At 51.0% G+C, this 70,798-nt stretch overlaps 1 protein-coding gene across 1 annotated transcript; it reads right to left on the reverse strand.

Moving 5' to 3' along the window:
- Positions 1–18,063: 18,063 nt before the first annotated feature.
- On the reverse strand, positions 18,064–58,253 carry KCNK12 (potassium two pore domain channel subfamily K member 12). The gene is made up of 2 exons (XM_040994125.1): positions 57,545–58,253; positions 18,064–19,055 (listed from the first exon to the last, which is right to left on the reverse strand). The coding sequence occupies exons 1-2, from the start codon at positions 57,933–57,935 to the stop codon at positions 18,151–18,153; spliced, it is 1,296 nt and encodes a 431-aa protein (XP_040850059.1). The 5' UTR covers positions 57,936–58,253; the 3' UTR covers positions 18,064–18,150.
- Between the last annotated feature and the right edge of the window lie 12,545 nt (positions 58,254–70,798).

Raw genomic sequence — 70,798 nt, forward strand, 5'->3', positions numbered from 1 at the left:
TTTTCTTTCTTTTTTTAATGATATGATCAGATGTACAGAGATCTTATATCCACAGCTTCACTCCCCAAATGGCTGCAAGAACCAGAGCTGAGCCCATCCAAAACCAGAAGCCAGGGGCTTCTTCCGAGTCTCCCATGTGGGCACAGCGTCCCAAGGCTTTGGGTCATCCTTTACTAATTTCCTAGGTATACGCAGGGAGCTGGATGGGAAGTGGAGCAGCCTGGACATGAACTGGTGCCTATATTGGATCCTGGAGCTTGCCAGGCAGGGTGGGGATTTAGTCACTGAGCCATCACTCCAGGGCTCCAGTGTGGTGTATTCTGTCAGTTTCTCATGTTATAATGAGGAGTTGGTATTTATTGCTGCCAGTGGGACATCTTATTACTGAACAGTTGTTTGACTTAGACAAATCAATTATGAAATGACTCCACTAAGAAGGATTTGGATCCACTATGAGAATTCAAAATAGGATTTGGCTAATTGGGTGAAATATTACACTGCATTATTTTGATGTATGGAAGAGGGGTATAACAGCTAAGATCGCAATTGATAGGACAAGGCTAGTACACCTCCAACTTTGTTGGAATTTGATCAGAGGATAGCATAGGCAAATAGAAAATACCACTCTGTTTTAATATGGGTGGTATGTTGAGTGGGTTAGTGGGAGTATGGTTGTCAGGGTCTCCCAGGAGGTCTTGGGAGAATAGAACTAGGGTCAGGAGAAGGGTGATTAGGAGTCAGAAGCCGAGGGTGTCTTTAATTGTGTAGTAGGGATGAAAGGGAATTTTGTTTGCATCTGAGATAACGCCTGAGGGGTTGTTTGAGCCTGTTTCGTGGAGGAAGAGCAGGTGGACTATTACTAGGGCGGTGATGATGAATGAGAGGATAAAGTGAAAGGTAAGAATCGGGTTAGGGTAACTTTGTCAACTGAGAAACCCCCTCAAGCTCATTGGACGAGGTCAGTGCCGACATAGGGGATTGCAGATAGATTAGTAATTACGGTTGCCCCTCAAAATGGTTGGGCTCATGGTAGGACATACCCTATAAAAGTGGTCGCTGTAACTGTGAATAGTAATAGGATGCCAATGTTTCATGTTTCTGAATAGGTGTAGGAGTCATAGTAGATCCCTCGGCCCACATGGAGGAACAAGCAAGTAAAGAATATGGATGCACCGTTGGCATGTAGGTATCAGATAATTCAGCCATAGTTTACATCTCGGCCGGGGTGGGTGACTGATGACAATGCGGTTAGCGTGTCTGATGTATAGTGTATGGCCAGGAATAGGCTGGTATAATCTGGATGCCTAGGCATAGGCTTAGTAATGAGCCAAAGTTTCATCACGCACAAATATTTGAAGGGGCTGGTAGGTCAATAAGGGAGTGATTTACGGTTTTTATTGAGGGGTGGGTTTTTCGGATGTTGGTCATCAAGTTTTTGTAGTTGAACAACAACAATGACTTTTCATGTCACTAGTCTTGGTTAAAGTTCATGCAAAAAATTATAACATATTATGTGTTATTATTAAAATATAATAATTTGCTGCGGGCTTTGTGCGGTTTTCATCTAAGGTGTCACTTGCTTATGAGGGGTTGGGTTTAATTGTAAGTGGGGGTGTGGGTTGTGGGATTATTTTAAGTTACAGGGAGTCATTTTTAGGGTTTATAATGGTTTTGATTTATTTAGGAGTTATGCTAGTGGTATTTGAGTCTTGGGGGTCAAATATAGTGGTTTCAGGGGCATTAGCTATGGGTCTGTTGATAGGGTTAGTTTTAGTTGGTTTGTGGTGTTTGGAACTTCATGTGTGCCGAATGAAAAGGTAACGTGCACTTCCCTTCACTGTTACTGAAGACCTCTGGTGTCACACCGTGAACTCACGTTTGGCGGCTCCTGGGAGTTTGTCTGGAAGGTACCAAGTACTGGAGCAGGGGGAGGGAAGGCAAAGGGCTCATCCTAGTGGAAAGATCCTTCTAATAACCTTTCCTAGATGGGGCCTAGAGGTTGGTTCCCTGCCCAGGTTGCTTGGCCAGCAAGTGGCACCGCTGGGATTTGAATGCCAGCTCCACACTTTAAATTTTTTATTTCAAAGCTTTAGGTATAGATAGGATTCTGAGATGTACACGTGTGATAAATTTAATCCTTCTAAATATTCTGAGTGTCAAAAGGAGTTGTGTAGGCATTGCCATAGGAAGAAAATAGACACAGGTGCGGTAAGACACAGCTTGTGTATTTCCCAGCAGATGCTGTGCTCCTGCAGGTAGGGGGTGTGGGAGAGGCTTCTGTCTTCCCACAGGCACAGCCAGAGGTGTCCACCCAGCACTGGCACCAGCCAGGCTTGAAGCCATAGGAGCAGCCCACAGGTCCACCTTTGCATGGTACCCAGTGTAGACAGCTTGTGTTTTAAATGTAAGGAGAGAGGATCAGTGAATTTGAATAAAGTGTCGCTGAGTTTGGAGCAAGGCCCTAAAGCTGGAGTACTGGGATCTTCTGGCCATGTAGATGACAAAGTCCTGAGCCAGGAATGCCTGGGCCAGGCCATCGGAACTAACCCTGTGGGCTGTGTTTGTCGTTCTGCCCTGAATATGCGCTGAATCAGTGCATTTCTGGGGTTGAAGTTGTACTACCAGGACACACTATTGAAGAAGACATTGGAACTTGAGTTCCCAACCTGCCCTCACCATTTCGCTATGTAACATTTTAAAAAAAGATTTTATTTATTTTTATTGGGAAGGCAGATTTACAGACAAAAGGAAGAAGGAAATGTTTTCCATCTGGCGATTCACTCATCAAATGGGTACAATGGCCAGAGCTGAGCTGATCTGAAACTTGGAGTCAGGAGCTTTTTCCTGGCCTCCTACATGGGTGCAGGTGCCCAAGGACTTGGGTCATTCTTCACTGCCTTCCCAGGTCATAAGCAGGTAGCTGGATGGGAAGTGAAGTGCCTCTGTCAGCATGCTGCAGGCAGAGGATTAGCTTGCTATGCCACTGTGTGGGTTCCATTAGCTGTGTGGCTTTAAACTGTTCACTCCTCCTCAGTTTTTCCCTTTGTTCTGTAATTGAAGGGGGATGGGTCATGAGTGATCTCAAATACACAGCTGAAGGACCAGGCAGATGCAGACACACACAGCACCCAACCTCAGAGCACCCAAAAATACAGAAACACTGCTGGCCATGCTCGTGCTCCCTCAGGCCTGGGCTTGGCCAAGACGTAACAGTTTGGAACCCTGCCCGCTAACATGAGGGAACTTGAAAAACTTGTGTGGAAATTGGAATTTTTAAAAAAGTTTGTTTTAGTACTAAAATTTTTGGAATTCATGTATATTAAGGGTCTTCATGTGCATGAATTCCATAAAGCAGTATGGATTCAAGGCCTGGAGTAATGGCTAACTCCTCACTTTAAGCGCTGGGATCCTATATGGGCACTGGTTTATACCCTGGATGCCCTACTTCCCATCCAGCAATTTGCTTGTAGCCTGGGGAAGCAGTTGAGAATGACCCAAGGCCTTGGGATCCTGCATCTGTGTGGGAGACCCAGAGGAAGTTCCTGTCTCAGGAGCTGATCGGCTCAGCTCTGGCCATTGTGGACATTTGGGGAGTGAAGCAACAGATGGAAATTCTTTCTCTCTGTCTCTCCTCCTCTCTGTGGATCTGACTTCCCAATAAAAATAAATAAATCCTAAAAAAGGGGGGAAAAGAAAGCAAGCAAGAAGGAGACCCGAAATCTGGCTGAAATGGAATACTTTTAGCTTAGGGTGTATTTTTTGGGGGGTATATGTATGCATGTATGGAGAGAATAGAACAGGAGCTATCAATTAGAGGGTGGGGACACACTCATCCAGGAGAATCCTGTGTATTCTGCTCAAAGCACGAAGCCATCAAAATGGCGAGATTGGTAACTTCTTTTTATTCTCATAAGCTGGACACTCACAGGAGTGGAATCACGACTTCCTTGCTACAGACTGGGAGCCTGTGGGGCAGAAGCCTCCTGCACATTGGTAAAAGAACTCTCCCTTTCTTATCCCAGCAGGGACCTGGCCCAGTCTGCCTATCTGTTCATGTAACTTCTCATGCTACACTCAAGTGCCTGGGTTTCATTCCTGATCAGGCTCCCTCTAAGGTAGATCCTGGGAGACAGCAGTGGGGGCTTTAGCCCTGTCTCTGGTGGGCATTGAGGGAGTGAAACAGAGGATGGAGGCTCTAGGTCTGTCTGCCCCCACCACAGTCTCTCTCATTCACTTCTCAAGAAAAAATTCAAGTTTTTGAAAAGACCATGTTATAAAGAAGCTATACAAAGTTAATTGGGCCACAATAAACTCATCTTTTGATTTAGTTTTTCCATAGTCTTTCTGAAATACCCTCATGCAATTGTATGCAAATTTCCTATACATGCTGAAAAAGGGCCTAAGTGGGGTGAGTGATTGTTCCAATGGTTAAGACCCCAGAGGAGATCCTGAGTCCCACATCGGATTGCCAGGGTTTAATGCCCACCTCCAGCTCGCCACTCCTTCTTTCTGCTAATTCAGCCCCTGGGAGGCAGTGGTGCCAGTTCAGCTCACTGGTCCTGCTAGCTGTGTCAGAGATCTGAGGTCAGATATAACTTCAGGCTGTGTATCCATCCAGGAGGCTGTGGGTCAGCGCAGACATTGGGGAGGGAACGGTGGATGTGGGAGTGTGCGCTCTGTCTCTCTTCTCAGACAAAGCAACAAAAATGTGTTTAGGTAGAAGCTTGAGCTTCTGCTATGGTTGGTGTTTGTCAGCATCCAAGATGGTGCCAAGGTGGTGCTGGCCCTTCCCCCTTCAGGGCTGTGGTGACAATCCTTTCCTTAAACTCTGAACAGCAGCAGAGCTCGCGCTGTTTTTCACTATTAGCTGTGCTCTTAGCAACCAGGGGCTTCTGAGGCTTAGCGAAGAGTCCTCAATGGTGCCTTTATCCAAACGCCTTTCAGCGACACATTTTGTAAGCCTCAGATGCAGAGCATTTCAATCAGTGGAATGAGGGAAGGGGCATTGGACATGTGATTGATAAAAGTCGAGGTGATTGGAGTCAAGCAACACTTAGAGCCTTTTTCAGGTCAGCCTAGGTACATCTTTGGGGAAGGTCCAAGTTAGTGAGAGTGAGGAAATAAAGTAGCAACTTAAGAAAAATAGTGAAGGGTGGGGAGGATCCCAGCATGGTGGCTCAATTGGCTAATCCTCCACCTGCAAATGCTGACATCCCATGTGGGTGCCAGTTCATGTCCTGGTTGCTCCCTGCTTGTGGCCTATGGAAGCAGTGAAGGATGACCCAAGTCCTTGAGATCCTGCTCCCACATGGGAGACCTGGAAGAAGCTCTTGAATCCTGGCTTTGGATCGACTCAGCTTTGGCTGTCGAGGTCATTTGAGTAGTAAACCAATGGATGGAAGATCTCTCTGTCTCTGCTTTCTGTAAATCTGCTTTTATAATAAAAATAAATAAATCTTTTAGAAAAAGAAAATGAAACAAAAGGAATATAAGAGTAAATCTTCTTTCAGTAAGATCATGTCTGAAATTAGAAAATAAAATCATAGCAGTGTATGCAGCTATTGGAAAATGTGGAGAGAGGCCGGCGCTTCTGAGGGTGGCTCCCCGCAGGACCCTGCGGAGGCAGCACTAGAGAGGAGGCTGCTTGCTCTCTAAACCTCGTGATGGGTTGCTTGATTTAAAACATGCTTATGTTTTATTTTTCAAAAAATCACTATTAAGTTGAAACTAAATCCAGAAAAATAAAACTAGCTGAAACAATACTCAGTCACTTTTATTTGCTCTTTCAAACTTTAATAAAAATCCAGAAAGCATAACCTTGCACCCAAGTCCATTATGTTCTAATGTGATGCTCTTGGGGAGTCCAAACTGACAGGAAGAAAATGTTCATCTCTAATCAAAGAGTGCCTTTTTTAAAAAAAAATAAGATTCATTTTATTTTTATTGGAAGGTCAGATATACAGAGAAGAGGAGAGACAGAGAGGAAGATCTTTTGTCCGTTGGTTCACTCCCCAAGCGGCCATGATGGCTGGAGCTGAGCCAATCTGAAGCCAGGGACCAGGAACTTCTTCTGGGTTTCCCACGCAGGTGCAGGATACCAAGGCTTTGGGCCATTCTCTGCTGCTTTCTTAGGCCACAAGCAGGGAGCTGGATGGGAAACAGGGCTGCCGGGATTAGAATCGGTGCCCATATGGGATCCTGGTTGTGCAAGGTGAGGACTTTAGCCGCTAGGCTACTGCGCAGGGCCCAAGGCCTGTCTTTTTACCATTAGGTGGCTCTGTGAGAACTCGGGATGCTGCCTGCTTTGTGCTTGTTTCACTGAGGTGCACAGCTCCCCCTGCAAGGTCATGTACCAGCCCCAAATGACTGCCGAGGCTCCCAAAAGGACACCTGCGTTTCAAACAACAGGAAGAGAGTGCAAGGTCGGTCCTCCTCCCATGAAAGCGACGAGGAGTGGGCATTTGGAGCAGTCCAGGCTGGCTGCATCCCATGCTGCAGTGCCTCCTCTGCTTCCAACACAACTTCCTACTGACGGTGCTTCTTGGAAGACGTGTCATAGCTCAGGCACGTGACTTCCCTGGATTGAGTTCTGAGCTCCTAGCTTTGGCCTGGCCCAACCCTGGTTTCTGAGAGTGTTTAGGGAAGTCAACCAAAGGAAGATTGTCTCTCTGTCTCTCTGCCTTGCAAATCCCCTCCCACACACACCCCCCCCAGGGAGGGAGACACTTGCCTCCATCCTATGGAAGAAATGGGGACACCTGGCAAACACTCTGCTTTGACCCAGACTTTTGGAGACTGTCCTGTCCTCTAGGCCCCCCTGACACACCTGACCCTGGGCTTCCTTCTCTTGCAAAGTGAGCAAGAACTCTGCCTCGCCACTTTGGAGAAGAGCTCCTCCCCTCAGTATCCCAGTACCTGCAGCATCTCACTGGGTCCTGGCCTGTCCAGCTGGGATCCCATGGAGCCAGGAGTTCCTTTCCCTGTGGGGTTTCCTAGTAGCAATTTTCCATTTACAGACGATCCCCCTGCAGCCCCCAAACACACACACACACACACACACACACACACACACACACACACACACACACATCCTGTGCTCCTTTGCTGTGCTGTGCTCAGAGTTGAGCCCATTTGCTCCCAATGCAAGATGCCCTTACAGTGGTCCCTACACCAAAAGCCAGGAGCACCTTTGAATAAAGTCCATACTTTGCTAAGTGCTGTGAACAACATTTTTTTTCCCTGTAACAGTACCATGATCCAAAGATGGGAAGAAGGGCTGCTGTCCTGAGCAAACAGCTCATACGCACGTGTTCCTGGGTAGGAGACTGTGAGGACGTGGGAAAAGCTGTGCACAGTGCAAGCCCGGGCCAGTGTGATCATGACCCTGGCAGGGAGGAGATGTGCAAGGCCTGGAGGACTTGTGCTCTGTGCCTGTGTGAGAGGGGCCCAGTGGGGGATCACGCAGAGCTTGCTCTGTACAGGCCAGCAATGACACCAAAAGTAGAGGAGTTCTTTGTGCTGAAACACCAAGGGCTAACGGAGGGCAAATGACAAGGATGCTGAGTTGGAGTGCAGAGTGGTGGCTGGTGGTGTAGTGAAATGGAGCCGAAAGCTGCTGACCCTGCACCGCCCCCAGGCAGCGTTCCCAGGGCCTTAGCGCGAGCTTCCTCTGCCTTGGAGTCTCCTGTCCCCGTGGGTCCGTGTGCTCATGGTGGCCACACAATGTATGAGGGGCTTTTCTCCTTCACCCGTTGCAGAACCACACTGTTTCCAGATACATTATCATTGGGAGCCATTTCCCCTCAGCTTGCAGTGTGAACAGCATGCAGGACATGGGAAGGGGGCAGGTTTTGGGAGTGGCAGTGCAGGGTGGCCCGTGGTGGCCATGGTGGCTGTGTGCCAAGCCCTTAGTTTCTCAAAGCTCTTACCTCCCTGACTTGCCCGCGCCTGCTGTGTTGGAAATGCTCAGCCCAGGGAGCCATGTAGAATGTATCCATCATCTCCTCATTTAGCTCATTTTGTGAGCTTCCAAGTCCCTCATGGAAGGTTCAATTAAAATCTTGGAAGAAATCTAGACTGTACATTGTTCTCAGTGGAGTGAGTAAGCTGTGTACAGTAAAAGGAAGGTGAGACAAAGCCATTGCTCAGGTTAGGATAATTACAATTCGGGGCATTTTCTTTGTATGGAAGGGAGAAAAAGGTCTTGATGACTTTCACTGGGGGGAGAGGAATGTTCTAGCAAATTAGATGGAATTCTGCTGATTATCTTCAAGGGAGGCAGGAGAGGAGGCTTGGGGCTGTGCAGTCCCACAGCTCATTTTTCCTCTCGCTCCACTTTTCACTTTCTCCCAGATTGTTCATATTCAGATTTTAAATTTTTTTTTTGCTTATAGATGATATATTCTGTATCTGCTACAATGAGGTACAAGTGAGTGAATGGATGGCTGGAGAAGTGGAGTGGTGGGTGGGTGGGTCAGTGAGTGGATGAGTGAGTTTACAGAGGGATAACTCCAGACAGATTAGAGCAGGAAAAGTTGAGCTTGTGTGTTGAGAAGGGAGTGAAGAAGAAGAACTGATATTCCTTGAGTGTCTGGGTCTGGCGCTTTGTGAACATCATTTCAGCGAATCCTCACAGCAACACAGGACTTTAAGAACGTGCTTTAGTGGGGGTGGCATTTTGATGCAGTAGGCTAAGACTTCATCTGCGACACTGCCATCTCCTATTGGCACTAGTTTGAATCCAGTTTGCTCCACTTCTGATCCATCTCCCTACTAATGCTCCTAGGAAAGCAATGGGAGGATACCCAAAGTTTTGGGACCCTACACCCATGAGGAAGACTGGGAAGAAGCTCCTGGCTTCAGCTTGACCCAGTCCTGGCAGTCATGGCCTTTTGAAGAGTGAACCAATGGATCGAGATTCTCCCTGTTTCTCCTGCTCTCTCCATAGTCCTGCATTTCAAATAAATTTTAAAAATTATTTAAACAACTCACTTTAGAGCAGTTTTAAGCAGAAATAACAGAGGAGGGCTGTGGGAGAAAAAAAAAGTCTCTTTTTAAAAAAAGATTCATTGGGCCCGGCGCCATGGCCTAGCTGCTTAGGTCCTCGCTTTGAATGTGCTGGGATCCCATATGGGCGCCAGTTCTAATCCCAGCAGCTCCACTTCCCATCCAGCTCCCCACTTGTGCACTGGGAAAGCAGTTGAAGACAGCCCAAAGCCTTGGGACCTTGCACCCATGTGGGAGACCTGGAGGAAGTTGCTGGCTCCTGGCTTCGGATTGGTGCAGCACCGGCCATTGCGGTCACTTGGGGAGAGAATCATTGGACAGAAGATCTTCCTCTCTATCTCCCCTCCTCTCTATATATCTGACTTTCCAATAAAAATAAACAAATTTATTTTAAAAAGGATTTATTTATTTGTATATGAAAGGCAATTTACAGAGAGAAGGGGAGACACAGAAAGAGCGAGAGTGAGAGAGAGAGAGAGAAAGATCTTCTGTCTGCTGGTTCACTCCACAAATTATCTCAATGACTGAAGCTGAGCCAATCTGAAGTCAGGAGCCTGAAACTTCTTCTGGTCTCCCATGTGGATGCAGGGTCCCAAGACTTTGGGTCATCCTTGACAGCTTTCCCAGGCTACAAGCAGGGAGCTGGATGGGAAGTGGAGCAGCCAGGACATGAACTGGCTCTTATGTTTGGATGCCCGCTCTGCAAGGTGAGGATTTAGCCATTGAGCCACCATGTCAGCCCAAGGGAGACGTTTCCTAATTCTGATGTTCTCTATCTGCTAAAATGTTGATCAACATGAGTGCAGCTTATGGTTCACCAGAAGCTAACTGAGGGGCCCACAGAGGAGGGCAGCGCCACAAGGGCCTCTGCTCAGAAACAAAGCTAGGAACGCTCTAAGCCCAGGTGTACCTGGCATGCAGCTATGGTCTGCCCACTCCTCTGGTCTCTTGCTGACATGTTCTAGCTGTTACTATGTGGTCTACAGCATATGGATCTGGCTGCCCTGGTTCCCGAGGAGCCGCTGGCTCCTGCAGCCACTGTTGCTGAGGTCCCTGATGTTCTCTCTCTTTTTTTAAATATTATTTTTTGAGATGGTTATTTTTTTTAAAGATTTATTATTGTTTTTTTTTATTGCTAACTCAGATACACAGAGAGCAGGAGAGACAGAGAGGAAGATCTTCTGTCTGATGGTTCACTTCCCAAGTGACCACAATGGCCAGAGCTGCACCAATCTAAAGTCAGGAGCCTGGAGCCTCTCCCAGATCTCCCATGTGGGTGTTGTTTGAACTCCCAGTGCCAGTTTGAATCTCCCTTCTGCCTATCCCTTAAGTGTTGATTCTGATCCTCTGTTTAGCTAGAGTTATTTCATTCACCATCTTTTAAAAATTATTCATTGGAGAGTTAAAAGAGATAGAGACAGTATGTGTGAGAGAGAGACGGGGGAAATTACTGTCTCTCCACTGGAGCTCACTCCTCAGATGCCTGCACCAGCTGGGACTGGGACCAGGAACCAGGAATATAAGCTGGCTCTCCCACCTGATATTGGGCCATCCTTGCTCCCTCCCAGGGTATGCATCAGCAGCAAGCTGGAGTAAGAAGGCAGAGTCAGGGACCAAAGCTAGGCCCTCCAAGTACAACATGGGCATCCCCATGGCTAGGCTAAACACCTGCTGGCCATGCTGATGCTGATGCTGAGAACTCCCCAAATGTTTGTCTAGCTGGACAATTGTTTGGCACTAGGGCAGCATATGGCCCGTTGCTTAGTGGAAGGCTCTCCTGGGATAGCTCCTGGGCTCCTTGAAATCATCTCTATATTCTGATTCCCAACCCCATTCCTAATCCCAGGTCCCTGGTTCAACAGTGGAGTCACTGTTACCTGACTGTTCACCCGGAATCCAGGTGCACCCTAATTCCTCTCTCTGCTTTGTGGTCCACATCCAGACAAGGCAGTCATTGGTTCATCTGCTTTCTCACTTCTGTCCACCTCTCTCCATCCTCACGTGCCCTGCCTTGGCCCACTCTGTCCTCCCATTCTCTTCTCCACACCTGCAGCATGAGCCATTCTTTTGCAGTGAAATCATCCTTAAAGCTGCTACCTTTCCCAGCATCCCCTGGGGTAAGCCCAACACTTTGTTTTGGTCTCCAAGGCCGTTTAGGGTCTGGTCCCTGGTCTCCTCCCTTGATGGGCAGGCTCCAGCCCTGCAGACCGCACGCTGGTCCCTAACCAGCCCCGGCTCTATGCTCTCACCTCCTGCTGCCTGAATCACCAGGCTCCCGGGTAGCTTCTGCTCAGGCTCAGCATTGGTGGCCTTCTCCAGGGAACCTTCTCTGACTGTCAAAGCTGGGTGACAGCCTCTCCTTGGAGTGTCCTGCCCACGGCAGCTCCTATCTGCCACGTGGTCATGGAGTTCTCCAGACAGCAAGAGCACCTGTCTTTTACCTATGTCTCTCCAGTCTCCAAGGAGGAGTGCCTGGCTCTAAACTAGACAAATTCCAAGACAAAACAGGCAGATGACCAACTTTTTAGGGTGGTGTGTATCTGTGTGTGTGTCGGGGGGGGGGGAGTGTTAAATGAGATCAATATGCAACTTGGGCCTAGCACAATCGCTCAATGGCTAAATCCTCACCTTGCACACACTGGGATCCCATATGGGCAACAATTCATGTCCCAGCTGCTCCACTTCCTATCCCTTCTTATGGCCTGGAAAAGCAGTTGAGGACAGTCCAAAGCCTTGGGGCTCCACATCCACATGGGAGGTCTGGAAGAAGCTTCTGGCTCCTGGCTTTCAATTGGCTCAGCTCTGACTCTTGAGGCCATTTGGGGAGTAAACCAACAAATGGAAGATCTTTGTCTCTCATTCCCACTTTAACTGCATCTTTCTAACAAGTAAAATTATATATATATTATATATATATATATATATATAACTATTTGGGCAATATAACTATTGCCCAAAGGCCTGCCTTCTGATCTAACTTCCCTCTTCTTATCTCTTTGTTGAGATAATAGAACTATTCCTGGGAAGGGCAGCACAGCAGAAAAGGTTGGCAGTTCATCCAGTGGTCACTACTGGAGTCTAAAACATCTCAGGAATTCTAGATCTCAGACCTAAAGGGCAGGAACGGACCCCTGGGCCTTTCTCTCTCTTTCTTTTTCTTTTTCTTTCTCTTTCTTTCCTTCTTTCTTTCTTTCTTTCTTTCTTTCTTTCTTTCTTCCTTCCTTCCTTCCTTCCTTCCTTCCTTCCTTCCTTCCTTCCTGTCTTCCTTCCTTCCTTCCTTCCTTCCTTCCTGTCTTCCTTCCTTCCTGTCTTCCTTCCTTCCTGTCTTCCTTCCTTCCTTCCTTCCTTCCTTCCTTCCTTTCCTTCTTGCTTGCTTGCTTGCTTGCATGTGAAGAACCTAGATGTTTTCTGCCTTTTGTGATTCTGCCTTAATGGCTTGGCTAGGGGTTGTGTGAACTCCAGATCTAACAGTCTACGTGACACCCGGCAGGACACCTGGCAGGTCACGTAGGCAGACCACTCCTCAGGAAGGAGGTACCTGGTGTTAGATAAGATCCACCGCCCTATAGCTCATCAGTTTGTACCTTTTGAAAGTTGCTTATTTCAAATCCACCAATAGAAGCCTGCTAAATCATGACTGTACAATTAATAGCCTGAGAAGTATAAAAACTGGGGGGCTTGGGCTTTCTTGCTCTCTCTGGCTCCCGCTTCTTTTTTTGCCCTCCCTGTGGATCCTATAGCAGCCTCGCTGCGGCTGGGCTGGGGGAGGTGGCTAGGAGACCTAGGTTAACTTGAATAAACCACCTTTATGCCTTAGCACTGACTTCAGACTTGATGATTATCTGGGGATTTCAAATCCGACACAACACTTTCTAAGATTTATTTATATTTATTGGAAAGTCAGATTGACAGAGAGAAGGACAGAAAGAAGATCTTCTGTCCACTGTTTCACTCCCCAAGTGGCTAGAAAGGCTGGACCTGAGTTCGTTCAAAGCCAGGAGCCAGGAGTTTCTTCCAGGTCTCCCACACAGGAAGAGGGCCCTAAGGCTTTGGGCTGTCCTTGGCTGCTTTCACAGGCCACAAGCAGGGAGCTAGAAGGGAGGTAAAGCAGCTGGGATACGAACCAGTCCCCGTATGGGATCTTGGTGTGTATGCAAGGTATAGACTTTAGCCACCAGGCTGTTGTACCTGCCCTCTGCCTCCTCCCTGGCTCTGGACCACTTCCATGCAGGTGAATCTGCACCTGTGTCTATCACACACCTGGGGTTCAGCTGGAGAGCCCAGCAGGGAGGTGAGCTCATGGGTGTCCCCAGGCCCCTCTGTTCCGTGGGCCAGCTGATGGACCTTGGCCAGAAATCGAGCCATAGGAACGTCTTTTCCTCAAAACCTGAAGACCAGCACTCAGCATATGGGCAGAGCATGGAAGTAAGCTGGTGCCTTGATTAGAATAAAAACAAACCAACACTGGTGGGGAAAAGGCCGTCCAGCGCCTCTACAGGCCAGCTGCCGGAAGCTTCGCATCCTTTCATTTTGCAGTGTCCTATCAGCCTGGGAGGTGGACAGGCAAGGAGCTGGCCCATGGATTGTGTGTATGAGACCCCACAAGCCCTGCTTCGGGGGCGGGGGTCAACTTAAAGACAGGCAAAGTTGGGGTGGAGGGTATGGACGGCTCCCTGAATCTAGGCAGTGGCCATGGGGTTCTACTGAGAATCAGGTGTGCAAGGACAGAGGCCCCATTGGGAGGAGCATCTTCCCAGTCAGCACTGTGGGAGGGTCCCCCATCGCTTTGCCCTGAGGAAGTGGCAGAAGCATCCCAGTCCCTTGTCTTCATAAACAATACCTTACAAAGCTGACAGCTTGCCTCGAGGAGCACTTTCCAGAGTTCTCGGCATCCCTGCTACTTCTCCTGAGGTGTCTGAGAGGTGGAGGGATGGGATTGTTGTCCCAGCTTAGAGATTGGAATGAGTGAGGCCCTGAGGGAGCCATGTGGCTGGCTCCTGCAGTCAGGTATGTGTCTTGTGTCTACATGGGGAGCTTCCAGACCCTGGCTGCCCGTTGACATTCACCTGGGCAGCTTCATGACTATCCTGAGTCCCATTCCTACAGATCAGACTCTTGGGGCCTGGGGCCTGGGGCCTGGCCATGGGCAAAAATTTCCTGCAGCTGGAGGCCATGGAAATGCTTGGGTCCATCTCCCCATTCCCTCAGGTGAATGTCTCCTGTGGCCTGGGAGGGAACTGTTCTGCGTCTCAGGGGATCCCTGGAGGACAAGGTGGGCCAGCAAGTGGCTTGACAAAGCACATAGCCCAAAGAGGTGGCAGGCTGCATTTTATTCATCACACACCTTCCAGTCCACTCTTGGACTGAAGCAGGCTGCAGGGAGCCCACAGGCTCTGCCCCTCCTGAGCAGGCAGCCGGAAGTGGGGGTGCTTCCTTGGGGGTTGGAGTTTGGGGATGGGAAACATCACAGGGGCTTGGCCGCAAACCCCGGGATTCCTTCTGGCTGCAGCATGCGACTGGCTTCGGGCGGCAGCAGTGTCACCCTTGAGGCTGCCTGGAGGTGCCAGGGCAGGAGTCCAGGCCCTGAAGTCCATGCAGTGAGTTCATTCCTGGGGTCCAGAGAGGCCTGGGTGGGCGCTTCCTCAGCCCGCCCCTTCTGACTGCACAGCGAGCTGCAGGCGAGCTCGGTCCATAACCACCACAGCTATAGCACCTCATCCCAGAGCCCACAGCTGTCTGCTGGCTGTGCCGTCCTGACTGTGTACATGTGAAGTTGTGCTTTTCATGTTGGAAGGACGTACAGGGCTGCAGTGAGACAGAACCATGTAGCCCCCAGCGCTGGTAGGGTCTTGGCCCACGTAAGCCGCCATCAAAAGCTGCAGGCTGCTGTGGCCATGGTCAGCTACTTTCCTGGGGTTGGGCTTGGGTGTGGATGCTGGCTTCTGTGTAAAACACAAGGACATGCACGCTGGACAGGGAACTCCCACCATGCAGAGCCTTCCATGGCCAGGCCCACCTAGCACTCTACAGAATTTGCAAGATAGGGAATGCTTCTTAAAGGGACCTCCACAGGGATTGTACATCCCCGCCCCAGGGGAAAAAGAAATCAGTAGCTCTTTTGTAAAGCTGATGTGTGTGTGTATGCTCATGCACACGATACATGATTCTGGCTGCATGGTCAGGGCAGTCTGGAACTTTCCACAAGCGGAGGGCCTGAGACTACTTGAGTCTTCTCACTCCTTTATCAGGCCTGGTGGCTCTGGCTGCACTCAGAGGATGCCAGAGGCTCTGAGCCCCTGACTTTGGCAATCAAGACCACTCAAATGGCTTTCCTTCCCTCCTCCCCTCCTTGCTTTCCTTTCCGCTCCTCCCTTCTGTCCTTCCTCCCCTTCATGACCACAGCTGGTTGGCCAGTGTTTCTTAGAGACCATGCACAAGGGGTATGAGGGTGGATCCAAGGTTAGGAAGCAGCTCCTGGAGCCTGGGTGAGTGCAGATGGCTAGGGGTCACACTGGAGATACGCCCCTACCCCCAACCCCCAGTATCCGGAGAGGCCCAGGCAGCAGGCACAGGGTGTGGAGGCCTTTCCCAGCAGGAGCTTCAAAGGAACCTGCATGAAAGAAAGAAATCTCGGTCAGAGCCCATGCTGCTGGCTTCCCCAGGACCCCCTCCAGCAGGCGTCAACACGTCCTGCAGGCCTGGGTCTAGCCCCTTCAGCCTGAGATGAGCAATGATGAGGTGATGCCCTAGGCTGTGTGACTGTGATAAGGGCTGGCGCTGGGGACCAGGGAACACAAGCAAGCATGGCTTGGCTCCTGGGCCACACTGGGCCTGGGGATCTGGGTTGGTCACAGAGGTTGGTGAGAAGGAAGGAGAAAGGCCTCCTTCTTCTGCCGCCTGCTTCCTGCTTGCTCAGGAGGGCCCCCGTTGCCTCCTTTCAAAGCCAAAGCACAGAAGTGAACACAGCTGAGGCTGCAGCATAAGCAACTTGGGGCGAGACTGTAGGAAACTGGCCACATAAAAGTGTGTCAGGAGCACTTCTCTGGAGGTTGGTCCTGGCTCCTCCTGTGCAGATGGGATGGTGGGTGGAGGATGGGGGCAGCAGGGATGGGCAGGGTATGGCCTGATGCCTCTGCAGGCTAGTTTGGCCTCAGGTGTGGGCTCCCTTCCTGTGGGTAGGCTGCTACTTTACCTGACAAAGAACTCCCAGGCTGCCTGCCTCTGTCCCAGGGATCTCAGCTCCCCACTTGGGGTGGCTCAGCCACCCAGGTTGTTTCCTGTTGTCCAGGGAATACCTCTCATTGGATGCCAGGGACACACCTGGTAGTGCTCTACTTCCAGGTCCTGTCCGAGGCTCTTGAGGTGTGTGGCCATCCGGTGTGACTGCCGTCAGCACTCCCCAGGGGCTCCCAGTGCTGGCTGGAGTGCCGGCCACTGGCAGTGTGACCCATGGGGAAGCCTGTCAGGATGCAGAAATTGACACGCTCCTGTCTGGGCCCACCTCACTGGCCTCACTCCAGACCAGGCTCTGTGCTTCCAAACTAACCCCAAACCCCAGATCCGAAATGTCTCCAGGTAGCTGGAGAGGCATTGAAATCCCAGCTAAGCTTTTTTTCTTCCTGCTATGAACAGGAAAGGGAATGAGGAGTTTGATATTCAAGTGTGACTCTCAGTGCTTTGTGTCTGTGTGTGCCAAGCACATTTGCCAGGGAGGGAGACTGCGCAGCACGGCTCACGCTGCAGGGCAGCAGGGCTTCTCTCAGACCTCCTCACATCCTGCCTGTCTCCAGTGTGGCTCACGGTGCTGGGATTTTCATCCTGTTCCAATGAGGAGCGCTCCTTTGCAGCCTGGCTGTCTGGCTCACTTGCTAGGGCAGGGACCTCCCATGCTGCGTGCACAGAAGGCGAGTGTGGGAAACTCCGGTGGACAATGACCCAGAGTAAAACTTGGATCTTAAAATGGCATCTGTCCCTGGTTCTGCCAGCACTGTGCCTCCTGCCTTCTTACACGCAAACACAAACACACTTGAGAACTAGCAGAGACCAAGCATGATTCGGGGGAGATTTGTCTGCTGCTCCTACGCCCAGGCACCCAGCGGCACAGGAGCCCAAATGAATGCCCTTGACATTTGCAGAATGGCTCTTTGGAGTCTCCCGAAGGTGAGGTGATTGAGATTTGGACAAGGAAAAGGGGCAGCTCAGGGGCTGCGCTCTTTGAGCCCAGAGTCTCTGAAGGGGAAAAGTCCAACCGATCGCATCCCACAAAAACAATACCACACCAAGAAAGACAACTGTGGCCTGACAAGATATTTTGGCTAATAGGGAAAAGCATTCCAGATGCTGCTACTGGCAAAAGGAAGTGGGGTGTGCGTCGGGGGTGTGCAGGCATCCTCAGAGCTGGGGGAGGGGCAGGAGGGCAGAGCAGGCCTCCCTCCCTGCAGAGCATCTGTTCCCCCTTCCTTCCGCCCCCTCCCTAAGAAGTAGCTACTCCGGACGCTGAGTTCAGAGGACTAACTCCAGGCTGAGAAAGGCCAGCTCCGCCCCTTACCATGGCAATTTCCAAATCTGGGGGAAATGCCACAGCGCCGGAGCAGGGTGCCGCCTCATCTCATTGCATAATACTACGCGCCGCCCAACTCTGCGTACGGAGCCGCTGTGCTATATATACACACCGAGAGGCAACAGATGGCTCGCCCCACCCCCACCTGTCAAAACTGTGACTCCAGCGCTTCTGACGACCAGAAGGAAGCTGCTGGGCTGGGCTAGGACTCTAACTGCTGTGGAGGTAATTCATAGCCGGGAAGCTTGCACCATAGGCTGCGGGGTTGCCAGCTGCGGACGAGTTCGTGCTGGGCCGGCTGGCTCTTCTCCTCTGCAGGGTGCCTTGGGCGCGGGGCTGCGGCCACCTCTTCTCTCCCTGCCGGAGGAATCTGCTGCAGCGCAGGGGTCTCCAAGAGGGAGAGCTTATAAGGTGAACAGTTCTCCCCAAACCTGCCCGTGATAACATCAAGCCTAGCCAAATAGCATCTCTGTTTAAAAAAAAATTTTTTTTTTTTGGTTTCATTTTATTTAAGATTAAGAAAGCTCCAGCGTCTGGGTGAAGTGCAGCCTTGGCCAGGGTCCCCGGGCGCGGGCGGGGAGCGCCTACCGCGAGGCGCTGGTCTCGGCTAGCCGGTTGTTCATGATGCCCAGCGCGCCCACGCCGCCCGAGAAGCCGTTCTGGCGCGTGTGCACGCACACGCCGCGCGGGTAGCCGTTGGCCGTCTCCGACAGCTGCTTCTGCAGCAGCGCCAGCGACACCTTGTTGGAGGCCGTGAGGTCGCGCATGGAGATGAGCTCGCCCGACAAGCGGCGGCCGTCGGTGTCGCTGTCGCGGGCCCCGGCGGCGTCGGCGCCCAGCGCGGCCAGGCGACGGCGCAGCCGCGAGCCCGGGGTGATGGCGTTGCGCCGGGCCAGGGGCGCACCGGGCACCGGGCAGCAGCGCGCACAGCAGCGGCAGCTCAGCTTGCGCAGCATCCAGTTGAGCACCTGCTTGATGAGGATGGAGATGACGTTGAAGAGGGAGTAGATGCAGCACACGCCGAGCAGGATGAAGAGGAAGTTGCCCAGGCGGTAGAGCCCCTGGTTCCGGTAGGCAGCATGCTGGCTGCTCACCAGGTCGCCGAAGCCGATGGTGCTGAAGGTGACGAAGCAGAAGTAGAGCGAGTCCACGTAGTCCCAGCCCTCCACGCTAGTGTACATGGCCGAGGCGCAGCACGACAGCAGTACGGCGAACAGGCCCAGGATGAGCAGCACGTGGTACACCGACGGCTTCCAGCCAGCCAGCCCATCGGCCTCGGACAGCGCCGAGCCACGGCGGAAGGTGGCGGGCAGCAGGCCGCTGCGGCGCAGCTGGCGCTCCCGGCACGTGCGCATGATGAAGGCCAGCAACGAGATGATGCGCTCCAGGAAGAGGTTGAAGAACAGGATGGTCCCTGCGCAGCCAAACAGCCCGTAGGCGATGAGGAAGGCCTTGCCGCCCACCGTCGCGGGGGTGGTCATGCCAAAACCTGTGGAGAGACGCGAGGCAAACATTAGCAATGTCCTGCTGAGGCCAGACATGATGTGATCTGGGAAGGGCGGTGCCTCCCCTCTCCCTGATGGGCCACTGATGGGGAAGGGGCCATCTGTAGAGACCTTTCTCTAGCTTGATGGCAGCAGGTGGGGTTCCAGTCCTGGCAATGCCCTAAGCTGATTGTTGGGGAGTAATGGCATGGAGCGAGTCATCAGGACACTCAAAACAGAAACAGGAGCAAGCTGCTACTGAGATGTTCCCAGAACCAACAAAGGACACCTACTCCACCTCCATTTAAATTATTCTTTTTTAAATTAACATGACCTTGGCGGCATTTGGTAAAGGCCTTGCCTTAGCTGGGTCGCTCATGCTGGGACGAGGTGAAGTGAGATCAGGTGCTTAGAGTTACCCGCCTCTGAGAAGGGCTTTTGGGAGCTGACATAAAAAAAAAAAAAAGGAGGGGAGAGACCCAGGCTCTGCCCTTTGAGGTCAGCTCCTCCGCTCCCAGTCTCCCCACCCCTACAACGCCACCTGCTGGCCCAGGTCGTCCTGTGCTGCTGGGGGGGGGGGCGTCCCTGGTCGGTTTGCCCCTGTGTCTGGGCTACCACTGCTCATGGCCTTGTGTTCAAACCCCAGCCTGTAGTCCAGCTCTGGTTCTGGGAGGGGACTGATTCTGCCCAGAAGGGGAAGTGCACCTGCTCCTTGGAGCCACACTGTGAGCAGCACTCTGGCACCTCTCAAAGCCTCTGGCAGCAGAAGCTGTGGGAGAAGTTCCTGCTTAATTCCCGACAGCAGGCAGGGCTCCCTTAGAGCTGCTGATGGGAAAGTGGCAGGGGGCAGCCCTGGAGGGAGGGCAAGAGCTGGGTCTTCTTTGGCTATCCCGTGTTTTCCTGATGTGGCCCAGGCATATGCATTGTTTCCTAGACTCCACGGAGGAAATACAGTGTTACCTGACCACCATGTTCTGTTTCTGAACCCAGGTGGGGAGTCTTGTGACATCACCTGTATCGAGAAAGATGGGTTGTGTCCCTAGGGTCAGAATTTGGCCACAGTAGAGTGGGGGGAGATGTAGCAGCATTGGCAGAAACTTAATGGAAGGATTTTGCTATGCTTGAGTTCATAAAGAAGTTAGCTCTGAACTGATACGGTTGTTTGTACAGTGGGAGTGTGAGTGTGTAAAAAGACCTAATTCAGTAATTCCAATGTTCAGCAACACAGCTACACTGTGGGAGTATTATGCAGCAATGAGAAAGCAGGAACCCCAGCATCTGACAGCAACATGGATGCATCTCCCAATGGCACTGAACAAAAGAAGCCAGGCACACAAGAATATGTTCTGATCAAAATCAGCAAAACCAAATGGATGCCTACTTGAATGTTGAAATTATAAGGCAAAAAGGAGAAATTATTTTGATAAAAGTGAGAATTGGGGTTGTGGGGGGTCATGGCAAGGATAGTGACTGGGGAACGCATATGATTTTAGCGGTGTTCGAGATGGCTTGTGGACTCGGATGGTAGATACACAAATGATAGTGCTGTAATTGTCAGACTGTATTGATGATGTTTTTCTCTAGAGGTATTCTAGTAAGAAAACTCCTGTGAAAATTCTAGACTGTTAGAACTGGAAAGCACCTGGAACCTTCCTTCTGACCTGCTGGTCACTTATAGCTTAGGAAGGGACAGCTCTGGTCAGGACAGGCTACCAGCATGGGCCCTGGTCTCTGCCTGGTGCTTCGATGAATAGACATAGTGCTGCTCTGCCCACAGAGGGCAAGCTGAGCCTCTGGGGAAGGGATCAGCTAAATTCCAGAAGAAGTGGAAAAGCCTGAACGGGAACTAACCCTGCTGCTAAAAGAATGTTGACACGTTCTCCCTCATTTCTAGGCTTTTCAGCTAAAACCTCAAAGCTGAGAGCAGTTTGTTACTCCTCATTATATTACACACACACCCTTTCCATTTCGTGTGAAAGAGAAAGAGAACGAGGGAAAGACAGAGATCTCTCATCTTCCAATTCACCTCCCATGTGCCCATAACAGCTGAGACTGAAGCCAGGCACCTGGGACCCAATCCAGGTCTCCCATGCAAGCAGCAGAGATCCAATGGCTTGAGCCATCACCTGCTGCCTCCCAGGCTCTGCATTAGCAGGAAGCTGGAATTGAAAGTAGAGCTGGGTCTTGAACTGAAGTGCTTGGAGATGTGAGAGTCCCAAGGGACACCTTAATCTTTGGCCGGATACCCACTCTTGTTATTCCCAATGTACAGCGGCAAAATGGTTGTGAGAATGAGCTCCCCCCTGTTACCACACACACACACACACACACACACACACACACACACACACACAACTGAAAGGGTGGGAATTATCCAGGGATCATGGAATGAGAGATCCCTGTTGTGGCAGTGGGGTGCCATGGTATCTTCCATCCACCCCCAAACCACATGGAAGGTCAAGAGAACCTCTGGGTTCAGCAGAGGCAGACCCCAAAAGTCCACATCCCTATGGGAGGCTGACTGAGCTGCAGCACTGTGCAGCCTCCAGCTGGGTACTCAGGTGAGAAATGGTTCAAGTTCTAGGACAGTGTGCTCTGCAGTCTCAAGCTGGGATAGAGCATTGTCTGGGTGTGAGGCTAATTGGCAAGGGAGGAAGTGATGGGTGCAGTCTGCACTTGTGGCACTTGCTGTGTCACAATAAGCAACAGTGCCTTGGGGGTCCTGCCGCATCTCCAGCACTATCTAAGAAAGAATGTGTGTGGCTGCATTGTAAGTCCCAGAGCGTGCAGCAGACTGCAGGCCCCTGAGTCATAGAGGGAGCACTAAGCTTGCTTAGGATGCATTTGAAGGTTGCATTTAACACCCAAGTAGGAGTCAATCCTACGGTAGCTCTTTGGAAGACTCTTGACACCTGCCGAGATGCTGCCAATGGTGAGAGGAAGCAGTGGCCATAGCTCCACAGCATGACAGCAGAGCTGGGGCTGCCACCCCTGCCCACACCAGCCTGTCCCCAGGAACACTGTGAGGAGTTCACTGCTGCTGCCCCCCTCAGAGCCGCGACTCTTGTCCCCAACAATCCTCTATCCTCCACGCTCTTTCTGGGATCCCTGCTCCCTCCTTGGCTGCACGGGGAGAAGGGCTACAGCTCCTCCATCACCACACAGGGGAGCTCTCCTTCCCAGACACGAGCCAAGTCGGGTTGCTTGCAGAAGACTTGACCCAGGGCTTGCGAAATGGGGTACAGGGAGAACTGCTGCTTCTGGCTGTCAATTTGGGTACTCGGGATCTCCTTTGGAACCTCCCCAGCACTTGCTTCTGTGGGGCCATGGCCATCTCCTTCCCTCTCTGGGGGCACCATCAGATGCCTCCACTCCCCTCCATGTCGGGACTCCTGGCCTTTGCCAGGGACCTTCTTTGCAGTTTGGGCTTTGGGTTCCAACCTGCATTCTCTGTGGGTGACTGAGCTGGACTCCTGCAGCCCATTTCCCCCTGCATAGGGGTATCCCAGATCCCAGAGTTTGCACTGGGCCATGAGCCCCAGTGAAGCTGTTGCTAAGACCAACCTGTGCTTATTCATGCATTCATTTAGTCAACATTTCTAGATGTCCCTAAGGACTAAAGACACATTGGGGCCACAGTCTCTACCTGCCATGAACAGGCCCAGAGCTTGGGGGGTACTAGGTGAGGCTTCTTGCCAAGGGCAGTGGGGCGTATGCCGGACACCACTGCTGGGTTGCTTGCTTCCTGGGGGTGGGGAGCAGTCTCTCAGACTCTCAGCAGCCTGCAGGGAGCCGGACTGGATCAGCAGAGGAGCTTCAAAGTGAAGAAAAGACAAACCCAGCCGTGTGTGTGATGTGCCTCCTCCCCTCCAGTCACACCCCGCAGAGGCGTGATCTGTCCCCGGGGCTTGCACTGTGCCTGCTATTTTGTTTGTGCCACAATTGATCTGCCATCCTGGCTTGCAAAGAGCAGACATTTGGGGGCTTTATTATGCCACTCTGACAAAAGCTGTGAAGCTTGCTCCCACAGCCTGTCTGGTGCCGCCTTCGCACGTGGGGCCCTGGTGACAGGGCCTTTGGAGTTCAGAGCCTGGGGTGGGGGTAGGGGATACTGAGGCCAGCAGCTGATTGCCTTGATGTGCCACCCTGGGTGGGGGTGCCTCGGTTAGACACTCAGCGCACTCCCCCAACCCTGGGAGGGAGGCGCTCTTACCCCCAACACTGCAGGCTAGGAGGTGGGCCAAGGCAGGGGAAGGTTCTTACTGAATGAGCTTGGAAGTGGCTGAGCTGGCTCTGGAACCCGTGCCCCTTGCATGGTGCCAGACAGATGGGAAGTCTTGGCTCATTATCCCCAGGGTCCTTTCCCTTCTGGGCTCTGCATTGTCAGATGCAGGGAAGACAATTTAGAGTCCAACCTGGGATACTGTGCAGAAGAAAGGCAACACTACCACTAATCACTCCAGGATAGCTTGGGGGAACCCAGCCTGTTCCAAGCAACAGAGAGGTATGGCTAAAATCCATATCTCATAGACAGGACCACCTCCAGAAGCAGATTTAGTAGGTCAGGAAAGGGGCCAGGGATCTAGGATATTTATTAAATGTCTTCCCCAGATAAATCAGATGCAAATGGGCCAAAGCTATTCTGTTAAGAGTCAGTGTTTATTGGGTATCACAGATAATCCTGCTGCTGGGAGTCCTCTAACCATGAATAGTTGAAGTCCCTGGATGCTCACAGGGCAGGGGGTAACCTGGGAGCAGTTGGCAGCCATGTGAAGAGCCAGGTCTAGGAGACGCTGACACTACCAGAAGACTGAGAGCAGGAGCAGAGATGTTGATGAACCTGATGGCATTCCATCAGACCAGCCGTGCTGCCTCTCCCTGCCTCTGCAAGTCCACCTGGGTAATCCTGGGAAGCCCCTTTCCTGCTACTGTCACGTGACATGCATCCAGACATACTGCAGCTGGTGCTGAACGTAGCTGAGCAGCCCGGGATTGAAGGAGCAGAATCAGACTTTGACTCGAAGGTTAGAAAATTCCATTGAAAATTCCTTCTTTTCTTCTGATCCCTGGAAATCTCCCACAGTGAGGTCCTCCTTGCAAACTGTAGCACACTGAAGTGTATTCCATGGGACAAGAGAAGAGATAGAATGGGGGTGAGGAGAATTCCCATGGTTTTAGAAAAAGATATGTAGGGGGCAGATGTTGACCATTTGTGTTGTCGGCACCCCACACTGTAGGGCTGGTTTGAGTCCGGGCTGTGTTGCTTCCAGTCCACCTTCCTACTCCCCACCCGGGAAAGCAGTGGTTGATGGCCCTAGCACCCATGCATAAGACTAGGATAGGGTTTCTGGCTCCTGAGTTCAAACCAGCCCAGCTCTGGCTGTTGTGACCATTTGGGAGTGGAAGTGGCAGATGAAAAGATCTCTGTGTTACTCTGCCTTTCAGTTCAATAAATCTTTTTTAAGCTTTTTAAAAGCTGAGTTAAATCAGGTAAAACTGCTATAAAGCTTTTCAGAGTACTTACTGTGTGAATGTGGTTCATGAATCCGGGTACCACCCAAGCTCCCCCTTGGTGAGATGGGATTATTTGACCATGTATTGGATCACCTCAATTGGTTTGAGTGTTCAAATAATACTCTTTGGAAAATGTTCAACTCTACCCTTGCAAGAACCAAGAATGAAATATTTTAAGTATGTTCCATCTCTTACATTAAATAAAGGTTTATTTTATGATTTGGAAGGCAGAGTGACAGGAAGAGGGAGATAGAAAGAGATCTTCCAGTCGCTGATTCACTCCCCAGATGTCTGCGACAACCAGGGCTGAGCCATGCAGAAAGCAGGAGCCAGATACTCCATCCTCGTCTCCTACGTAGGTGGCAGGGCTGTTAGTACACCATCCTAGGAACATTGCAGAAATCTGGATTGGAAGCACGGAGTGGCCAGGGCTTGAACTGGAGCTCTGACATGGGATGGAAGCACCCCACCAGTATTACAACTGTCCCACAACTGTCCACTCCTCTTACAATTTTTCAAAAAGCACTGGAGGCTGGTACCATGGTGTAGCACACGAAGCCTCCTCCTGTGGTATTGCCATCCCTACAGGTGGCAGTTCAAATCCTGGCTGCTCCACTTCCAGTCTAGCTCCCTGCTAGTGGCCTGGGAAAGCAATGAAGATGACCCAAATCCTTGGGACCATGAATCTATTGGGGTACCTGGAAGAAGCGACTCTCCTGACTTTGGGTTGGCTCTGCTCTGGCCATCATGGGCATTTGGGGAGTGAGGTAGCAAATGGCAGATCTTCCTCTCTCCTTCTGTCTGTAACTCTTCCTTTCAATACAAATAAATACATCTTTAAAAAAGAAAAAGAGCTGATGCTGCAGTGCTAGCACAGTCTGAGGCACATGGCAAAGCCACATTTGTGGTGTGAATGAGTACATTGTCCTTACTTAAAGCAGTAATTTTCAAGGCAGAGGCCTAGGCCTACCTGAGAACCTTGTTAGATCTGGGAGTGGAGCTTGCAATTCTGCATTTCTAACCTGATCCCCGGTGATGCCCCTGACTCCGATCGGTGATGATTTAGAGCAACAAGCACAGAGCACCGAGTGTTAATGGTTCTATGAGGCCTGCCTCCACTACGGCCCTGGGAACCCTGTGCCAGAAGGGATGCTTGGAACAAGGCTGCCCAGGTTTGAATCCTGGCTTTACCCTTCCCTAGCTATGTGTCTTGAAGCACATGAACCACTCTGACATTCATTTCCTTATCTGTGACGATGGCTTTTTGTATTAATACATGCGAGACACTATGTACCTCACCTAGTCAGTGAGTCCTTTATAAAGCTTACTATTGTTGCTTTCTCTACAAGGAATAGGAACTCCTGTACAAAGGCAGCAGTGATAGCCATTTGTTGACTGAATGAGCACAAATGCACATTTCACAACCATTTTTTCAAAATGATTTCTTATCTGAAATCCAAATTTAACAAGGCATCCTATATTTTTCTTTGCTAAAACCGGACAGTCATACCTTGTTTATCTGCTTGGCAACCTCCTCTGCCAGTGGAGGCCCGGGATGGAGGGCTCCCCAACACCCCCATATCCTTTGCTCTTTCCACACTGATTGCAGGAGGGCTCAGGAGCCCCATTTTCACAATCTGGAGTTCTGAGGCTCAGACACGGCCACAGCAGCAGCCCAGTCTCCCAGAGTCTCTCGCTCTTCAGCAGGGAACAGGGGACAATGCCAGAGTCAGGAGGGGGCAGGGGGCTGCTATCAGATTATGGGGGAGCTGCAGCAGAGCCTGACTCTCTGGGAGGCAGAGGGGGGGTTCCTAGCCATGTCTCATGCAGCAAGATGTACACTCCACGGGGCACCGGGCAGAGACTCCCCAGAGTCCTGAGCCCCAGCAGGGGCTGCCCATGTCAGCCTGCTCCATGCCTCCCCCTGGGGAGAGCAAGCCAGCCACACGGAGGGTCCCCACAGCATTCTGGGAGCACTGATGCCGAAGGAATGGCTGGGAAGTCATTACAGCATTGATTGAGGAGCGCAAGCATGGAGGGGGAATAATAACAGCTATTGAGCCCTCCCCAGGCTGGGCGCTGTGCCAAGGGCCCCATACGTAGCAATTCATTTAGTCCTCACAACAACTCTGCGAGGCATCGTGTTTCATTGATTCTAAGTCACAGCTTTTTGCCTCACATCTTAACATCTGTCAGATTGGGATGCATCGTACAATCAGTTGGCCTGGCAGGGCTTATCTGGCAGCATTTTAAATGGTTCGCAGTGCTTACAATGATGGTGTCTTTGTAGTCCATGGTTGTTAAGAGTTGATGAACTCAAGTGAGACTGATTCTCCTCCACATTTGTAGTATCAGTAAACTAAGTCTCACTTAACAGATAAATGTGTTGCGGTGGTGTGTCTAGGATTATAGAGGCAGTAAGGCTAGGCGTCAGGACCTGAAGCTACGTGATGAAGGAGACGGGCACACGCACAAGAGTTTGCGGGGAAGGGGTTAAGCTGCTCGCGTCTAGAGCGGCAGTCCTCAGCGCAGCTGCGCAGCATTATCACCTGGGGGAACTGAACATGCTCCCCAGGTGTGCCTAGACCCATGTAGGGCAGCATGAAGTTGGCCAGGTGGAGTGATTGGGAAGAACCTTGGGATAAAGAAGCAACTCATTGGGTGGGGTTTCAAGACAAGGCCCTTCCCACCCCTGGCCCTGGCGCACGCGGTACCCGGGCCTCGCGGGCCCCGCCCACCGCGGACGCACGTGGCGCTCGGGCCCAAGCAGCTGAGCCTCGTGCCTCGCAGCAAGGCTGAGCCCGCAGGAGCTTCGCCGGGGTGAGCAGCACCCCACACCTCCACACGCCTCTTTGGCCATGTGCCCTGCTTTCTAGAGACTCAAAATCAGAAGACAACCTCGGCGAGTATCCCTTCCTGCAGACCTGGAAAGAGTTGAAACAGGTAGGCGGCTTTGGTGCCTCTGCTTGCTAATGAGACTACAGGGGGCCTCTCACCTTTGGTCCATGCTAGTGTTCCGCTCAGAATGCCACTGTTACTATCAAAAGAGGACACGGTTTTGCCTTTGTCCCATGGTGCCAAGGACATAGCAGGCACCTCCAATGAACCAGGTTTCCTTGGGAAAAAACTCAGGAGAGGCAGGCCCTTAGCCATGGGGCCTCTGGGGAAGTTGTACGCACATAACAGGCCCGTCAGGACACAGTGTCACCCTCTTGGTGACAAGGAACTCTCAAGCCTGGCTCTGCCTGGGATGCATTGTTTCACATCTCCCAGCCTGCGTTTCCTCACCTCTGGGCTAGATTCTGGCTCTGGCCATTGCACTGGGTTAGCTGACCCAACTGAAGGTAAATGCTGTCTTTTCTAATCCTTGGATTAAGTGGATTGGGAAGGGGATTTCACAATGGTGCCGTTGTGAGCCGACTGAGAGGGGTTGGTTATTGGCATTTGTGGTGTGATCGTGGTTGAAGAGTCACCTGTCTGAGTGTGGAAGCTTTTGTGTGCACCGGTTATGTGCCTTATACCGATGCTCAGGGACCCACTACTCCAAGAAGGCAGCAGTTGGCAAGGCATGTAAAGTGCCCCACGCTGTCTGCTCTTGTTGGAGCACAGCAGGACAGGCGCGGATGCCTGAGGGGTACAAGTGCAGCCCGGTAACTCAGACCGCTTACATAGGCTAAGATGATACAGGTCAGCTAGGAGCAAATGGTGAATTTGTTTTGTAGCTGGTACAGCTGTCTGTCGTGGCCCGCTGGGGTTCTGTGACGTATCTCTGGGATGAAGCTTTGTGTGCCTCACCAGGAATCATTCAGCACAATGAGTTATTAAAAGCTGATAGTTAAAAAAACTACTCCTGCCTCCGGGTGGCTCCCGCTGAGCAGCCTCTCTGGGGGAGCAGCTGGCAGACCCGGGGCCCCCAGGGGGGAACTGGTAGGACGATGACTCATTCCCATAGAGCCCTGCTGCCTTACCCTCTCGATGACTAATGCTGCTGAGGAATGACATCACGCCTCCTTGCCTCCACCAAAGACCAGGGCCCTGGGCAAGACTGGGGGAGGCAGGAAAGGCTTTGGATGGGCTCAAGGGCTGGTCCACATGAGCCTGGAGCCAGTGGTAGCCAGAGGAGGAAAGTTCCTTGCTCCTCCCCTGCCAGGTCAGTGGGGAGGCAGCCAGTGGAAGGGATACAAGTCCCGGGGCAAGTTGCGGACCCCCTGCTTGGAGGGTGTCAAAATATGCCAGTTCAGCCCATGCCTTCGAATCCTGTGGCCCTGAGGGGCAGAGAGTGAAGCCTGCTGGTGTTTTGACAGAGCGGGAGATTGGTGCACAGGAGGGGAGGGTTGGAGGGGTCTGGGTTGCTGGAGCCCCTCCCCCAGGCTGGGGCTTTCTCAGACGCGGACCCAAGGCCACTTCTTGGAGGCAGGTGTACTGATGATACAGCTGGGGAAACCAAGGCAACATGAGCAAAAGCATAAGACCAGAGCCCAGGTCCCTGTCCCCCCAGCCCCCAGCTTCTGCTCCACCTCTGAAGGCCTGTCTCAGTTGTAAGTTCAGGGAAGGCAGCTGTGGTTTTTGCTTCGAACAATGCATGTGCTGACCAGGTTGCTCTGAGAAATGGGGGTCGGTGGGGTGGAGGGGAGGACTTGCTATGGCAAAAATACCTGCCCTGTGTCTGTGGCTGTACAGATCCAATGATGAAAGGAAGTAGTGGCTGATGCCCAGAAATGATAATGACCTTGTCAAGGTCATGGATAATGGTACGATCAAGGTTGCAACAGACCTACCCAGCTCCAAATGTGTCTCCCTTCTACCTCATTGCCTTCCCTTTTGCCTCCCTTCCTTATCCCCCAGAGAAGTGGGATGACCTGGGACCAGACTCCTGGGGTCCTAGAAACTCCTTCCAGTCCATGGTGCACACAGCCACTTGCTGGAGGGCTTGGAGCACAGCTCTGCTGGCATCTCTCTCCTGCCTCAGCCCCTGTACTGTCTTAATTTGTACCTTGAATGTGCCAAGCAGGGATGGGGCAGGGAAAAGGATAATGTCACCATGCCCAGCAGCCAGAGCACTGGGACATGCTGGAGATGAAGGAAGTCATATCTGCTGGTCCACTGGACAGCTGGGTGAGCAGGTGTTAACAAGGTCTCAGTCCAGTTAGGTGATCTGGGAAAGGAAGCCCAAGGAAGCAGGTCTTTGCCTTGGCTTGGAAGCTGCCAAGGAGCTGAGCCATAAGCTGAGAACAGCAGAGCATGGCTGAGGCCAGGCCTGGCATTGCAGCATTCACTGAGTACCCAGGAGGGGTCTGAGTGGTCACTTCTGTGGTGTGGGCCCTGGCCTTGTTCAGATCTCTGTGCAGACAAGATTGTGGAGCTAGTGGCCCTCTCTGTCGTGTTCATCAGTGCCCTAGTCTGAGGCAGACATCCTGTGACAATGCTTTGCCTGTTGCCAGCAGTGAATGATCACCAAGGAGGCCACACTGGCTGCTGGCTCCCAGGGGCTGGATTCTTTCTTGAAACCATTCTGGTCTCAGCATCCCTCACAGCACATTATTCAATGACATTGTTTTTGCTGGAAAGGAGATTTTTTTGCGAGTCTTGCAGTTTACTTGGCCATGTGTGTGTTTGCTTCCTCAGGTGGCATGTACCCCTAGGTTGTAGATGTGAACATCTTGTAAGCTTCATCTGTACGCTTTTATCATTATATCATTTTCTGTGGCACAAATGAGAAGTTATTCTTTTGGAAGCCAAAACTAGGCCCCCAAGCAGCACTATTATTTAACAAAGTTCATGAACAAGATGAATAGGAATATAGTCCCTGTCCTCTAAACAGACTGGCCTCCGTGCTCTTCAAAAGACAGCACATGGGATGGCAGGAGGCAGGAGAAGGGGTCCAGGGGGTGGCCAGAGGTGCTGCCAGAGCTGCCTGGTGCCAGGGGTGAGGGCCACGCCTGGGCAGTCCAGGCTGGTACGAGGACTTGGGAGATATGAATAAGACTCCTGGGAACCCAGGCTTCTGCAGGGCAGAGGAGGAGTCCACAAAGGAGGCTCCTTTCCTTGCATGGCAGCTGCCTAAGGGCCTGCCACTGGGGATGCCCCTCACCAGCGATGTACCAAGTCCCTGTGTTTGGGGACCGTACATTTCAGAACAAGAATCAGATAATAAACCATAGATGTAGTAAGGAAGTGGTGAGCATGGTAGAAAAGCAGATGAAAATGACAGCAGATTCTGGTCCTCCCCTGAAGGCTTGGAGTGGCGGTGGAACAACTTAGGATGCAGACTCCGGGGTTCTCCAGAAATTTTCTCTTTCGATCCGTTGTGCATATGGTCACTCGCTAGAGGGCTTGGAGCACAGCTCTGCCCGCATCGTCCTCCTGCCCCAGCCCCTGCAAGCTCCTCCAACCTGCTGTTTAGCAACAGGAATGATTTTCCTCCTTGGCTCATGCCAATCTGAGTTCTACCCATGAGGTAGCACTTTTAGCCTGGCCTCAGGGGTGACGGGGGTAGGGGCGGGGGTAGGGAGCACAGAGGGGAGGAAAGAGGAGGCTGTGGTGCTGAATGGGAGACCTGGAAGGTCTCACACATGGGGGAGGATATGGATAAAGAAGTGGCATCTGGGTAAAAGTGGGGCTAGTCGACAACCTCAGCCAATATCCTAGGTAGGAAGGCAGTGGATGGAGAAAAGCAATGGGATAAAAAAGTAAATGCAGGATGAGTATGTAATTCCACAAGGACCCTGGGACACCATCAGGGCCAGGTTTAGGTGGCACAGATGTCCCAGAATAGGACAAAAACCTTTACTCTGATTTGATTTTTTAGCATGAGGGATGAACAGATATACCAGTGGTTTTAAAAAACAAGAAAGAAATAAAATTTGTAGTCAATTTCAAATGATGGCAGACATGCTGAATTTATTTGATGCCTGTCTTTTTTCTCCTTTAACTATCAGCAGAATCTCATGCAATTTTCTAAGGAAATTTGATTATAAGCACAGCCATCAGCATTTTTAATAGCTCTAGGCAGCGGAGGGCAAATTTTTATGTCCTCTGTAATTTGGTCATCACTGTAACCCAGTCAAGATAATGTCATCACCACCCCATTTTGGGGATGAGAAAATTGAATCCATGGGAAAGAATGTAGGTTACGTGACATCTAACTTCCTTGAGTTGGAGCCAGAATTTGTACCTTCCTTTGGTCGGCCTCAACTCTCATGGCCATAATATTTTGATAACAAAGGGAGTACTTGAGGGAATATTGGTTTGTATTTCGTATCTCATGCTTGTATGCTGTCAGTCAATCTTTACCAAAATTTGCGTGGGGCAGTCATTTGAACAGGAAAAGCAATCCTCTGGCTGCTGGGTTGAGCACAGACTGGTGGGTTAGGATCAGTGGATCCAACTCAGAGCCTGGGTGGTGGCCCAGACCGGGTTGGTAGCCAGAAAGCAACTCAGGAAGGAAATCACAACAGCAAGAGAGAATGAAGTCCCCGGAGCTCAAAGAGGCAAAGGAGGGAATGAAGGGGAAAAGGCACGGAAGCTTCTAGAAGGGTTGAGGAGGATGGAAATAGAACACTTCCCTGGGAGATGGCAGGTGGGAAGAAGTCAGCTTTGGGTACAAGAGGAGGGGGCAGAGCCCTTGGGGAAGCCATCCTACAGGGGACCACAGGAGGTGCTGATGGGAGTGGGGAGGGCAGTCGCAGGCAGCCTTTGAAGCCACTTCCTGGGGAGGTGGCAGTGCCTGGGACATGCTGAAGACTGAACGGATGCCTGTTGGTCTAACGGAAGTTGAGTAACATACCCTGCATCAGAGAACAGTGGCTGGAGCTAGACCCAGGAGTCAGGACTTCAGGCAGTTCCAACCTCTATCCTGCACTGGCAGCTTTGACCAAGGTACTCATTTGGGAAATGGAGGTGATACTGTTTCATGGTGTGGCTGGGATCATTTTGTGTCCTGGGCAGTGTGCTTGGCCCAGAGGACACTGAAGAAATACAGTCTGTTAGCACAGTGTAAGGCTAGACACTGCCAAGGACAGGAGGAGAAAGTCAAGTTGGACAGAATCATCTCTTGAAGAAGATATAAGCCCTCAGCTTCTCATTGCACGGCAACTCCCTCCCTTGGGGTATGCTCACCTGGCTCCTTGCTGTCCCCCCACCTGGACAAGCTGACTGTTCAGCTGGGAGGTAGGGTGCTGTGCTGGGCTGAGGAGCTTGCCATCTGGCCTGGGAAATAGGGGGTCCTAGGCTAGCCTCTGAGGGTGACCATCAGTAGAGTCTCCTCTTGTGTGGTAACTCCAGATGCCTTCTCCAAATGCAGACAGCTCCCAAGAAAGCAGCAACTGTGGGCCACTTCTGGGTGTTCTCAGAGCTTAGAGCAAACATGTATTACCAAAAACTACATGTGCACACGATTCCAGTTCATGACAAATGTGGCCACTCAGGTCCCTCCTCCACAGAGCCACAAGGCTCCTTCAGCCCAGGGCCCTGACTCCTGGGGCCTCTTGCTTGCCTGCTGCTGTTACTGAGCCCTGAGCTATCTGTGGCCCAGATGACCCTTCCCATGGAAAGCTCTGAGCCAGCATTGCACCGATTGTGACAGGGTTGTATCCTAGCACTTGATCCATTGTTCACTTCTTGATGGCTTTCCGGTTTCTGTCATCCCCACCCTCCCTTACTGCTCTTCTTTGTCCTGTCCACAAGATCTGTGAGGCACCTGCCAGGAGCCAGCACTGGGCAAGGATACAGCGTGGCCTGCTTCAGCTCACTCTTGTTTCATCACTTAAATGTAGTAGTAAGCTGGTTTTCAGTCCGCTATCTGGACAAGGTGGGGAAAAGGGCTTCAAAAAGTTTGTGCAAAATATAATTTAAAGGCTCACTGTCTGATGGCCGCCTGTATCCTCAGCAGCAGCCATTTTCAGATCTGCTCACATTGCAGTAGTCCTACTAGATGCATGGAACCCCCAGAACATCCAGGCCACCCCTTTCCCCACAAAGATCCTGAGTGAAGGTGGCCCATGCAGTCTGAAGGCCATGGGTGGACTCAGTGCCTCCTGTACCCTGTTGGAGGCTGGACTGTAGACGCCAAACACTTTTTGTTTTGTTTTAACTTGAGCAGCAGAGTGAGAGAGAGAGAAGGGGGATCTTCCATCTGATGGTTCACTCACTAAAATGGGCCCAAGCACTGGGAAATCATCTGCTGCTTTCTCAGGCACATTAACAGGGAGCTGGATCACAAGTATAGGATGGAGCAACTTAAACCAGTGCCCACTTGGAATGATGGGTCAGAGGTGGAGGCTTAACCCACTGCCATTCCAATAGCTGCCCCTTCTGTTGAAGTTCAGCCTCTTAAAATGTGGTTGTTTTGGATCTTTTAGGAGATAATGCAGGTAAAAAGAAGCCATTGGTACCCTCCTCCCATGTGGCTGGTACCCAGCTCAGGAGATGAGGACGGAGGTGGCCACAGAGGAACAGGTTGAAGATACTGAGTGCAAGTTTTGGAGATTGCGTTTACACCAGCTTGTCTCCCTTCACCACCACCCATGAGGCTGCTTCTGTGCCCCTCAGTTTTCAGATATGCAGTCTGAGGCTCAGAAAGGTGTGGTTGGATGACACTGGGTAGGACACTGCTTGGGATCCCCGCGCCACACATCTGAGTGCCTGGGTTGCAGTCACGGCTCACTTCCCATATGGCTCTCTGCTGGCGCACACCCTGGGAGGCTGTAGGTGATGGGTCCTTGCCACCCATGTGGCAGACCCAGATGGAGTTCTGGGCTCCTGACTTTGACCTGGCTCTGCCCTGGATGTTCTGGGCATTTGGAGATGATGGGAGATCTCTCTGTCTGTGATTTTCAAATATACCAAGTATAAAGGTATGGTCTCTGGCTACTCAGAAAGTGTAGCAATGGTGTCAGGATTCGGGTCTGTGGCTCTGCTGTGGTAGGCATTCCCCTGGTGGCCCTAGGACTCTTAGAGCAGACTCCTGTGGAAGCTCAGCTGGACCTGCCCCATGAATGCCCCAGCGTGCAACATGGTATATTCCCAAAGGTGGGAGCTCTGTCAGTTCCTGGGGAGAAGGAATGTGGGGCAGCATCAGGATGGTCCCCAGCCCTAACACTGCCGTGGATGGGAGCTACAGGTGGGGGAGTGGTCACTGCCTGCGTTTTCCCCCACTATCGCTATGATTCTAGAGATGGGGATAAGGCTATTCCATATTTTGAAAGTTGCTGTGTCCAATCCCTCTATCTAGGAGTGAAACGCTACCTACTGTCCACCCCCTGTACCCTACCTACACAGCCTGGACCAGCCAGGAGGATGCCCATCACTGCTCCAGCACTTGCTGCTGAGTCATCAAGGCCTGCTCCTTGATCTGGCAAAGGGCTGGCAGCGTGCTAGAGCCATCACCAATTCCATGCCTCTCCCCACTGAATCCATCTTGGTGCCTCAGTGAAGATCTGGCAAAGCCAGACAGATGCTGCACTCTCCCATGCTGCAGGACCCACAGCCATACGAGCCCTGTGCCCCTTGCCTGGGTGTCTTGGGAATAAAGTTTTACTGTCGGATTTCTCCCTACAGCAATTGGCTGGCCTGTGGAGCCTCCCTTTGCTGCAGCGCTGCCTAACTCCAGGCCTAAAGATGTGCAGACAGTGGCCTCCACAGACCTTGGCTGTGCCCTCTATTCCCAGCGCCCTCACTCCAGCATGATGGTCCTGGTACTCTTCTGACTGAGTAACTCCTGCATGCCAGAGGCTACCATTTCCTGGGATTTGTTTTAGTGCAGACGTGGGCTCCGTACCAGCACTCTGCAATTTGCCAGCCTCCTAAATGGCCCCCTGTAGCTAGCACGCCCCCCACTTTACCATCTCCTTCCAGACATCCTGATTACTCATGCACAGTCTTTACCAGAGCCCTTCTGGTGGGGTCCCCTAAGCGAGGCCCTAGGGGAGATGCAGGCGTGCAGCGAGGCTGTGAAAGGCTTATTTCTGCACCGTATGTTTGCACAAAAAGCATGAGCCCCCGTTTATATTCGGAAGAAAGACAAAGGCAGATCTCTGTGGGACGATGTTAGTAGTGCAACTCTGGGGCTCCCCCCCCCTTTTCTCTTTGTGCTTCTTTCAATTTTCAACTGTTCTATAATAAGCATATGTTATTTTAGTGACTTTCAGACAACTTAGTTTGTCATGATGTTTTCAAGGTAGGGTCTCACAGTTGGGTGAGGAGACGGCGAGGTGGTGGGAAGCCAGATTACTGGTGACAGAAGCCAAATAGAGGAGGGTCGAGAGGAAGCCTGAGCAGCCTGGCTGGGGTGGGTGGAGGAGATGCTGTGTTGATTTCCGATGTATGAAAGGAGGAAACAGGTGAGGGCATCCAGGGCAAGATGATGCCCAGTATAAAGACCACAGATGGACTTGCAAGGCGGCAAGAGCTTAGGCTACAGCAAGGGCAGTGTTAGCTAAACTCGGGTTTGGAAAGACCGGGGATAGTTTCTGGAACTCTAGGTTGCAAGGCTGACTCTCTGGGGCTGAGCAGGGATGGATGCCCTTGGGGTACGCACAGTGCCAGTGGAGTTCCCTGTGAGCAGCGTGGAGGTCTCTAAATCCCCACCACGCATGCAGCACCACCCTGGTGGGGCAGGTGAGGGCGGCTGGCTGTGGAGCTGAGCATCCGAGTGTCATCCCTCTGTCACTAGTGATCTCTGATCTGAGAAAGCCTCTGCTCTTCTTGTCCCCTCTGTAAATGAGGGTACCGAGGCTGTACGTGATCTTGGGTGGAAATGCTGGGTACCAGCAGGTCCCGGTCTTCCCCCAGCTCCCAAGCTCCCTCAGCTTCAAGTCTCCCTGTCTTGATTTTATGAGGACAAAGCAACCACTCACTAAAATTAGCTCACTGAATTGAGGAAGTGGTGTCATTGACCTTAGAGGGTCCCCAGTCACCAGGCTCATGAAGTCATTCATCTGCCCTTACAGATGGCATCTTAATAGTCTTACTCTGAAGGGGTTTCTTTTCCAGGAACCCTGGGGTCACCAGCATATAGCCACCCATATGACTGGAGCCTACATTGCCTGTCATCAAAATTCCCCAAGGCACACAAATATGAGTCACCGATCTTCTGACTGGCAACTAAAGACCTGCACACGAGCTGAGCCTGCACCTCTGAGCCTTTCCCTCTGCCTGGAGCTTTCCCCTAACGCTTCGAGGCATCTGGGAATGAGTTAATCACTGCTCGCCTTTAACTCCCATTCCTTCCACCACCCTAGGTATCAGGGGTTGACTGGCTGTGTGTTGGACATATGGCCCCAGTTTGGGGCAGGTTCTATAACAGCTCCTCCAGCCAGTTTTGGAGTCTGTCTCCACCTCCACAGGATAGTGATGAGGAACCCCTAAGATAAGGAGTGGAAGGGGCACTTGGGCTGCCAGGTAGGGAGTGAGGTGCAGCGTTCCTGATGAGAGAGCAGCTTAAGAACACATGGAGAGGAGGTGGCGGCGGAAGAAAAGCCCCAGGCTGAATTCCACTTCACTTCCTTTGTTTTCTTTGGGCAAACTGCTCAGCACTGAGGCCAGCTGGCATCTTGTACGTGCTCCCGTGGAGAGGAGCCCACCCAGCTCCCAGCTCCCAGGCAAAGAGACAGCCATGGGCAGGAAAAGGCTGCACTGCAGTAAGCATCCCGCAGTAGCTGACAGCAGCCCCTGGCGTCTTCCTGGTGCCTGGTGCTGTTGGGCGATCACCTGGCTAGGAGTTAGGCAGAGTGCCCAGTTACCGCCCAGGCAGGTGACCCTTCTTGTTCATCGAGCACTGCTGACAGCCTTTCTTTGGTCCTACAGGAATGCACTATTCATTTTCAAATGGATGGGGATGGTTTTATGTTGAGGAAGAGTTAATCCTGAGGACTTGGTGTGTCTACCTGTTTGCCCTGTTAGTGAACGGATCTGGGGAATATGTAGAGGTGTCCCTCAGTCACTGCAGGGGGTTGGATTTGGCCCACCTTGCATTTACCAAGATCTGTGTGTGTGCAGGGTCCCGTGCATAACATGGAGCCTCTATAATCCTCCCTTCTACTTTCAAACATCTCTAGATGACTTAAAAGACCAACTGCCAGGCCAGTGCTGTGCAAATGGCTGTTAGACTGTGTCACTAGGGAATAACGACAAGAAAAAAGTCTGTATATTTACAGATACAGTGTTTTATTTTTCTTGAATAGTTCTGATGTTTGAATTTGCAGCTGTGGGAGCTTGCTGATCCAGAGGAGATGACTGTGTAGCTTTGTCATTTGGTTGTTGTGAAAATAATTCTAGCATTTAAAGCCATCCTAGGGCAGGTGTTTGGTGCAGTAGTTGAAATGCCACTTGGGTTGCCTGCATCTGCTATTAGAGTGCCTGGGTTCAAGTTCCAGCTCTGCTTCCCATTCCAGCTTCCTGCTAACGTGCACCTAGAAGGCAGCGCCTCATGTATGCGGGTCCCTCCCACACACCCATACAGTGGACCTGGATTGAATTCTGGGTTCCTGGCTTGCGCCTGGCCCAGTCTGACTGTTGTGGGCACTATGGGATAAACTAGCAGATGGGGGATATCTCTTTCACTTTTTCTTCCTCTCTGCCTTTTTTTTTTTTAAGATTTATTTATATTTTTATGGAAAGGCAGATTTAAAGAGAGAAGAGACAGAGAGAAAGATCTTCCATCTACTGGTTCACTCTACAAATGGCTGCAATGGCCAGAGCTGAGCTGAGCTGAAGCCAGGGGCTTCTTCCGGGTCTCCCATGCGGGTTCAGGGTCCCAAGGCTTTGGGCCGTCCTGTACTGATTTCCTAGGTATACGCAGGGAGCTGGATGGGAGTGGAGCAGCCAGGACATGAACTGGCACCCATATGGGATCCTGGTGCTTGCAAGGCAGGGTGGGGATTTAGTCACTGAGCCGTTGCGCTGGGTCCCAGTGTGGTGTATTCTATCAATACCTTTTCAGGTAATAATTAGAACTTGGTATTTATTGCAGCTAGTCTGACAGTTGTCTGACTCAGGCAAATCAGTTACAAAATGACTCCACATGGAGTTCGCAATGTTTGGAACTTCATGTGTGCCGAATGAAAAGGTAACGTGCACTTCCCTTCACCGTTACCGAAGACCTCTGGTGTCACACCGTGAACTCACGTTTGGCGGCTCCTGGGAGTTTGTCTGGAAGGTACCAAGTACTGGAGCAGGGGGAGGGAAGGCAAAGGGCTCATCCTAGTGGAAAGATCCTTCTAATAACCTTTCCTAGATGGGGCCTAGAGGTTGGTTCCCTGCCCAGGTTGCTCGGCCAGCAAGTGGCACCGCTGGGATTTGAATGCCAGCTCCACACTTTAAATTTTTTATTTCAAAGCTTTAGGTATAGATAGGATTCTGAGATGTACACGTGTGATAAATTTAATCCTTCTAAATATTCTGAGTGTCGAAAGGAGTGGTGTAGGCATTGTCACAGGAAGAAAAAAATAGACACAATAAATCTTTTAGAGAGATTTTTAGGAAAAGGAAATTGTTTAGTTTGGTTAAAGGTTCAGACACCATGTTCCAACATGGGACTTCATTTTATAGTTGCCGGGTTGCCACTGACAGTTCTAGAACAACAGAAGGCTGTGAACAAAGCTGTTCCAGGGAAGTGTACGTCTTCATGGTGAAGAACAGAGAGTGGAACCACCTCTGCCTTTTAAGTAAATAAATCAGAATAAAATGATGAAAGTAATCCTTACACTCACCAAGACTGAGACATTCCTGGTTCATTAACTTGAATTTGTCCACTTTCCCTCTTACAACTCCATTCAAGTGATGCATGTAAATAAACACAGACAAATGGCTAGGGGTCTGAAGTTTGCAGTGGATGAGAAAACTCGGCATCCTTGGAAGATGCCCCACTGCAGAGGGAGTGGGGACTTTGACAGTGAAAGCAGTACCAAGAGGACTACAGTCCAGCAAGGGAGGAGACAAACTGCCCGCAACTGGGGACACCACCAGCTGTACAGCCCCTGCCCGAGGGAGGGCTGAGAGCCCAGGGGCGCCACCTAGGCACGGCAGGCTCCGGATGCTTTGTGTTTAGTTCCCAAGTGACAACACACAGCTGTCACAGCTGAGACATTTGGGGAAAGCCCACCACCCCTCGCTGTGGCTCTCCTAACCTGCAAGACACCTTCTGTGATCACACCCTACAGCCACGCGGTTCCGGCAGTGGCTGCAATTGGAATCTACCTGAGGAATTTGAGTAACTACTCATTCTTTAGTTACTCCCCACACTGAGAGAAGAGGATGTAATAGTTTGAAAGGGGGTAAGGGGAGGCCACAACCTGGGCCTCAAGACTTCCAACCCCCCGGGGATAGTTCTGCTCTGGAGTTGGGTGAGCACTGTGGTTGCAGCTGATCCTTGGAAGGCTTTGAAAAACTCTCACCGAAGTGGTTCTGCCCCCTGGCTGCACACTAAAACTGGAGAGCTTTTGTGATGTTCAGTTCCCACAGGGATGTCTGGCCTATATAAATTCTGACTGAATTGGTCTAGGACCAGGTCTGAACACAGCTCTTCAAAAAAAAAAAAAAAAAAAAAAAGCTCCTGGGCCCATTGCAGTGGCCTAGTGGCTAAAGTTCTCAACTTGCACATGCAACAGGATCCCATATGGGTGTATATCCCGGTTACTCTACTTCCCATTCAGTTCCTTGCCTGTGGCCTTGGAAAGCAGTAGAGGATGGCCAAAAGCCTTGGGACCCTGCACTCACATGGGAGTCCCAGAGAAAGCTCCTGCCTTTGGACTGGCTCAACTCTGGCCATTGGAGCCACTTGGGGAGTGAACCACTGGACAGAAGATCCTTCTCTCCATCTCTCCTTCTCTCTGTATGTCTGCCTTTCTAATCATTATTATTTTTAAAAGATTTATTTATTTTTATTGGAAAGGCAAATATACAGAGAGGAAGAGAGACTGAGAGGAAGATCTTCCATCTGATGGTTCACTCCCCAAGAGACCACAAAGACTGGAGCTGAGCCAATCCAAAGCCAGTTCTTCTGGGTCTCCCATGTGGGTGCAGGGTCTCAAGGCTTTGAATCATCCTCATCTGCTTTCCCAGGCCACAAGCAGGGAGCTGGATGGGAAGCGGGGCTATCAGGATTAGGACTGGTGACCATATGGGATCCTGGCATGTGCAAGACGAGGACTTTAACCACTACACTGTCGTGCTGGGCCCTGCCTTTCCAACTAAAAAAAGTGCCTATAGGCTGGCAAATCCCGAATACATACCTCAGACCCAGCCTGTCCTAATGTTCCAGGCATGCATATCAAACAGTGTGCCTGGCATTCAGCCTGCGTGTCCAAGTGTCAGCCTCAAATGAGCATTTCCAAAGCACAGCTCTTAACTCCTCCAGCCACTCTCCTCCCTGATGCTGCTGCAGCCTCCCCAGCTCAGAACATGGCAAAGCTCTACTGCAGTTGCCGCTCAAGTCAGAAGTCTGAAGGTTCTTTCTGATTCTTTTTTTCTCTTGATATTGCCACTCCTTTAAAAAAATTTTTTTTATTGGAAAGGCAGATTGGAAAGGGAGCTGAATGGGAAGTGGAGCAGCCAGGACATGAACTGGTGCCCATGTGGGATGCTGGTGCTTGGAGGTGGAGGATTAGCTGGTTGAGCCAATGTACTGGCCCTGCACTCTACTTCTGAGAACATGTCCAGAATCTAGCCACTGACTTTGGATTTGGCCATGAGGAAGGAGCTCCCGCCATAACCAACTTGGAAACTGGACAAATCATATGAGACCATTATGTGCAGATATTAGAAAACAGGTTGTTTATGACTAGGATGGGGCTGGGAGGAGAGAAACACAAACCACAGGAGCCTTCAGTAGCTCTTGTTTTGGCCCGGGAGACAGTTTTCAGCCAGCGCTAGAGGTAGGAGGCTCCGAACCGAGCCCAGAGGCCTTGCAGAATGGAGAGTTCAGGGAGGACAGTGCAGCCATAATGTGTGGGGTGGAACAGGGAAGACAGGTCCACCAAGAACTCGTGCTTCAGAAGCTTGCATAAGGATGCCCTTGGATCCTCAGCCAAAGAATCTGTGCAAGACCAAGAGAAAAATCAACTCCAGGAAAGAATAATCAACAGGGAGCTAGAAGCCAAAGGAGTCCCAGGGTGCTCACAGATCCCACAGTCATCTGCCTTCTCTCCAGCCCAGGGTCAAAGGTCTCACTGACACGTGAGCGTTCTGAGAGGCTGTGGAAGCTATCCTTGATAGCGTGACTAGGCTAGTCCCTGAATAAAACAAAACAAAACAAAACCTTTAGAGCTGCCCTTATAGAGCTTAAAGAGAAATTTGGTTACAGACCTATTAAGTAACTGCAGAATAAAGCCCAATCCTATTTAAAGGAATGCAGCACAGTTAAGCATCAATGAGTAATTTGTAATAGTCTAATCTCTGAAAAAGCCAAAAGTCAAAGCCTAGATGTATAATAAAGCAGGAAGATATGACCCATAAGCAAGAGATACAGGCCTGCGAATGCCCCAGATAAGGAATTAGCAGATAAATACATTTAAGTTATTGTGAATATGTTACACATGCTGAACATTTAAAGGAAAAGATAAAAATGAGAGAAATGAAAAACAAGAATAGAGTAGAATTTCTAAAGATGGAAAGTGATATTTCAAATAAAAATTTTACTAGATAGAATTAGCAATAAATTAGCAGCTATAGAAAAAGAGACTGAATTTGAAGACATAGCAATAACAATGGCCCAACACACATCACGATAAGAAAAAAAAGACTGAAAAATGAAGAGGAGTCTCAGCTGCCTGTGGGGCAATATAAGATGGACTCGGGCGCAGCACCGTGGCCTAGCGGCTAAAGTCCTCACCTTGAAAGTGCCAGGATCCCATATGGGTGCCAGTTCTAATCCCAGCAGGTCTATTTCCCATCCACCTCCCTGCTTGTGGTCTGGGAAAGCAGTCGAGGACGGCCCAAAGCCTTGAGACCCTGCACCCATGTGGGAGACCTTGAAGAGGTTTCAGGCTCCTGGCTTCAGATCAGCGCAGCACCGGTCATTACAGTCCCTTGGGGAGTGAATCAGAGGACAGAAGATCTTCCTCTCTGTCTCTCCTCCTCTCTGTAGATCTGACTCTCCAATTTTTAATTAGTCTTAAAAAAAAAGGTAATCTTTAAGGTGCTGAATCAAACAGAATGAGAAGACTCTTCAACCTAGAAACCTATCTTCATTTATCTGAGAAGCAGAGCGGGCGAGGGAGAGAAGGGGAGAATGAGCGCTCCCTCGTCTGCTGGTCAGTGCCAGCAATGGCCACGCGGGGCTGGCTGAAGGCAGGAGCCAGGAGCATGGTCCAGGTCTCCCACTGCTGCCTCCCAGGCTTCACACTGGCAGGAAGCTGCAGTCAGAAGGTGGAGCAGGGGATCAAATCCAAGTGTGGGAAGCAAGGTGTCCTAACTGCTAGGCTAACCACCCACTCCCCAACTCAAATCCTATACCCAGTTAATATGTGTTTTCTAAGAAATATTTCTAAGAAGTGATCACTTCTCCATAGCCCCACCAGGTATACCCTGGTCCAGGTCATTGCCATGGCTCGCCTGGAGTATTTCAAGAACCTGCTAACTCATTTCTGGGCTCTCCTTTGCTCTCCTACAGGTTTCTTCCTTGAGTAGTGTTATGGTTTGCACAGGATTTAGCTCTCCGCAGTCATGCAGACATTGACACCTCAAAGTCTGAGGCTAACAGTAACGGTGATGAGTTAGGGGAACAACTTGATCCAGTTATGGTGTCATGGGAGGGCAGGGCTCTTGAGAAGTGAGTGTTCAGGATGGCGTTGCTACCATAGAGCTTAGTGCGGGACATCGTAAGGACAGAATAACGGAGCTGGAGGAATAGTGTGTTTCCATCTCTGCTTCCCTGCTCATCACCTGATTCTTTCCACATGCCTCTCCTCCAAACACCATTGTAGCCACACTGACCTTCTTGATGCCCCTCCAACAAAACACCCAAGTTCCTGCCTAAGGACCCTGGCATTTTCTGGCACACTCTTCCTCCGGTGTGCACATGGCCCACTCCCTGCATTTCCAGTGTTCACATCAGAGATGCCCTTTCAGACCACCCCTTCCAAAGCAGCACCACTACGTCCATCACTCTCTGTTCTCTGACTTCTTTCTTTCTGTGGCTTTGATTACCGCTTGATATCTGCTCACTTGTCTGTTGATTGACTCTCTCACTCATTAGAATGCTTGGTTCAAACAATAGACTCTGGCTCCAAGTTCCCTGCTGTCTCTGAAGACTTTCTAGCAGTTTCTGACACATAACCAGGATGCAATAAATATTTACAGAATGAAGGTATGAATGGGATCATGTCGTCTGGATACCACATTGGAATACAGGACCCGATAAGCCTTCTGGATGATGTAGAATGGGAGACTGGTATAAGATGCACATTCATACACTTTGCACCCATGCCTCTAGGTTTTCTAGAATCCCCCTTTTTAGACTTCTGGATTTGAGTCAGCTCTATCCACTGATGACCCCGTGTATGGTTTCAGGAAATGAGAATAGCCCAGGCTGCCAGGTGTCTTATTGGGGTGATGTTACAGGCAAAGCAAGGAGGAAGAGCTGGGGCCTTGCAGATGCTGGCTCAGCAAGTCATGTAACCCAGAGCACTTGGGCATCTCCCTGTGGGGCCTGCATCCTCTCCTCCCTCCCTGTCCAGCCCTGGGGAAGGCAACAGGGTCCCAAACTGGGATAGAATAACAATATGAGCTCCACGTCTGCGATGAGGGTGTCCTTCAACCATTAATGGCTGTCAAAGAAATGTGACAGAAAAACATTAAACAAGAAAGACCATAGGGATCTTGATGGAGGCAAAGGAGATTGTAGGGACAAGGAAGGCTGTTGTGGGTGAGGTTGCACATCAACCCCTGCTGTGTGCTTCCCAGCCCTAGGCCTTCCCCACCAGCACAGAACGGCTGCTGTCAGCAATTTCTGAGCAGGGAGGGCAGAGCTGCCTGCTGTGTCCCACCCGGGAGAGGGCGCGTTCTCCAGCAGCCTCAGCCTGACTTGTGGTCTACTGCCGGTGCAGCTGCAGCATCTCCAACAGCTTCCCTCCCACCATCAGACATCTCCAGATGCACAGTGCAGACCCCCAAGCCTGCTAGTTGCCCCTCTCCCTGGTTCCTCATGTGTGGCCTTGAGGTCAAGAAGTGGAGGAGGGGAGGTATCTAGAGCAAGAAGACTCAAAACTGGAAGAGGGCATGTGGAGCCCTGTGGAGGACCAGTCACCAAATCCTGTCACTTGTCTGCTCAAACCATCTTTTCCTCCTTCTCTTCCCCTTCTTTTCAGCAACCACATAACCCACAGCTCCCTTCACTCCATTTATTTTGCACACAAAGACTGAGCATGCTGGATTGCCAGATATGCAAATGAGCAAACACTTGCTGCCCCTCATCCCATCACTGTGAGCACTCTCCTTGTGATTTTGAGACTCCTGCACAGCTTTCAAACCCTTAGCTCAAAGTGAGTGCAACAGTAGCTGCAATATACAGTCTTGACTACTCCAGACCATGAGCCATTTACAACCCACGAAGAAACCAAACCCACTGGCAACACTGCTCAGAGCTGTACACACAAACCAAGTGCATCTTCCTCAAGGATTTACTACTGATGGAGACACGTCAGTGCTTGATAAAGTGAGGGGACAGCTGGCAGTGGGCTGGATTAAGTGTTGGAGGTAAACAGCGGGAACAAGGGCCCTCACGCCGATCTAACGCTTTCTAGGCAGCCTGGAGAGCAGTAATGTGGACTAACTAGACTGTCTGACTTAATGCCATAGCATTACAGTGACTAAACACTCAGAATGCTCTTCTAGAATACTCATCATCATCCCATTTCCCTTCTCAAGACCTTAGAGTGGCTCCTATTGCTCCCATTCTAAGTCTGTAGACTTCTGCTTGGCCTTTGAAGTCCTCTGAAGTGACCCTGACCTAGGACAGCAGTTGTCAGCTGTCACTGTTCCTTACCAGGCTCACACCAGCTGCTGGACAGTCCTGTCCTGCAACCAGAGAGGTGGGCAGACATCCTAGAGAGAACAAGAGCTCTGGGGTCAGAGGCCTTGGCTCAGGGTCTAGGTTTGGGATTTAATGTGTGACATCACCCAAATTAGCTATTCATAACACCACAAGTCCACACCAGAGAGCTGATTAAACAGGTCAGTTGAAAAACCTACATTCATTGTCTTGTATAATTCTCCCAACAACCATATAAGATTGGGGATATTACAATGCCCATCTGGGAGTTGTTAAACAGAAGCTTTGGAAGTTTATTCATTTATTCAACATGCCAGGTACTGGGCTGGGCACAGAGGACACCACAGTGGACACAGGAGGCCAAGGCCCTATCTTTAAGAAATGGAAAATGAACAGAGATGAAACCATGGAGACACACCCAGTGATTTCTGAAAGCAGAACACGCTGGACAGGCACTGAGGCAGGGCGGTGTGATGGACAGTGAGGGGAAGGGTGGCAGACACTGCTGCAGGTAGGATCTAGGTCTGTATGGCTCCTGGTCATTGCGAGGATATAGAACTAAATGACTGACCTGCTCAAGTGTGATGACCGAGAAGCTGGAGTCTCAGGTGAGTGGTCTGGGAGGCTCCAGAGAGGTGGAGGGAACGGCAGTGCGGCTGAGTGCATGCAATGAGTAAGCACATGGGCATCTCTGGGGTGCCGGCACAGGATAAAGTCCAGGCTACATTCTTTCCTTAATCACTGCCATGCCCTGCAAGTGGTCTCGCTCCACTATGAACTATGACCACACACACCTGCCTGGTTGAACAGCATACTCCAGATTGCTCTGAATGGCAATTTCTGGAAGTTAGATCTACATTCTAATTTCTGCACCCCTGCTCCAGGAGGCCTGGGCAAGCGTAGTGAGTATATGATGCACTGTATCCATCAGCTCCTGTTGGGAGCTATTCTAAGTGCCCAGGTGTGTGCGTGCTGCTTGACATTGGGCATGGGAGCTGGGGTTTGTGTGAAGGAATAAATGTATGTTGTATAGTTGTTGGGTGTAATGATCCCAAGTAACAGCTCACTTTAAATGCACTGGGTGGGCTGGCACTGTGCTGTAGAGGGCTAAGCCTTTACCTCTAATGCCAGCATTGCATATGGATGCTGGTTTGTGTCCTCGCAGCTCCACTCCCAATTCAGCTCCCTGCTCATGGTCTGGGAAAGCAGTACAGGATATCCCCAGTCTTTGGGTCCCTGTACCCATGTGGGAGACCCAGAAGAAGCTCCTGGCTTTGGAATAGGCTGAGTTCTGGCTGTTGTAGCCGTCTGGGAAGTGAACTGGCAGATGGAAGATTTCCCTCTCCCGTTCTCTCTGTAGCATTGCCTTTCAAATGAAAATACATCTTTTTTTTTTTTTAATGCACTGGGGTACCTGACTACTAACTATGCCTATGGCAAATCCCTTTGGAAATTGAAGCTTCTTGTTCTTAAATTTGTGTTCATTTAATTTGTTTGAATGGGAGAGAGAGCAACAGATAAAGAGATCTCATCCAGACTCGGCATAATAGCTCAGTGGCTAAATCCCTGCCTTGCATGTGCTGGGATCCCATATGAGTACCAGTTAGTGTCCCAGCTAGTCCACTTCTCATCCAGCTCCCTGCCTGTGGCCTGGGAAAGCAGTGGAGAATGGCCCAAAGCCTTGGGATCTTGAACCCATGTGGGAGACCCGGAAGAAGCTCCTGGCTTCAGATCAGCTCAGCTCTGGCTGTTGCAGCCATTTGGGGAGTGAGTAAACCAGCAGACAGAAGGTCTTTTTCTATGTCTCTCCTTCTCTCTATAAATTTGCCTTTTCAGTGGGAAAAAATAAATCTTTGTAAAAAATCCACATACACACAAAAGAGATCTTCCACCCTCTGGTTCACTTAAGCATCCACAGCAGTCAGTGTTGGGCCAGGTCAAACCCACGAGCTCAGAGCGCAGTTTGGGTCTCCTAAGTGGGTGGTAGAGACCTAGATTCGTGAGCCATCACCTGCTGCCTCCTAAGATGTGCATCTGCATGATGGAATCGGACACGGACTCAGGACACAACCTAGCTACTCCAATATGGGAAGCAGGTGTCCCAAGGGGATCTTAACCACAGCGCCAAACACCCATATCTGAGACCTTATTTTGTAAAGTGGATCATCATCTGCATTGTAAGTGGAGTTTATCCTACCAGGTACCTAGGTAGAATTGAGAGTCTTAGAAATGGCTGTTCATTCAAATCCACAATCATTCCAAAGACTATCCTTGGAGCCCCTCCTGCATGCCAAATCCAGTGCCAGGCAATAGAGGAGTCAGAGGCCTTGTCTTCCAGAAACCCAGGGTCTGGCAAGGGAGGCTGGTGCTAAGCAAATTATCCCACACATAATTTCATATCACCCCAACCGAAGTGTGAGGAATGATGATCAGGAATGGGGCAGGGGAGTGCCAGGCCCCACAGTCCCATTTCTGTACCCACCTGGGTAGCGCATTCTTCCCTTCCTCCCTGGGGCTGGCAAGCCTCCCTGAGGGGGCTCACTTGCTGCCTCCACTGTGGAAGAGAACTCAACATGCACTGGGAGACGTCAAGGTCATCAGTCTGGGCAGGGTTTGTGTTTTCCTTCCCTCTGGGGCCTGGGCTGTCCCTGTAGCCTTTTTGGCAGGTCACAAGGTTAGCAGTGATGGGCTCAGAATTCAGAACGCTTGGCAGCAGGCAGAGAGACAGTGGCTGTGTGACAAGGAGCAGGGAAAAATCACGCGGAGCACAATTGAGTATTTGCATTGATCTCAGCAGTAACTTTCCAGAAAGCTGAGATGGACATCCAATTGCAATCTAAATTCCCTGAATATTTTTTGAGGCATCAGAATGGTGCTGGCTGTGTGTGTGTGTGCGTGTGCATGTGTGCGTGACTTTTTCTGGCTTATCCATCAAATTTATGAACTAATACCAGATTTCTAAGAGACATATACTAGGCAGGTGAAAGACTGTGGGAGTACCTGACCGAGACAGGGAGTTAAGTGGGGCTTCCTGATGCTTGAGGCATGCGGCCAGGGCCCCCTGTGTAACCTGAGTCAGCGGGGGCACTTGAGACCTTCTGGCTCAGAACTGGACCTCTCCCACCACCCTCTGGCAGACACAGGATGGAAGCTTAGACTTGGCCAATCTGGTTTCACTCCAAGGTTTGTGGCTTGGCCCTATGTCCTCACTCTTGCCAGCCAGGAGAGCCCCAGAGGGAATGAGCTGGCTGTGCTACTCACACCTGCCAACCACAGAGAGATTGCCAAACAGGCGTCCCCGCTGAGGGACCAGAGCACAGGCAGCACCTCCGGCTGCAGGGGTGGAGAGTGGAGAGAGAGGCACCTGGGGATTGCTGGATGGTGGCTTAGGTTGCTTAGTTGCCTTTTTTCTCTCTCTCTCTTAATTTCCATCAGTCTAAGGCTTTCAGCTACTCATTCACTCATACTTTGGGCTATACTGTATACACCTTGATTGTCAGAAACTGCTTCTTTCACAGTCTCCATCTCCAGCCAGTGCCCATTTTATACCAGTCTCTCAATGCCGGGCAGCTGTCATTGCTACTGTATTAACTACAGCAAGGGCCAGCACCACTAAGTGCTACTGAGCTAGAGGAAGAGACAAGGCTACCAATTTTCTATATACTCACCATGTGCTTTGTCCTGTGCTAATTTTGGATGCTTCTTACCCACAAATGGGGGCTCACTGGGAGCAGGGGCGACATGACATGGGAACAAGCCATTACCACACATCTGTGGCAGCCAAATAAGACTACACAGAAGGTCCCTGTCCAGTAGTACTGTTGGGCCTTACAGACCAAGTTCACGTGGTATGAAACAGAGCTAGGAGAGGGGGTTCCGTGTATAGGGGGTGCATGAGCAAGGCCTAGGATGAAAACGCCAGAGTGTGAGCTTGGGGACCATGGGGATAGAAAGGATTGGGATCCAGTGTGGTGGGGGCTGGCCAGAGGTTGTAGATGGTTGGTGGGGGGATAGCAGATAGGTGCGGCAGTGTCTCCCTCCTATCAACCAGGCCTGGGAAACCCAGTGTGGAACTGGCACGTCCCTGGAGCTTTCTTGCTGCTGTGCTCGTCAGAGCTCCTTCTTGCAGGGTTTTCTGGTCTGCATCTCTGCCTGTAGTTGCTGTTCCCCATATAAGGCTGAGCAAGCTCAGTCCACACTGCCCTCTCCCGCCTCTGCAGTGCCCTTCAGTAGCAGCTCCCGGGGTTCTGGAGAGCCTCATGGGGAGCCCCCATGTGTTCCTGCTCTCTCATCTGCTTGGTGGCCTCCTCCACGGAGCAGCGCTGGGCTGGGAAGTGTGGAAAGCGGGTGGTCTCAGTCTGGCCATGAAGCCCAGCCCTGCACCACTGCCCCAGCCCTACACTGTGCTTCAGCCCTTACAGACCTGTCCTTCTCTACTCTTACCCACCGCCCAGCAGAACCCAGATGGGGCATGATCCTTCCCCTACTGTGAAACTCAGGGGTGGCAGGGAGGATCAACCTTGGAATCCCTATTTTACTGCTGATTTGCTTTGCAATGCCAAGATAGGCATGACACCTCTGTGGGCTTGTCTTTGTGAAGCTGGTTGTCATCTTTGCTGTCCTGTGGTTTTGGGGGAGGTTTCCAAGCAAACACAGATGAAAAATCAGTAGATGGGCAAGCAGGACACGGGGTGGTAAGGGTAGTCACTGAGACCAAAGATGCTTCAGTTGCTTACTCCCCAGAGCCAAGCCCTGGCTGCTGTGTGGTGGTCTAGTCCAGGGCAGGGAGACCTTGGAGGGCTCTACAGTCTCCTACTGTCCTAGACAGTGCAGTCCTGGGGCCTTGTCCACCCACCCAGGGTGCTCCCACACACAGAAGAAAACTCCTGGCTCCATCTTTGGTCTGGTCCAGCCCTGGCTACTGAAACTGTATAGGAGTGGGGTGATGAACCAGCTGCTTGAAAATCTCAAGATCTCTTTCTATGCCTCCTCTCACCCCTCTGCTTTCAGCTATGTCCTGCTCAAAGCCATGCAGCCTGTGATGGCAGAGCAAGGTCTACAGTACCAGGCCCTGACGCTGCTGCTTCCCTACACCTTCGCTGCTCAAGTGTGGCCTGTGGGCCAACAGATGGTCCTTGCAGAGAGTTGCACCCCACACCTACTGAACAGAAACTTACAGGCAGAGTAATGAGGTCCCCAGGCAATATACCCGCACAGTTTGAAAATTGCCCCTGGGACTCCCCTAACTTTCTGGCCTGCAACTTCTGTTACTCCAAGCATGAAGGCATTGAGAATAGACTGTGAGCATAAAGACATTGCTGTGGAACTTAAGATAACAGGAGTCTTGATCCATCCCAGTCACTTCGGGATGAGCCCTTTGGGATCCAGGGGAAGCAGATGAAGCGAGTCACCTGCTGGATCCTTCTAAGGGCCTGGGTGCAACCTTCACTGCTGACTTGCAAATAAGCCAGGGGCTCACCCCGGTTCTGGCCTTGCCTCATTGGTTAAGCCCAGGGAAGATGAGGCTCATAACCAGGGTCCAGAGTACCCTACATCACAGCCTGGCCACATGGAGATAAGGCCTAGATTCCCTGAGAAAGATCTAGAGCTGGCAGTAGCTAGGGAATGTTGGTATTTGAAGTGGAATTTCTGGGAGCCAGGGCCTTATAGCCATGGTGGCAGCCAAGAACTGGCTTGGGATAAGGGCCCCGATCTTCATTTCCACTCTAAGGTCTCTATACTACTTCCCCTGTCCTACAAGACAGCTTTTCTCAATCTCAAGCAAAGCACAAAGCTCCCAGAGCTTGAAGACCTTCCAGTTTCACCCTCCTGATGTGGGGCATCTGCTAGGGTGAAGTTCAGCACCCAGGACCCTGCCTAGCACAGCCACCTTTGGCTCCACACACACACTGGGGCTCCTCCCTAAGTGGGCATGCCCTGCTCCCCCTGATCCTGGGGGAGTTGGTAGACAGAGGAAGACAGCTGGGATGATCACAGGGATAGACTCATGGCCTGAGGTTGCCTCTCTGTAGGGCTGGGTCTCACGTGGCCAAGCAAGGCAGTGGTTGGTGCATGGTGGGACGCCGTAGCTCACAGGGTCTGAGGCACCTGCTGAATGGCGCCTCCGAAGCCTAACCTGGCACCACCATCACCGCCTTTAGCCCAAGCAGGGATTTCTGTGTGAAGGATACTGTCATGTCCTCCAACTGATTTGGCTCCTCAGACACCTAAATCCCCCTCTCTAGAGTTGCTATGCCATCCTCTGTGTGCAGTGTAACCCTCACTCCCTCCTAGAAGTCCAGGAGAAATGTGGCTGCAGCCAGCACTTACCTCCCATCTGAACTTGTGTGTATGTGCATATGTACTAAAGCGTGGGATGGGATAGGAGGTATGTTATGCATCTTTGGCAATACTGACAGAACTCTTTCAGGGTCCAGCTGGGGCTCCAACTTTCAGCCCATGCTCCCTGAATGACTGTGGCAGTCTCTCCCCACTCTCTGAGCCTTGGGTAAGGTGAGGGTCAAGGTGGGCCCTGGAGGAGCTGTGGAGCTCCTAAAAGACGTCTTTTGCAGGAGGACAGTATCCAGAGGAAGGCCTGATGGGCAGGGTTCCAGTCCCTTCCTTGGATGGCTCTGCTGCTGGCTTCTTTTGGTCTGCATGCGTTGGGGGAGTAATGAGGATTCTGTGGCACCGCTACTGGAACCACTGGGAGAAGAGCCTTGCTCTATTTGGCACATTCTGGGCACAGCCACAACTAAGTGAAGGAATGCTCTCCCACCCCCGCTGGGCTGCTTCGCCCTGCGAGTGTGACAGATCATTCCTGGGAGTCGAAGATGGTCCAGGTTCTCTTCTTCCCAGGCTTTGACAGCCTGCCAGTTGCTTTTCCTCCTTGCCCTTTTTTGCTCACCCAAAACCTCCCAAGGGAAGCTGCTTTCAAGAAACCATGGGGGCGGTGGGGCTCAAGACTCCCAATGGCACAGTGTGCAGGAGGAAGCTCAGCCACTGGAACTGAACATGATCCTGGAACAAACCAAGTGGGTTGTGGCTTGTTTCCACAGGGCAATTAGCTGAAGAGCTGTCCAGTCTCTGCAGGGCTCTGGGAGCAACCAGACAGATCTGCACTCAAAGGGTTGGCCGCATGCACCTCGCACCTCGCAGACAGCAGCACCCACTGACTCAGTGGTTCCCCCACTGGGAATACATCCCAAAGAAGTATTCCAGAAAGAAAAGGCCATGTGCATAAAGATGAGCACTGTGGCATTACCCAAAATAGCCCCAAACTGGGAACCACCCTGCCACGCAGCAATAGGGGCGGGGACGCACAGCACATCCATTAGACAGAGCTTCTGTATTCTGCACCGGGAGGCTGGGTGGAATTGTGGGAAACAATGGTGGCCATAAAGTGTTCACAAAATGGGAGCGACTGGACACACATCAGCTCTTTCCTTTCCTTTCCCCCACAAAAGCTGCAGAAGAGCCTGCAAAAATGTAGAGTTGTATGCGGGCAGTGGTGCTGTGAGCTATCAGGAGAACTCGGTAATGACGTAGAGTGTGTGTACCATGTGCTGAGTTCATTGCAAGGTGCTGAGGCTGGAGCAGTGGGTGGATGATGCTCATTCTCCACTTGTCATCTGAAGCTTCAAATCTAATGAAACACACACACACACTTCTGAATGTCCTTCCTTTGCTATTGTACTATCATCTTTCAATTTAAAAAAAAATAGCCAAGAAAAATGAGCAAAGAAGGTGCTGTTTTCCTCCTGGGCCAGGCATGCCATTCCAGCTATTGGAGCCACTTCCAGTTGCATGATCTACACATTAGAAGAAAATCAAATGTAAATTTGGTAGAGGCATTTCATTCTTATGATGTCTTAGGATCCTTTGTAGAGAAAACATTTAAAAAAAAAAATCCATGTTCAAGGAAGGGGGGGCGGGGAGCGGGGACTTGTTACTAATCTCGCGGCTGAATAATTAAGTATGCCTAGTTCTGAAAGCAGTGAGCTAGATTATGCAGTGCCAAAAGTGACAGCTCTCCTATCCTGTCCATACAGCAGAGCTTTATAGCTAAAAAATGCTGCCAGAAAACCCAATAAAAAGGAAGCAAAAATATTTCTGTTTATACTAAGCTGCCATTTGAGAAAGATTTTTAAATATGTGCTTTCCTATGTGTAAATCTGACAGCAGATGCATAATTAAAACCCCAGGAGAGACTTTCCTTTTAATCTGTTCAAAGTAAACCAATAAAACATCCTTTAGGATGTGCAACAATGGACTAATACTCTGGATTGTTCTGAGTTATCTGAACCACAGGGGACAAACACTGGCTACCCTCTGTAGCTTCAGAAGTTCACGTCCTCACAGGACATATGGACAACGACATGCCAAAGGCCACACAGGCAGTATCTGTGAGGGCTGCTTGTTCCATGGAGAAATGCAGTGGCATTACAACAAACTAGAGTTAGATGCCGCCGGTAGTGGGTCACATAGCAAGCGTGGAAGGGAGAAATAATTACCGAGCACTTCAGTTCCGTGTAAGCAGTCTGAGGGAAGAATTTAAAGCACAGAGTGGATTTTCATTTTGCTTGAGCTAGTCAGGATGACTCTCTAAGCAGCCCCAACCACAACTGAAAAATTACTGGCAGCTGGATCAGTGTGCTGTACGGACAGACACGTAATGACAAACTGCCAGCTGCCCATCTCTGCGTGTGGGGCCCTTTGCAAACCAAGTGTCGGGACAGACATTTCAGTGTTCCATCGAACCTGGAGCACACACAGCCATTTCTGTGTCTTCGCGGCTCCCGCCGGTGGAAGGCCCAGCTTGCTCTTCCTTCCCCAGGGCGCACACATGCACTCCTGAGACAAAAGGCAAACACACTGATGCAAATGCAGGCGGGAAGCAAGGAGCGTCTGTTCTTGCATCAGAATTTGCCAGAAAGTCTCCTACTTGCTAATGCCCCTGACTGTGAACTTTCTCATACTGGCTAGTTCAGCTAGTCAAGATCTTCCAGGAGCTTCTAACCAATCTAAACTGCAGGATTTCTTTGATTCTCTTGACTTTTTACTCAGTAACTGGCCTGATCAACAGGCCAGCTCTTGTCTTGATGTCTGACATACCCTAGGACATTAAGACACATAGCCCCATAATTAATTACTTCCGTTTCAGACAACGGTGTCCCCCCACCCATTCAACTCTGGAAATGTACCATGTGACATGGATTCTGGACCTGTCTGAACCCTTCATTGTGTGGTCTTAGACAAGTAAGCCCTTTAGCCTTGTGCCTCATAGGATTAAACTAAAGGTCTCCTTTTCACTGCGATCTTCTTTATTAAGGATTTCTAGGCTAGGCAGCCAGCCCATCAATGCTGCAACTCAACTGTCCATGTTGTATCACGCCTTAATTTTTGCTAATGAAAGTAAGTTCCAGTCTTTCAGAATACAGTGACACACTAAGACCTCTGATTCATGGAAAGACAGAAGGAAGAGTTTTCTACCCCAGAGTCTAGCTGAGTCATTTAGCTGGGTCTCCACAACACAAAAAAGAACACTCTGACACAGTCTTAATGGGTCCTGTTGGTCCCCTGAATGCCAGTCATGGATCCAGTGAAAATGAGTCCAGTAGGGTTCCCCTACCCTGGATGAGACCCCTTATGGCCTGAGCCGTAGCTGCCTGAGCTGACAAATCCATAAAAAGCATCAGTGCTAATAAAAATCATCTCTGCAGACTCAGAGCACTTTAGGGAAAGGAAGTATGTAAGCAGATGAGAAACTGACGTGGGCAGGTCTTTCCTGAAATCTCATCCAAGTACATTCTGCAAAGAGAAGGCTGAAAGGAAAAGCATATCCTTGGGGACTTATCTCACTGGTAGAAGGGACCAATTTCAACCACTGAGACTGCCAGGCAGGTGACCCGGGATCACTGCAGAGCTGGTTTATAGGCTGGTTCCAAAGTTTCTCTCAAGGTTCTGGAAGCAATGTGCTGGCTGACTCAGGGCAATGCCACATACTTCTGTGTTGCCCTCTTGTACTGCTTGCCTCCATCTGAAAATGCTAATCAGGAAGGAACATCATTCCTTTCTGCTTGACTGAAAGCACAGCCAACCTGCTGGTAGACCGAAGGCCAGGACACAGAACAATTTTCCAACACGCTGACTCAATTTTAGGCAAAGAGCTGAGAGATACTTTAGAGGCTTCAGCTGGGCTCAGGTCACTGCCTCCCAAGGGGCAGGGCGTGAGAAATTGACAGAGACACAGAGACCACAGCTAAGGGAATGGGACCCCATGTGGATGCACTCGCTGTTTATAGGGGAAGAGAACACGGCACATACTTCCCCTTCAGCCTGTGGGTCCCACAGCAACCCAGGGCACACGCTGCCAGGGAAAATGCTTTGACCACCCAGCACACACATTCTCCAGGACTAAGCATCTTTAGGACTTTTAAAGCTCTTAGAAAAAAAAACTAGTTGCTATAGCAACTTGATGCAGCTCTAAAAGGGGATTTTTTTGGGGGGGGGTCATTTTATATCTCCAATCACCATAACAACATGATATAGCTTTTAAGGTATTTTTATCCAATTTGTGTGTGCTTTGGACTTGGGCCATATCTGCCTTTTCTATTTAAAACGAGCAGATCAAGCATGACACATGAAAAAAGCACTGAAGGCAAGGAGGCCCTTTCACAGACTCTCCATACGCACCCGAGAGACGGCTCTGCTGCTCACATCCCACACCCGGCTCTAGTCTTGCTGCCTCTGAGCGGCCATCTGTAGCAGTGAGTCCAGTGAGTGGCTACTCTCTGTAGCCAGTGAGCCCAGGCCCCTGTCTCAACGCTAGAATACCAAAGCATGCCAGAACCCCTCCTTCTCCATGCAAGGTTTAGCTACAGAATCTCTTACTTCTCAGCTCAGCAAATCCAGCCTTCCTGTTCAGAAAAGCACTCCACCAGGAAGCAACACCTCTGGACACTGGAGGGGTGACCTGCCAAGTGCATTTGCCCAGCTGGAGACCAGAAGCAGCGGTGGGTGGGACACAGCATATCCCCAAAGCCGATAGCCAGTATTCCTGTACCCTCTTTACAGGTAACAGGGTAGGGTGGGGAAGGGAACCTGAGTGACGGGAGAGGAAGAAAGACGGATGGAGGATGGGATGGGCCACCCCAGCCCAGTAAAAGGAGCTTGTAGGAGCATCCACACAGCAAGGGGCGCCAGGCTGGAACTACATGAATTGCCCATATCAAAAGTAGAAGAGCTAATGGGAAATACAGGAGACAAATCCACCCCCACCCCCCCCTACCATTACTGGCTGGAAGAAGTGGCCAGGGAACAGGAAAAGAGATCCGGAAACTGAAACAGAGGCGGGGGTGGAGGAGGGACTAGAAAAGCCAAGGAGGACGCAGGACAGCAGCAGGGAGACGCAGGGTAGGGGAAGCGGGCGGAAGGGAGATGGGGGAGAAGTGATTCTCAGGCAAGAGACCTCCCCAGGGTGAAAAGGCTGGAGACCACTGCCAGGACAGAGAAGAAAACGCAACAGTGGGAGGAAGGGGGATACTGCTGGGAAGGGGAGATAGAAAGGGCTTTTGAAATGATCTGGATGTGGAAACCCAAGCCCAGGGTGGTGGCACATAGGGAAGTGCAGCAGCCCCAGTATCCTGCGAGTTTCCTTCTGAAGGAGAGAAATCAGGCGCGCGCGCAGAGATAGGTCAGCAGGCCGACGTGCTTTGCAGCGAGGGCGCTCAGGTCTGCTGAAGACCGGACTGAGGATCCCTGCCCCATTCGGCCACACTACTTGGAAAGTCATCCCGAGTTCGGCTCTCCTTGGGCCACCTCTCGCGCCAAAAGTCACGAGAGAGACGGAGGGGCGGACGGGAGAGCACGAGACCAAAGTAGGCAACCAGGCAGCTGAGAAAGGCAGGAGCTTGGAGGCGCGGACGAATAGGGCACAGCGCGGCAGGGGAAAAGCGCGGAGAGGAAGAGCCGCGCAAGGGGCGCACCGCTCACCTATTGTTGACACCACGGTGCCCACGAAGTAGAAGGCGCCAGGGAAGTCCCAGCGCGGACGCAGCGCGTCGGCGCGGACGCCGGCGGCCAGCGCGGCCTCGTAGTGCCGGAGGAAGGCGCGCAGCTCCGGCTCGGCCACGCCGTGCGCCGCGCTGAAGTTGCGCAGCGTGGCGCCCCAGCGCGCTCGCGCCTCAGCCTCGCCCGGGCTCTCGAGCGCCGAGAAGACCGTGGCGCCCGCCACCAGGTAGAGGCCGATGAGCGCCGCCAGCAGCACGAAGCGGCCGGTGTCCTCGTTGAGGTGCGAGCGGCGGCAGCAGCAACAGCAGCAGGAGGGGCGCGGCAGGCGGCGGCGGCAGCGGCGGGGCGGGGGCCGGGGGCTGCGGGAGGACATGGTCCGGAGCTCAGCCCCGGGGCCCGGGTGGCGCTCGGGGCCCGGGCCGCGACATCTCCCCGCGGGAGCAGTAGCGTGAGGACGGTGACCAGGGCTTGGGGGGTGAGGGGCTGCTGCGGAGCCCGGACGGCGGCGCGCCTCCGCCTTCTCCCTGGCTCTCAAGCCACACGCGGGTTCCGAGGCCCAGCGGACGCCTGGGCTGAGGCGCTCTGGCTCGCGCCCCGACGCCTCGTCGGCTCCTTCGAGTGCTTATCCGCTGCCCTCGGGTGCGGGGTTCCGCAGCTAGGCCCCTGCCGCCCTGTGGCCAGCGTCCGCGGGACCCCGGGCCTCATACTCCTCTCTGGACAGGCCTCGGGCTGCGGGCGGGGCGGACCGTGGAGCCCGGACGCCTAGGACCACGACGCGGCAGCCGGACGCGGAGGGGGCCCCCGGGGAGGTTCCATGAAGCGTCCTGGCTTGGTGGCTCTCAGGCGCGGGGCGCGCGGGCAGTTCTCCTCGTGCCCCCGGGAGGCTGAACTGGCGGCGTCGGCTTCGGAGCCTTGGTGCCAAGCAGAGTCCGGGGAAGCGCTCCCTTCCCAGCTTCAGCCCAAGAGGCGCCCGGCCCGGAGAGGCGGAGTCAACGGCTCCCGGGGCGGGGTGTCGGGGAGGGGTGAGCTAGGGAGGGTGGAGAGTTTGGGTTGCGGAGACGCCTCCGGGCCTCTCTGGAGGCGTGAATGCGGGCAGCCGGGCAGGTGTCCGACTGCGGTGCTGGCAGTCAAATCACCAGGGAGCTCTTCTAGTCTTCCAGCACCTTGGCTCCGAAATCCCTTCCTTATCTCTCGCCGCCGAGCAACTTTGTGTAACTTGAGCGCGCTCTGTGGTCTCAAGGCTGGGGTCGTACCACGCGAATCCCCGACACCGGATTCTGGGGCTCCAGTCCTAAGTTTAAGTTCCCTTCGCTTTCTCCTTTGTCCTGCATCAGAGCGCAGCGCCCGGACGCGGAGGGTGCTTTGGGGGAGGTGTTAGCCGGGCTCTGGGAGAACCGGGGCGTTTGCTCCCCCTCCCGGCCCGGCGGGCGGGCGGCCGCGTCAGCACCGCGGACAGCGCGTCGGTGCCGCAGCCGGGGCGCGGGCGGCGCCGGGACGGCGGGGGCGGGAGGCGCGGGACGAGGCTGCTCACCCGCAGCGCCCAGCTTCCTTAGACCCTCTCGGGTTGCTGCTTTACCTCCCGCGGTGCCCCCCATCCCGAGGCAGGTGCAGGCGGGGAGGGGACGCTGCGGAAAAGACACGGCAGAGTCTGGCGCGGGTGGGGGCCGGCAGTGCCACCAAAGGAGGAGGCGCCCAAAGCCGGGCGGACTGCCAGGTGTCTTCTGGCCTTACCCCGCTCTCTGAACCCTCCAGCCCGGGAAAGGGGCTAAGACACTAGGAGAGTGGGCAGGGGGAGAGGAGGTGCTGGGAAAGCTCGTTAGCGGCTCCTTCGAGGCTGGCGCTGGGAAGGGAGTGCTCTGGAGCATTGCCGGGAAATGATCGCTCCCGGCCCCAATGCGACTTGGAAAACGGGTGGGTGCTTCGCGCGAGCCTGCGGATGGGCTGGGGTGACGAAGTTCTGTGGCTAGGAGCGCACTCCGTGCCCGCAGAAGTCCTTGCATTCTTTAGGGCAACCAGCCCCCTTTTCCTGCCTCCGCTCTCCAGCCTCCCTTCTCCTGCTGGCTGTGTGGACAGGAACGCTAGTATGAGTGAAACTAAGGAAAATAAGCGTGTATGATGGTGACTGCGTTTCTGTACTTGAGGTGCGTGGGCTGCACCTCCAGACCTCCTCCATCCCCAGTGCCCAGCTGTGTGGCTTCCACAACAACTACTCAGAGCTAAGGGCTGCCCAAAGGTCAAGTGTCGGTTTGCCCTGCGAGTCTGGTGTCTGTTCTGGCCCCTGAGCCTCCTCCCCTCACAGAGCATTCCACAAAGCAGCGTTCTTTCGCGCCCTGCACACACTGAGGGCTAGGCTGGTGGTAAGAGAGCTTCCAGAAAGTTGGAAAGCATCTGACTTGGTGCCGGGTTTCTCAAACAAGGGCACATTAGGGACTCGGGTCATCCGGGAAACATTGGTCCTTTTAGCCCTGGAGTTGACTGCCTTGGCCTCTGGTCAGCCAGGGGGCAGCTGGGGAGACTCCACCCTGACCTAGCAGGGTCAGCAGGAGCTAGCTGACACTGGCAGCTGTTTTGCCCAAGTGCGGCCAGGGAGAACATTTTATTCAGCACAAGCTAAGCCGTTGCCTCCTTTGCCTGAGCGTCGTGGGAACCTTGTGCAAACGCAAGCGGTTAGCATTGCAGACTGCTGTTGCTGCCCTCATCCGTGTCTCAACCCCAGCCCGGTTCCCCCAGTTTTCTTGCTCTTAGGAACTCCCTCAGGCGTGGTCCTCTGGGGCTGAATCCTTTTTTCTCTTGTTTTGGGGCAGCTGTGCCTGAGGGATGTCAGTCCAGGAACTGGAGCCTGCGATGGCAGTTGAAGGACACTGCCAGGCCTCCTCTATGCTCAGTCTCCCAGAGCAGAAACAGGGTGCTTCGCTGCAGTGTGCTGTACCTCTGGGACCAGCTCCCTGTCCAGCTGGCACAGGGCCTGCTTCGTCCTCCAAACGTGTTATTCCAGTTTGATTAGCTGCACCCCCCTGGCATCAGTGTCTATTCTAAAGGACCTTATCCATCTATTTAATGGTGAAATGATGAGTTCCCTGCGCACAGGCACGGGTCCTTTTGGGAACGAGCCCTGTGATGAATGTGGCTTTTGCCCACTGATCGATATTCAAGCCTTTGACTTCCAGCTGGCTCTCTTCACTGGTTTTACGTCAGCCTGGAGTTGCTGTTAACAGCTTCATGAGGATGGGCCAGGTGCCTCTGATCCTGTCCTGCCAAAGTTCACCCTACCTCCGCCTGCCGGTCATTGCTGTGACCTTGCCCATGTGATTTGATGGTCCTTATTCTGCTGGTCCCTACTCAACCCAATTGGAGTCCCGATTCTCTCTCTCTCTCTCTCTCTCTCTCTCTCTCTCTCTCTCTCTCTCTCTCTCTCCAGTACTCAAATATAAGTTCAACGACAGACACTTTTTTCCTTGGGGGAAAAAATCCTTTGTAGGATATTTTCAAAAGATTTTGTATTTATTTGAAAGGCAAGAATTATCAAGAGCAGGAGAGATAGAGATTTTCCTTCCACTGCTTCCCTTAAAATGGTCACAGCATCCAGGGCGTGGTCAGGCTGCAACCAGGAGCCAGGAGCTTCGTCCAGGTCTCCCACATGAATGACAAAGGTCCCAACACTTGGACCACCTTCTACTGCTTTGTCAAGCACATTAACAGAGAACTGGGTTGGAAGTGGAACAGCTGGGAAATGAATTGGCACCCATATGGGGTTTCAGCCACACAGACAGTGGCTTAATTTGCTACACCACAAAGCCAGCCCTGTTTATTGGAAATTTTGACCCAATAACTTTGGTGCTGTCACTTCAACCCTGACTGTCATATAGCAAAGAAGTTCAGGCACAGCCTCTTCTTTCTGTTAACTGTGTGTCTTTCTGTAGTTTATATAAAACACATTCCCACACACTGTGAGAGTATTAGCAAAGTTAGGTGAATTAAAATGCAACCAATTGGCAACTTCCCCCCTGCGTATTCACCCAAAAAGATATATCTCCACAAAAATTTGCATTGTTGTTCATAATAGTAAAAAGGAAATGCAATCCACAGGTCCATGGCCTAATGAGCAGATAGATAAACTGTAGAATATACATGGGATGAAATATGCATTAATACATGGAAGTAAAGTACTGATACATGCTACAAAAGGCATGAATCTGGAAAACCACACTAAGTGAACAGAAGTCATGAGGCTGGCATTGTGGTGTGTTGAGTAGAGCTGCTGCCTGCACAGCTCCTATGTGAACATACTATCCTGTGGGTTCACGTCCCAGGAGCTGTACTTCCCATCCAGCAACCCGATTGTGGCCCAGCAAAGCAGTGGAGGATGGCCCAAAGGCTTGGTTCCCTGCACCTGTACAGGAGAGCTGAAAGATGCTCCTGGCCCCTGGGACCTTAGCCTTTGTGGTCATTTTCCGGGGGAACTGAACCAGTGGATAGAAGATCTGTATTTTCGTGTCTTTGCCTCACCCCCTTTCTCTCGCTCCTCTGTAACTCTGCCCTTCAAATAAACAAATAAATTTGTTTAAAAAAAAAAAGAAAGAAACCAGCCACAAAATGCTACATATTATGTGATTCCATGTGTATGGAATGTCCAGAATAGGGAAATCCATTGAGACAGAGGCAATTTAACCATTGGTGAGGACGGAAGGAATTGCAGGGAAATAGGAGTGACTGTGATGGGCATGAGGTTTCTTCTGGGATTGAAAAAAATATTCTAATGTTGGTTGTGGTGAGGATCGTGTAACTTTGTGATTATATTAAAAAGTATCAAATAGTACATCATAAATGGAAGAACTGAATATGAATCATCTTCCAATAGAGGTGAGATGCATATAAATACAACTGCTTCAGAAAAATATTTAAAAAAATAGTCAATCTGAAGGAAAACAATTTCTTTAAAATAGCAGGAGAAATCAGAAACAATTTAGTTGTGCTATAGAGAAAATTGGTTATGGAGTTATAATAAGGTAGTATGTTCCAGAAAATACTTTCTCTTACAAACTAATCTGTGTTAGTACAATTTTGATTTAAAATTCCGCATTCCAAGTGGAAGATTTAAAATGTTCAGGGTATCTTCAAACTTCTTTGATCTTCCTGTTCTCAGAACTGTAATATCCATCTTTTGCATTATTCAGTGGCAATTAGCTATATAACAAGATCCTTTTTTTTTTCCCTTTCAGTATGGAGAAGCTAATCATCTCTAGTTTGTGAGGGTCACTTGAGTTTCCTTCTTAGTTGTACAAATGCAGCAGGCCACCTCCCTCACCTCCCCCCTTTATCCTGGAATTAGAGTTTCTTAAAACCTTTCATGTGTTAAGTACTTTGGCAAATGGTTCCTCACGTCATGTTTCACAGAGCTGGTGAAACAGACACTGGGAGGAGTGAACCTGCTTTCCCTGGAGCTGCTGGAAGGGGAAAGCAGGACATCTAGTCTCCCTTGCATCTAAAGTCAGGAATTCTTGTGGCAGAAAGGTGGAAGTGTGTTGGGGGAGGGACAAAATGGAATGTGGGTCGAACCAGTTTCGGTGGCAACATACACCAGTACACTCAAGGGCTTGGACTGGGTGCCAGCTGGGCTGGGCTAGGCTATTGCCCCCACCAACCTGAGCTGGAATTGGGGGTGGGCCGGGCCAGGCCAGGCTACAGCACCCACTGGCAGAAGCTGAGGTGAGGCAGGCCATCCCAGACAGGGCCATGGCACCCAACCAGCACACGTGAGAACCAGTGGGGAGGGGGTAAAGATGGTAAGGGGAATGTGCAGGGCTCCCTTGCTGGATCACCACTCCAACTCTTAAGCTAACCAGCAGGATTTGTATGTCCACAGGGTTGGGCCCACTTATCCCCCACAGAATCTACCCCCAGACCTGGTTCTCTCACGTGCTGATTAGTGTCATGACCCTGATTAATGTGACCCATCCCCTCTTCCGACACAGGTACAGGGATCTGGCCCTGCCAGACAGACCCCTAGGCATGGCTTTCATGTGGGCTGGCATGTGGCAGTCAGCGATGTTGTGTGTTAACAGCCCATCTCAGGACTCCCATGTGGGCTGGTGAATCATTCTGACCCAAACAGATCTTATGGACTTTCCCCTCCAAACCACCAGATCTCTGTTCCCACGCTTGCCTGCAAGTTCAGTGACCCTGTTGCTGGAAGTCACACGTGATTCATTCCTCACCTAAATGCATGTTGGCCTTATCCATGGATGTCCCTAGGCAGCAGTTACATACCCCAAAGACCCTAGAGTTTGCTGCCAGGTGAGCAGTGGGCAGAGCCCAGTGCCACTTAGTGTGCTGGCTGCCCAAAGCCCAGGACTTGTTCACTGTGTGGAAGCAGTTACAATGGCCAGGGTCCCAAGCATTGAGTCCGACCTGCCTCAGGTATCCCCAACAGCCGCCACGCTGGTGAGGGCTCCCTCTGCCCAAGCCCCATGGCTGAACATGTCCTTTTACTTTTGACTGACAAGTGTCTTTGGGTAATCAGTGAGTCTCTTTTACATAGCCTGTGGTTGGATTGTGAGATTTTGTGTCTTAAAACTAAACTTTAAGGGAATTCCTGTGACTGTTGAGCTGCCTCTTGGCTTTTTCTAGGTAATAAATAGCTATTAAAGCTGTGTGTGTGTGTGTGTGTGTGTGAGAGAGAGAGAGAGAGAGAGAGAGATATGAACTCCACTCTCCCTGCATGAGCTTAGATTCTGACTGGGGATACACTTGCACATGTTTGTTGTAGCCAGGACCAAGGCACAGCAAATACAGCTGGGAGCAAATGGCATGGTGCTTGCCATGGCCCCTCAGAAATGGGAGCTGGTAGTAAGGGCTGCAAGAGTCAGAGGAAGCTTTGGACAGCAGCAGGTGCACTGTATCTGAAAGATGGAGGCAGTTTGGCTGGACTGGAAGAAAGGAGACCTCACATCAAGTGCAAATGTGCCAACAGAGCAAGCATTTTGTGTCAATGGGATCTGGTTGTGATCAGGGCAGAGGAGTGGGAGAGGTAACCTCATTGGCTGGCTTCTCAATCTGACTTTAGTGACTTCTGTTAACTGACCCTGTGAAACCTAAAAGAGTGTTTTCCTTCCAGAGGGAGAGTCAGGTATCCAGTGTATATGAACTTGGGCCCTATGGTAAGTGTTAGTGTGAGCTCTCAGTGTTCGCACGCACCCCTGCACTGGACAGAGCCAAAGCAGGACAGCTGAGGAATGGATTAGGGGTGCAGTCAGATGGTCTGGTGGTACCAAGTCCTGCCTGTGCCTGTTTCCACATCTGTCTCTGTTAAGAATGCACTGTGCCATCTGGTTGTCACCATCTTATTTGAGGATGAGAGGGGTCATTGATCACTGCCTATTTACAAGGCATTCAGGAATGTAGACCAGGGTCACAGTGTGAAGGGGAGCCTTAAGGAGGAGGTTTCTGCCTCATAGTCTTGTCTACAAAGCGGTTGGTTCCTGTCCAAACATCTCCATAAAGTCCTCTTGTCCAAAGTTCAATTACTCTGGACTAAGGGGTTATTTTGAAGTATCTGTTTCAACTCTATGTTGTTTTAAAAATCAACTCATTTTTTGTTCTTTTAAAGGTAAAATGATGCATACAAATACATGCATTCATTTTTACCTCAAATAGATTTTGATACAACTTTTTATGATTATATAAGCAATGGGTAATTAACTTGGAATAATTAGAAACTCCAGAAAAGCCAATTAAAATGAAAATGATTCCAAGTTGTATTCCATTCTCTAGAGAGAATTACTGTTCCTACTAATGACTCTTCTGCCTAATCGGCTGTCTCATCTTGTCATCTCTCTAAACTGTCTGTACATGCTGTCTGTACATGCATATGCCCTATTTTCATTCAAATTAAGGGATTTAAAAATTTTTTTATTTACTTTTGCTTGAAAGGCAGATTTGCAAGGAGAGATGGAGAGAGAGAGAGAAAGAGATCTTCCATCCACAGATTCATTCCCCAAATGACTGCAATGGCAGGAGTTGGGCCAGTCTGAAGCCATGAGCTTCTTCCAGGTGTCTTATGTGGGTGCAGGGGCTCAATGATCTAGGCCATCCTTCTCTGCTTTCCAAGGTATATTAGCATGTAGTTGGTTTGGAAGTAGAGCAGCTGGGACTTAAATTGGTACCCATATGGGATGCCGGCACCACAGACAGAGGTTTAACACACCATGCCACAGCACCAGCCCTGTTAATTAATTGATTTATTAATTAATTTTTAATGTTTACATAATTAGGATGGGAAGGGTCAAGGATTAAAGGAAAGTGAGCCCATTATTTCCAAATTTTCTTTTTCTTTTTCCTGTATTTGGGGGAAGAGAGAAATATGGGGAGAAGCAGCACCCAGCCTCTTACCTGCCTCAGTACCCAGGGATGGGGAACTGTCACTTGATGTCATCCTAGGGTCCCTAATGTGGAGCATGCTGTGAGAGTTCTGCTCAAGTGGTTTCAATAGTTCTGAAATGCTGTCGATCTCACTGATCCAAGGATGAGGAAATCCTTTCAAGGTCCATTGGCTGACATAGTCAGCCATTCACCCAGATATTTGCTGTCAACGCTTGGCTGGGAGTTGACCAATTTGTTCTCCCTCCTCCCTCTGTTGTGGTACCAGATGTCCTTTGCAGGCTCCAATGGGCTGCCATATCCTCCATGTGCATCTGGGTGTGCTTTCCACTGCTCCATTTAAGCCGCTGAGGAGGACCAGCTGTGACACGTACATTCCATGGTCAGACCACAGATCCTGCAGTTCTCTCCGTGGTTAGAGTTCTGAGTCCAACAGTTCAGTGGAGGGAATCTCCAAAGAAACCTCATCTGAAGTGATCCCAGACCTAACTCTTGCATGTGCTTGCCATTATGGGGTCCAGCTCATTCCGTCACCCACATCAGTCTCTTCACACACTAGTAGTTGCAATTTCTGGGTCAATTCTGTCTCAAGCCCTATTTCTTATGTAAACCAATAGATGCTGCGGCCTAACCTGGCCCACCACACACTTGGTCCTCATGTATACCAACAGGAGCTGTAGCCTAGTCAGAGTGACTCCCAGTAACCCACACTAGGCGTCCCCTAGACCTGGTTCCTGTGCTTGCCAGTATGTGTAGTAGATTGGTCCGGTCTGTCCCATATGCCATTCAGCTCACATACATATCAATGGGTGTTGAAGCATAGCTTAATTCAATCAACCCTACTATCCAGCCCATGCTCATGCCAGTGGGTGCTACTACCTGTCCCATATGCCATTCAGTTCTCATACATATCAGTGGTGTTGAAGCCTAGTTTAATCCAACCAAACCCACTATCCAGCCCGTATTCATGCCAGTGGGTGCCACTACCTGTCTAGCCAGGCCCACCCCCAGTCCTGGTTCTCATGTTTACCAGTGGGAGTTGCAACCCATCAGAGAGGTGTCCACAGTTTCCCTACTGAGCCCATTCCTGGTCCTGGATCTTACACTTTCCAGGTGGTTCTGCAGTCTAGGTTTACAGGATTTGCCCCCAGTCCCAGCACTTACTAACCCATACTAAGTCTAATCAGTCTGCTCTTACTCTGACTCATAAATGCACCAGTTAGCCCAGCCTGGCTCTCCCCCTAACTCAGTTCACATGCAGGCCAACAGTATTGTAGTTCTGCCTGGTCTGGTTTGTCTTCAAAATCCAAATTCTTAGCGCTTGCTAGAGGGAGCAGTGGTCCAGCAGGGTATACCCCTACAGCCTCCATACCGGGCTCACACCCCCACTTCTACATCTCATGTGTGCTGGATACTGCAGCCCATTCTGGCATTGCCCGCCTCACCTTGGCATTTATTGGCAGGTGCTGTAGCCTGGCACAGCCCAGTCTGCCCCCAATTTCAGCTCATGGTGGCAGGTGCTGCAGCCTACCCCAGCCTAGCCATCCCCCAGTCTTGCCTCTAAGGTGAACTGGATAGTGTTGCGACTCAACCCAGCCTGTTCTTCACTCCATCCTGGTTCTCAGATATGTTGGTGGGTGTTATGAACAACTTGCTTCTCTCCCCATCCCCCCCAGCAGACCTGACCCCTATGCTTGCCAGTGAGTACTGTAACCTGGCCTGGCCTGGGCAGTACCCTGTCTTGGTTCTTGCATTCATCTGCAGGGACTGCATCCTGACAGAGGAGTTCCCCAAGCTCCTCTATCAGGTCTCCTCCCAGTGGTAGATTTCACACACACCAGTGGGTCCTTGGCCCAGACTGACATAGTCCACCTCTTGTCCTGGCAGGAACAGTGGCCTTGCCCAACCAGCCCACACCCATTCCAATTCTTACTGTTGGGTGCTACAACCCAGCCACACCTAGTCCATGCTCAGGCACAGCTCTTGTGTAGTTCTATTTAAAGAATATTTTATATACTGATTTAAACTCTTTAATTTATTTAAGCCACTCTGAAATATTTTAAATATTCCAAAGCAAACATTTTTATCGAGCACCTAATGGGTTCCCAGCGTTAGCCAAGATAACTGGTATTGATCAGTGAATATGGGATTTACTTTGCTTTTATGTTAATATGCACATTTACAGTGTCATTTATTGCACATTGTCGCCTTAGTGAAGTTTCAGCTGTATGTCACGTTGACAGAAATCAGTAGTTTTTGAGGTTTCCTCTTCTTTCCTGTTCTTTGTTCTTTTTTCGTTAGTCTTGTGTTCTGTTAGAATGCCAATACGTGCTTAGGTTTTCCCTCTTGATAGGATTGTTTAGTTTCCATCCAAATACAATCCCTATTACTTTCTTACCCAGAGAATTCTATTTTGTTTGGGACATCATTGGGCCCAATTAAAAGACCTTATTTTCTGGTTTCCTTTACAATTAGGTGAGACATTATTTTTCTGTCTAGCGAGATGTTTCGTGAGTTCTTAGGAAAGTTCCACACACACAAAAAAAACAGCTCCATTGGGAAGGGGAGCCCTTCTCCCTTCCACCAGTACTCCTTAACCAGTCATGTTGTCTAGAATGTGGATGTAATGGCTGGGTTCCCGCTGCCACCTTGCAACAGGAGGTGACTTTGAGGATAGAGATGCTGTAGTGTGGAAGAGCAGCACATTGCCTCCTTCTGGTCTTACGTTGTAGGAGAGAATAAACCTTTGTGTGCTTGATCTGCTATTGTCAGTTTGCTAACTGAATATTCAGAATACTCCAAAACCTGTGCTTGGAGAGCGCCTGCGATGGGAATTTACTTTCAGATGTGGAAAACTCTTCATTGTTTTCACCTTTTCTCTTTTGCGGTCTTCTCATTTCTCTCTTCTCTGCTGGCTTTCCTGTGGATAATTTTTTCCCCCTCTTCAATTTCTATTCCTGCAACTGAGAAAAACAAAATATCTGATGATAAGTTTCTAATCTCCAAACACTGTGGTGTCAGGATTAATAGCAGAAACTAAGGTAGGAGGGAGCTGGTCTTGGGCCTGGAAGCTGAGACATATGCCTCCATCAGGTTAAGTGCATTCGATTCCTGACTCTGACTTCCTACTCCAACTTCCTGCTAATGCAGCTCCTGGGAGAGTGTGGTGGGGGCTCACGTGACTGTGCTCCGCCACTTGTGTGGGAGACCTGGATTGAGTTCTTGGCTCCCAGCTTTGGCTCAGCCCAGCCCTGACTGTTATAGGCACCAGGGACTCAGCCAGCCAATCAGAGCTTCCTCTATCTATCTGCATTTCAAACAGAAATGACAGCAACTGAGGGAAAAGATGCCTTGGATCCGCCACAGCTAACAGCCTGTTATTTGAACAAATTAGAGGTCTAACAACCTTGAACTGACATTTTGAGACTTCAAGCACTCATTTTAGTTTGGGAACTTTTAAAAAGAGGGTGAGGCCTGAAGAAGGGGTGGAAGGCAGCTGTGGAGAAGGAAAAAGCTTAGAGAAGTCGCTGTCTTGTTTCCTAGACTGCTCTTTGGATTATTACCCGGGTTGTAGAGTGTGAGACACTGGAAAAGACAAGAGATTTGCTCAGAAGACACTAGTTAAGACTCCTGGGCTGGAAAGGATTCACAGCACAGAACATCATGCTCTGCTTTCAGAACTGAGAGGGGAACTGGGACTAACCACTTTTTCCCCCTAGTGGCCTAGAAATGAGCCTTGGTAGAAGAGGAAATTGAAGGCAGGATATGGTGAGAGATTGGGAGGGCAGATGCCTGTCGGGAGTGTGGAAGTACGTTGGGGGCCTCTGGCACCAGGACTGTTTTCTTGGAAGAGGTCTTCTGCCAAGCTGAGCGTGTGCTTGTGTTGTCCCTCCTCCCCCCCTCCCTCCTTCCAGTTACACCATCAATATTTCCCAGCCTGCATGCTGTGACAGGCCCTGTGCCTGTGTTAAGGATCTTAACTCCTCACAAATTGCCATTTCTCTTTAAACCATCGGCCAGGAGGCAGGATGGGAGTGCTACTGGGGCAGTGGAGTCAAGGGCGCAGAAGCCGAGTCCCTGGGCAGGCAGAGGCATGCAGGCTCCATCAACCCACATGCTCATTGGACTGGTGCGGCATCAGGTGCGCAGGAAGGAAAGTGGGGAGGAAATGTACCCTTGGAAACTGTTGGAAGGCGAGTTCTTCCTGTAACAGACCTTGCTGTGTTTCCTGTATGGTACCCTGCATGCAGTAAGCTTGCAGAGCCTGGCTGGGTTTATCAAGGGAGCTGTGGCTCCCCTAGACCTCCTCATATAGGGATCTTAGGAAAAAGGCACAGAGTGGCCAAACATTGGCCCCCAGTGACTCCAACAGGATCCCAGAGACTCCCTCCATTCTTCCCACGTTCCCAGACAGAAATGGCATCTCACAGAGCTCCAAATTCACTAGGGGAGATCCCAATGTTGTTTACCCATCTCTTTCCCCAGCACGTATCATGAGACACCAACAAACTTCATGCTTTATGCAGCTAAGAACATGAGTCAACCTTGACCTCATCTCTGCCTTCATGGAGAATCAGGGTTAAAAAAAAACTCTACAAAGAAGTGAAAAATGACTCTTGAATAGCCAGTTATGCCTCCACCTGCAATGTCCATGTCCCATGTTGGTGTGCTGGTTTCATGCCTGGCTAATCCACTTTTGATCCAGCTTCCCACTAACACACCTGCAAAGCAGTGGATGATGGCTAAAGTACTTGAGTTGCTGCTGCCCCTGGGGAGAACCAGATGGAATTCTTGGCTCCTGGTTTTGTCCTGTGCCAGTCTCAACTATTCTAACCATGTGGGAAGTGAATCAGCATAGGG

This window comes from Ochotona curzoniae, unplaced genomic scaffold (genome assembly GCF_017591425.1).
Source record: "Ochotona curzoniae isolate NIBS_2020 unplaced genomic scaffold, NIBS_Ocur_1.0 contig_883, whole genome shotgun sequence".
Taxonomy (NCBI): domain Eukaryota; kingdom Metazoa; phylum Chordata; class Mammalia; order Lagomorpha; family Ochotonidae; genus Ochotona; species Ochotona curzoniae.

Excerpts from the sequence above, each read along its gene's own strand:
- KCNK12 (XM_040994125.1), bottom strand. The coding sequence starts at position 57,935 with ATGTCCTCCCGCAGCCCCCGGCCCCCGCCCCGCCGCTGCCGCCGCCGC. Across the intron at positions 19,056-57,544 it reads CACCGTGGTGTCAACAATAG|GTTTTGGCATGACCACCCCC; the intron begins GTGAGCGGTGCG and ends GTCTCTCCACAG.